This window comes from Mytilus galloprovincialis, chromosome 2 (assembly GCF_965363235.1).
Source record: "Mytilus galloprovincialis chromosome 2, xbMytGall1.hap1.1, whole genome shotgun sequence".
In the NCBI taxonomy this organism is placed as follows: domain Eukaryota; kingdom Metazoa; phylum Mollusca; class Bivalvia; order Mytilida; family Mytilidae; genus Mytilus; species Mytilus galloprovincialis.
The window spans coordinates 72,631,826-72,686,507 of record NC_134839.1 but is presented as its reverse complement, the minus strand read 5'-3'; the positions used below and the strand labels follow the sequence as shown (position 1 = coordinate 72,686,507).

Here is a 54,682-nt window from a genome sequence, read left to right as displayed (position 1 = left end):
ATTTCAGAACATGTAGGACCAACAATAAAGACTTCAAGTCATTGTCAGCTTCTATGTTTGGTTTTGTAACCCACTGGCACTGTAGCAGTGTACTGTTAACCTTACGACATTTGACAGGAATTGACATTTTTTAGCATAATGATTTCTCTTTTTTCTGACCTTAACGTTTTATAATATTCAAATGGCTTCATCCAAGCTGGACATCGAGAAAGTGAATTTCTCAAGTCGTATCAGCTTGGGTTTGTTTTTCTAATCATATCCTCTCAATTGTTTTCAAATGGTAAAATTCATTACTGTAGAATTGTTGAGTAAACAATTATTAGGTCGAAAAGGTGATAATTTATACTTTAAAGACTTGCTCATTTTCAGTGTTCATCTTTAGTCTTTTAATATGGATAGTAAGCCCCGCAAACCCCTGTGTTTGATCGTTTTTAAAATCATTGTTTGTTTTCAAAGTTCGTAAAGAAGTTTGTGAGTGTCGTTGGGAAATGGGGTCAATTTATTTCATCTCATTTCATTCATATATGCCTCTTTATATTCTTTTAATTAAAACAATAGATATCAATGTTGAAATCTTTGTTTATTTTGATCTTTCCAAATCACCATTTTTTATAATTTATTAGACTGGTCCCATGGAGTTACTTAATGCAATGGAAATAATTCATTCAGAAATAGTAAACCAGTTGATCACGTGATCCGAACAGAAAAATTAGCGGGAAATTAAAAAAAATTACGAAAAAAATAAAGTGACGCGCTTTCATTGTATAGCGCTGCCGTCAGTGCAATAGAACAGCTGGAAATTGTGATAGCACTGAAAAGGGCAGCACTAAAACGGCCTGGGGAGAACACTGCTTTGAACAAAGACAAATTCTGTCTTCTGACTAACCAGTCTTTTCTACTCTTCATATTGCTTGCTCATTTAAAATATAACATAAATCAATTAAAAAATGTATTTGTTTAAAGACTGAATCTATGCAGATCATCATCTAAACAATTTAATTAATATATCTACACACTCATGTTTAGTTGTATGTAGAGCATTAACTATGATGGGGAGCATTACTCACCTGTATTTTGTCATTGATGGCAAGTTTCTCTAGAGTATTTGACAGATCATCATCTCTATCCTCCTGAAAAGCCCCTTTTATCTGTACATTCTGTGTTATCTTATCTAACATACCAGTACATACACCATTCCTATGATAGGACCTGCCTTCTCCAACTGGTATATTTATAACATTGAACACAATCTCAATAATTCCTGGGTTTACCAAAGGAGAACTAAAAAGATAAACAATCGAATGTCATTTTTTTTATATATAATTGCAGCTGAAAACATTGTCATAAATATGTAAATATTAGAAACAAATATTTAGTGATTGTGGTAATAAATGACTGTCAAAACATGAACACTTTCAGATAGCTTTGATGCTGTCAATTCAAAATTTTAATTTTCAAAATTTTAATATACATTTGTTGTTTCTAAAGTATAAAAATACCTTTTAGTGATTCAATTTTAAAATAAAAATTGTGATATTTCAGTTCTGGAAACAATATTTGCATTTCAATATAATAATAATAGAATCCAGGAGCAGGTGAAGCTTTATACGACCGCAGAGGTCGAACCCTGAACAGTTGGGGCAAGTATTGACACAACATTCAAGCTTAAAACAGCTCTGAATTTTTGGATTGTGATCAAATTCTTGACATTATACGAGTTTCTGACACAAAACAAATCTATTATGCAATATTGTGCAATTAAAGATTTCTACTTCAAACTTTTCAAAAATTTGGAATTTGAGAAACTTGGGGAAAAAAAATGAAAACTACTACCACCCCTCTTTTAGTTAATCATAACATACCAAACATTGTATGTTAACTGTTTTTTAATTACCTCCCTTACACTGCTTTTAAATTGTCTTAATTGTCCATTGACCAGAAAAACCTTGCTTACCAGAAAAACCTTGTTTCCCCCCTTTTTTTGCCTCAATTCCAAATCATTTTGAGCAATAACCCCCCAAAGTCATTACTAACCATCCCTTAATAGTATGGAAACTTGTGGTATAATTTCAGAGAGATTCATCCCCTTAAACACAAGTTATTGTTTGAATAAAAATGCTTATTTTGGGCCCCCTTTTGGGCCCCTAATTCCTAAACTATTGGGACCATAACCCCCAAAATCAATCCCAACCTTCCATTAGTGGTATTGAACCTTCTGGTAAAAATTTATAGTGCTCCATTCACTAAATCTAAAGTTATTGTCCGGAAACTAAATGTGTCTTCGGACGACGCAGACAAAGACATGATACTATAAGACGCAAAAAAATGTTTGCTGTCGTATAAAAATTGCAATATCAAGGATTTAAGACAAACCTGCACACAGAATAAGGTCTTGGCTGTAATCTTGGCAGATGTTCTGAAATAGAAATATAACTAATCTTTAATGATGTTGTTATTGTTTCCTGTAAACTTAAAATTTTATACAAATCACTATAAAAATTATCACATAAATCCAATCTACTTAAAGTTAAGCTTTAAATTCTCTACTTTTACTGACATGTCTATGTATTGGTATTTTTAAGGAATCCCAATTAAAGGTCATATATAATGCTTTATATATTATACATTCAGTTTTTCTTCAATTTCTTAATGAAATCACAAATATAAATATATTATTTACCAAGAAGTCTTTCCACAGGAGGAATGCATGATGGGAAGGCATTTAAGATGTCCATCAAAGACAAAGATGGCTGCCTCACAAATTGGGTGTAGTCAGCAGCTCCTTGTTTACTACATAATTCTTGTATCCTTCTCTTTTGACCTTGATCTGTTGTGTATTCAACTAATACTCTAAATAATGCCTACAAAATAAAGATACTAATCACTGATCAACATTATGTTCCTGTCAATTAATTTATGTACAGCCAAACATTGAATTCCTTGTCTTTCATTTGTACTGACACAAATTCACGTTCCTTTTTGTCTCATGTGTCAACTTTTTCTCCATGACTAAATGAATAAACAAAATGGTTCAGTTGAACAAATAAATTATTAGTGCATAGATTACTAATTAAAATGAACCTTGGAGCTTACCTAGTTTTATACACATAATAAATACTAATGTTGTCAACAGTTAAGCAGTTAACCAGTTAACCCTCGGAAGGATTGAATATCAAAACCAACCAGATGCTCCGCAGGGCGTAGCTTTATACGACCGCAGAGGTTGAACCCTGAACGGTTGGGGCAAGTATGGACACAACATTCAAGCTGGATTCAGCTGTTAATTTGGATTGTGATTAAATAGTTGACACAGCATAGGTTTCTGACACAGAATGAATGTGTTCTAATGAACTTAAAATTTTTGTTTTCTCTTAGAGCAATTCACTATGCTGTTGAATATTAATCCTCTCAAAACAAGAATGTGTCCTCAGTACACGAATGCCCCACTCGCACTATCATTTTCCATGTTCAGTGGACCGTGAAATTGGGGTAAAAACTCTAATTTGGCATTAAAATTAGAAAGATCATATCATAGGGGACATGTGTACTAAGTTTGAAGTCGATTGGACTTAAACTTCATCAAAAACTACCTTGACCAAAAACTTTAACCTGAAGCGGGACAGACGGACAGACGAACGGACGGACGGACGCACAGACCAGAAAACATAATGCCCCTCTACTATCGTAGGTGGGGCATAAAAATGTTTGAACAAATTTTCTTTTTTATTTATGAAATTTCAAATGAGAAAAATTGAACCCAATTTTTTTAATCACATCCCCCTTTCCCTTATTCCAAAACTAATCTCAATTAAAATTTCTAATGGAGTTTGCAACAATAACTACTCATTTAAATACATCATAAAATATTAAGATGTAAAAAAAACTGCTTGTTATCACTGAATGTTATTTATTATAATTTATCAGTTGGTAGTAAAAAGTGAATATACATTGTATATTGTATATAACAAAGATTTAAGTTGATTCTGGACAAAGAAAGATAACTCCAATTAAAAAAAAATCTTGCTATTGCACAATATTTTGCAATTAGATATTTCTTGCTTACTATTCTGGACAAAGAAAGATAACTCTAATTAAAAAAAAATTTGCTATTTCACAATATTGTGCAATTAGATATTTCTTGCCATTGCGCAATACTGTGCAATTGAAAAGACTTGCTATTGCACAATACTTAATATAATAATTTTAGATCCTGATTTGGACCAACTTGAAAACTGGGCCCATAATAAAAAATGTAAGTACATTTTTGGATTCAGCATATCAAAGAACCCCAAGATTTCAATTTTTGTTAAAATCAGACTAAGTTTAATTTTGGACCCTTTGGACTTTAGTGTAGACCAATTTGAAAACAGGACCAAAAATGAAGAATCTACATACACAGTTAGATTTGGTATATCAAAGAACCCCATTTATTCAATTTTTGATAAAATCAAACAAAGTTTAATTTTGGACCCCGATTTGGACCAACTTGAAAACTGGGCCAATAATCAAGAATCTAAGTACATTTTTAGATTCAGCATATCAAAGAACCTAACTGATTCATTTTTTGTCAAAATCAAACTAAGTTTAATTTTGGACCCTTTGGACCTTAATGTAGACCAATTTGAAAACGGGACCAAAAGTTAAGAATCTACATACACAGTCATGACAGTTAGATTCGGCATATCAAAGAACCCCAATTATTCAATTTTGATGAAATCAAACAAAGTTTAATTTTGGACCCTTTGGGCCCCTTATTCTGTTGGGACCAAAACTCCCAAAATCAATACCAACCTTCCTTTTATGGTCATAAACCTTGTGTTTAAATTTCAAAGATTTCTATTTACTTATACTAAAGTTATTGTGCGAAAACCAAGAATAATGCTTATTTGGGCCCTTTTTTGGCCCCTAATTCCTAAACTGTTGAAACCAAAACTCCCAAAATCAATCCCAACCTTTCTTTTGTGGTCATAAACCTTGTGTCAAAATTTCATAGATTTCTATTAACTTAAACTAAAGTTATAGTGCGAAAACCAAGAAAATGCTTATTTGGGCCCTTTTTGGCCCCTAATTCCTAAAATGTTGGGACCAAAACTCCCAAAATCAATACCAACCTTCCTTTTGTGGTCATAAACCTTGTGTTAAAATTTCATAGATTTCCATTCACTTTTACTAAAGTTAGAGTGCGAAAACTAAAAGTATTCGGACGCCGGACGACGACGACGACGACGACGACGACGCCGACGACGACGACGCCGACGCCAACGTGATAGCAATATACGACGAAAAATTTTTCAAATTTTGCGGTCGTATAAAAACGCTAACCGGTTAAAAGGACTTTTGAATTTTAATAGATTGGATATAAATGTGTATTGAAATTATGACATAATTTTGTTCTATTTAAAGATTATCGTCATGGTAATTAATTTGACGGATCAGTAGTCCCGTATATTGATTGCTTTTGGTAATCCAAAAAACATAAAATTAATTTGAACTTAGACAACTTGTCTATCTGCTCATGGTAAGATCTTAAGTAAATATAATCAGCATACATGTTTTTTTAAACAGTAACTTTAAATCAGTAATCCACTTAAATTTTGCGATTTACTTCATTTTTTTTATTTTTGATCTACTATTGCATAGAGCTACATCTGAATGTGCAACCTCCATCATGCAAGTCTTTGTCATACTTAAAACGAAATGTCAACTCAAAAATTGTGAAATGCAAATCAACGTGAATGTAATTAATTTATACTTGAATAATCGAGTAACAGACAAATTGAAACACTCCACATTATTTCCTGAGAGTGAGATATCAAGAGAAAATGGAAGAATCATCGGTTTCAGACATATTCAATTCAACGAGATCAAGAAGGTTTATTATTTTACAATCTGAATTTGTTACAACTGACACCATAGCAGATACGGTGTAACTTCGACAGAAATCCTCACAGACAAGCCTTATAATGCAAAATAACTAACTTCAATGCATCGTATTATAAAAACGTATATTTGTACAATACTATAGATCAGGTCTTAAAAACTCAACTTAAACTACTAGTACTGGTTAACCGGTTAATCGGTTGAACAATTATCCAAGTAACCGGTTAGGCAAAACTGTACAATTTGACAACACTAATAAATGTTCTCATTTTTAAAAGGTTAACTTTTCAGTTTAATTTTTTGTTTTAAAACATTTGATAAATTTACTGTATTTTACAATAACACACCTTTTTAGGAGGTTCTCTTATATCTACACATGTAGTAAAGATATGCCTTAGTGTACACAATGGTGGTATGTGTGAGGGCACTGAAGGGTTCTTTTTCTTTGTTCCTTCTATGACAGTTAAAAAGCATGTTGTATCAGCACTCTTCAAAACACTAAGCCTGAAACAAGAAATGATATAGAAGTATAAATACAAGATTGTGACAAAACTAGTGACCTTTTACTGCTAACATCCAAGTCATATTTACTCTAGTGGATAGTTATCTCATTGGCAATTTATTACATCTCATTGTTCGCTTATATCGGAAGGTATTTGTGTTGTTCGTTAATTTGACAATCTCCTCACAACTCTTCAAATATGGTATATTTTTTCATAGAAAACTTTTCTTTATAAATTGAATGCAATCTTTTCCTTTTTCCTTAACTTCGGATTAAACATGTCATACCTATTTTAAGTAGTTCTTCGATCTACTGACTTCGATCTACTGACTATATGAATTAAGATAAATGCAGGGTATATATCTATAAGATAACAAACAACACATTTCCAACAAAATTCACATACAAAAATTATCATATGGTCTTTAATGGTTTTCTAGAGCATACACAGCAAGTTTAACTGCCAATGTTCTAAAAAAGTTGAGAATAAAACTAAATAAAGGAGTTGATCTATAAAAACAAAATATGCACAAAATCACGAGACTACTTGAAACAGACACAAAGTAAACATGTAGCAGGGGAAAATAGTTTTGTAAGTACTTTCATAATAATGATAGATTATATTTACATTAGCTAGTTCCTGTGGAATCATTTATTTTCTTGGGTACCAATTTTTGTGGATAATGGAAAATGTGTGTGTTCGTGGAGATTTAATTTTGTGGTTTATTTCGGAAGTCTGCATACAAGCCTACAGAAAGTTTGTTATTTGTTGAAGTTTTAATTTTGTGGTTCACCTGTTCCCTTGAAATCCATAAAAATTGAAATCCAAAGAATAATAATGAATCCATAGTATCAGACTTTTTGTTTCGTTCTTTAAAGAACTCCTAAATTATTTGTAAAATTGGTCTTGCTTGTGCTATAATATTACAATTTATTCACATTCATTTTTGTATTTTTTTTTCTCCTGACATATAATCAACCAACAAAAATGAGGAGCATGTCAAATATTACAAATACTACATACAGTGTAAAAGTTTTATGAAAATCATATTCAAGTCTAGAAAAAAAATAGACTTCAGATGGTTATATTAGGAAAGCTAAAGCCAATTTAGCTGTCAACAAAATATAGCTAATTATGTCAAAGTGAAACTAATACAAACCTTTTTAACAAGGCTTCAACCTCATTCACATCATTTTCTACTACAACTGATATACTATCACCTGGCAAATATTCCATCATTTTTTTCTACAATAATATTATAAAAAAAACCTAATCAAATGTGCTATTTGACACAAATACATGTATACTCTTGCTCTAATACATAAATTTGAAATTCAAATAGCAGTTAGTCTTGCTGTAAAAAGAAAGTCCTCTATTGTATGTGCATTTAGTTCTAATTACTTAGGTACGACATAAACTAAATCAATGTCACATTTAAACAAGTTGAAATAATATTTTAGTTTTATTGATCATCATTGTATTTATATGTTTACAAGGAACTGTGAGGAACACTTCATAAACAGATCTCTTATATTCTTCATCACTCTGACACCACATACAGGGGCCATTTTAAAAAGGGGGGGTTCCCAACCCAGGACAAGGGGGGGTTCCAACTATATGTCCCCATTCAAATACATTGATAGTCCAAAAAAAAGGGGGGTTCAAACCCCCAGAACCCTCCCCCTGGATCCGCCACTGACATTGATCTCTTAATTGTACTTCATGAAGACATCAAATTGACCTCTTCATTTGAATTTCTCACTGCATTGAAGACCTGTTGGTGACCTTCTGCTGTTGTCTGTTCTATGGTCGGGTTGTTGTCTCTTTGACACATTCCCCATTTCCATTCTCAATTTTACTCTTCATTTGAAGTTCATGAAGACACTATATATTGATCTCTCAATTGTACTTCATGAAGACACCAAATTGACCTCTAAATTGTGAATCATGTAGACACCATATTCATTTCTTAATTGTCCTTCATCGAGACATCAAATTAATCTCTTAATTGTGCTCGTCAGGGACACCATATTGATCTCTTAATTGTGCTCGTCAGGGACACCATATTGATCTCTTAATTGTGCTCGTCAGGGACACCATATTGATCTCTTAATTGTGCTTCATGAAGAATGAAACCCGGTTTATCTCTTAGTTGAGCTTCAAGAAGAAAATACCAAAAAAAGATCTCTAAATTGTCATTAAAGAAAACACCAAATTCATCTCTAAATTGTACTTCATGAAGACACAGACATTTTATAATCTCTGTGAGATAAATTCAACATAGATTAAGATCTGACATCTATACCAATATTTTATATGAACAAAGCACTAAAACATAAAAAATACAATGAATGAAAAGTTTTTTTTGTAGGATATGCTTTTTTTGACATGTGCTGGGTGAAAATGGTAATCATTTGTGTATACCTCTCTAAATTATGAATTATTCATTTACCTTCCTACCACATATTGGTATATTTACCTGTGTGTTCAGTTTTAAACATAATGTTTTCTTAACTGCCTCTTCCTTTGTTAATACTGATGATGATGTAACTCTTGCCATGGTTATTTCACTAGATGCAGATGGCATAGGGCAGCCATTTTGAAGTGGAATTTCAGTCAAATTCTGAAGTGAAAGAGTAAAATACTAAAATACATTCATTTAAGTTTAATATTAAAGCATAAATTTTCTCACTTCAAAGACCTACACAAATGGTCCGCACAACAAGTCAGACATGTATGGTATGTTAAAATTAATAAATACATTTAACTTCAAACTGTCTAGTGCTACTGGCAATGGCTGTCAAAATTACTAAATAGTTCCTATTGAAACCTACATTTGAATTTAAAATGAAAGTGTAAAGTATATACGTAATATCAAAAATGGCAGACAGACAGATGATCAATAAGATGGCATAAAAAATATTATACCATCAACATCTTTGGTGTGGGGTTAAGTAGATAGAAATGATATACACTATGAAGCATAATAAACAGAACTAGATATTTTAATTTATATCCTTTAATTAAGAGTCACACTAAATTTATATAATTAATAATTTTTCATCATTTTAATTTGAAAGTTATTATTTCTTTTTGGGGTAAATCGGTTTCAAATTCACGTTTCTGATAAGATAACATTTTGGGGTCAATAAAAAAACTCTATTTACATTTACATTCAAACAACATTACTTCTTTCTCTTTTTTCCATCATAATTTAATTCAATATACTTACTACAGTTTCATTATTCAAATATTCAAGTTTAAGATATGCAGCTGACAATACTGGTACTGAAACTGAACTCTCCGACAAAGGAGGTAGAGAAGTTGTTAACGATGGCTGACATTCTCCTTTATCCAATGTTTGTATTTCATTTTGTTGATTTAAATTTAGTTTGGATTTTGTTATAAGTGTTCTATTATCAGTTCTGTTGATGTGTGTATTACTTTCAATATTTATATCTGTACCAGTGTCACTGTCACTTTTACTTAAACGACTAGAAGATAAATTATTGACATTTGTGAGAGAATTAAGTTTCGGTGAAGTCACTTCTGTTGTTTTATCACAACAACTATCTGTAGGAGAGACTGGTTTTATTATTTCATTAAGATGCGTTAAAGCTGGACTGCTTTCATCGGAATGTAAACCAGGTATTGTTTTGGATTCAAGTCTATTTTCCTGAAGATCTTCTTCTTTATAATGTCCATTTTCATTTGATCCAGACTGATTTGTTCTACAACTGGTATCTATGCTGTCACAGCTTGTTGTATGAATATTAACAGACAGAAATTTCTGAATAGCTGGAAATAAACTCTCCATCCATGGTTCTGCAGCTATTTCAAGTCTACAAATGTAACAAAATGTATTCAATACTTATACATACACCAGATTTAATACAAGTATCTATGATTTAAAGCTGCATGAACATGATGAATTGTATTACCAAAATTTTCAGCATGCATCTTCAAAGCAGTAGATGCTATAAATAGATGCAAAATAACTGGGTTTTTTTTAATTTCATATCAAATAGATCAACTTTTACATTTAATTGGTCATGTGTGATTTTTCTACAATGATAATCTTCATCAGTCATTATCTTGTTATTGAGAACCAAATGAAACTTTCCACAGATTCACTTGATAGTTACCTGCAGATTTAAACTTTGGTAAGTTCTTTTGTCCCATTAAATGAATACAGTAGCTATTGTTGTTTGTGGAGTTTATTCAATGGTACGTTTAAATTTCTTATCACTCATTGATTAATTTACCTGAGTAAACAAACTATCCTCTTAAAGATAAAGATGTATGATTTACATTAAAAAATCTGTGTGTTATTTTGTATTTATTCAATATCTATGATATATTTTCCATCTGTTGAAAGCAAAAACTGATTCTAAAATTAATAAAGATTGAATTCTGAAAAAAATTTCCAACATTGTTCCTATTAAGATTTTTGTTTGACAAATTAAAACTGGAAAAAGATGATGTTTATATTAAGGCCTTCTTAAAAGTATTGTATAACCTAAACAAAAACAAAAAAAGGCAAACTTCAACAGGAACAATGCTTAAGATTTTTCAAAAATCAACTTTTAATGATTAAATCTGTGTTCATTTTAAACAGATTGAAATAAAAATATGAATATTGAATAAATACAAAATCACATGCAGTTTTAAATGTAAATCATGTAGTCTTATTTATTTAGCAGATAATGTTTTTACTCAGGTAAATAAATTAAAGAGTGACAGATTTCTCTTGGAAGAAATTTAAAGATCCTAGTGAATAAACTCCACAGAGAACAATAGCTATTATATTTATCTAAGGGACAAAAGAACTTACAAAAGTGTAGATCATCAGGTAACTATCAAGTGAATCTGTGGAAGTTTCATTGGGTTCGCAATAAAACCTGTGGTCTTGTGGTAATGTGCTCCCATTTAATGCAGGCAGTTGTGGGTTTGATTACTGGGTATTTGATGTTTCTCTGCCAAGCAAACAGCATTTAGGAGTTAGACTGAAGGCAAGTCGACTCAGAGTAAGAATAATTATCGTTATCCTTATCATACCAATCATGATAATGCTTGCACATCATGCTTTTGAGTTACTTCCCTTTTTTAAAGGCAACAATTATTCAGCAGTTGATAAACTGTATGTAATCTAACCCGAATAATTCAGTCCCTCCCCGTTATCGATCTCTCCTACTTGCGAGGGCCTGAAGTCCTAACACGATAAAAACTCTTCACGAATCCTGGATTTTGATTGGTGCCCTGTAGAAGAGGTGACCAATCAGCAATTAGCTCAATTTTATCGAGATAGGTAAATCCCGAGCTAATTCCGAATGGTTGATTGAAGATTTTTCATTGTCTATGCATTCAGGCGTTAATGTAGTAAGCGGAATATAACGACTGAATTATTCGGGTTATATGTAATCAGAACATTTATCATTAAATGCTGTCTGTCAACAATATATTCATCATCATATGATATGATGCCTGTAATTATCTTTGTTACCACTTATTTATTATAGTCAACCATTTTTCTCAGCAAATACATTTCTTCACCAGTGTTCTAGGATTCCCATTACCCGTTACCCGGGGTAAGTGGATTAGGACAACGGGTAAGTCATTTTTTAGCCTTTGTCACCCGGTGGTAAGTCAATTTTCAAGTTCGGGGAAGCCGAAAAACCCTTGAAATTTCCCGGTCCTCTTCAATTTTCCCATATCTGCTTTTTATTTTTATTAAATCACGAGAAAAAACTTTGATAAAAGATCGAAGATTTTGTCGATGTCTATCGGCGCTTTTATTCAAGCACTCGTTTACTAGGTGTAATCAAGCGCAAAAGAGACCACATTCTTCTATCATTCTAAAAGTCGGTAACGGTGTCGGTAAAATCGGAAAATCCGGATTGATAACTGGTGCTTAAATCGGGACATAAACGATTTTTTTCTTGTCATCGGAGGAAAATAAACTTACAGTTGCATTTATTATAGCTCTTAATAAATGACATAGTAATAACTATAACATATTTGTCAAATTTAGTAAGAAATCGTTTTTTTTTGCGCCGTCCGCATTGGTTGGCGGATTTAACTTTTAGATGTGGGTAAGTAATTTTTTTATTGATCTTACCCGTGGTAAGTCAAGGTGCCAAAAAAATCCTAGAACACTGTTCACCAAATATAACATACATGTAATATTGCTTATAATGAAGATATTAATGCCTTTGTGACAGTAGTATTGATTGTAAGAATCAAAGTGCCCTTTCTACAGCTCAGATATTATCAACAAAATTTTTCCCTGAAAAAGGTGACAGCCCCCCCCCACCCCCTCTTTAAATCCACCTTTGTGCCTCACTGTTTCCCCTTTATCTCTGAATAAACTTTTAAGCTTACCCTACAGCATCGTCTGCCCAACCAGATTCATAAAATCTTTTAGCACCAAGTTGTTCCAATCGTCTGTCTATTGTTTTACCATTATTACAGAAGTTAGTGTAGTTTGAATCACCAAGACCTTAAAATAAATGTATTTCCAGATTAAACATGTTATTACAACCTGTATATAGCTACTGTGTGCAGATAATAATGAAACTTTGCAATTTATGTCTGTATTAATTTGCTAAAATATTTTTTGTTAATTTAAGCAAATCAACAATTTTAGGCATTTTATGCTTCAAGGAATAAGGAATAAGTTTTTGGTTTTTCTCTTTTTATGTTTAATGCTTTTGTTTGTTGATTATCTATTTCATTGACAACCAGAGGCGGATTTAGGGGGGGGGGCCCTTTTTGGGAAAAAAACTTGGTTGCTTATATAAGGAATCACTGAAGCGTGACTGGAGCGGGCCCCCTCTTAGGTCAGTCAGTGGGCCCCCACTTATGAAAATTTCTGGATCCGCCACTGACAACAAGTTAATATCATTTACCACAAAATAAGCTTTAATGCACATGCATACAGAAATAATATAGAACACAGCCATAGCCCAAATAGCTTATTTTGCAGGAAAACATATTTAGAGATTTTCTGGTCAATGGTAATAATCTATAATTTGTTCAAAAATGACCCTTAAATTATTCAAATTTTATGCTGAAATCTGCACAGATCTTCATTATGCTACATTCAGACTGTTGCTATAACCCTAAGCAGATATTTATTTATTTCTTGTTTTCATTCAGAAGTACAATGTAGACAAATCATAGTATAAATGTTATACGAATTAAGTCTTAGTTTCAGTTACAGGTCATTGTACAGGGACTGAATCATCTCAAAAAAACCTTCTTCTCTACTGTAGATCCATTTATTTTCAAGGGTATCAATTTTCAGGGATAGAGTCAAACTTGCATTTTTAGGGATATTTGACTTATTCTGTATACAAGCTAGTCTTACAAAAAATTAGTTTTTAAACATTTTGAAAATTTGCGGTTCACCTTTACCCACTAAATCCTTGAAAATTGGTATCCCACCAATAAAAATAATTCCATGTGGTAAGTAAAAACATTGACATCATCTTTATTTAGAAAAATCAAAGCGGTTATCTCCTTGGAAATAAGTTTACAATCAAAAATCAATTAGAAATATTATGTTAATATGATTATACATGTTTGTAGTTACATTTGTAATACATAATCTATTTCTTGTATTTTACAAGGAAGGATATTGCATTAATCTTTTGTTTATGAAATCAGATTAATATGTTATTCTGTTCGTATATTTCATTGTATATATGTATCATTACTTAATGACATGTATGTAGATACTTTTAATGTACTTCATTATTTCTACCATATTTTTAAATATAGATTATCTACCGTAAATTCAGAAATTATTTCACTGCTTTTATTATTTTTTTGGACTAAAATGCAATTGAAATTATTGTGATATTGAGAAAAATCCTGTTAAATTCCTATGAAAATTTCAAATTGCAAGTTTAAATTATTGCGATTTTAACCCTGTCACACTTTTCACAATAATAAAAACATCTCAATAATTTTTGAATTTACAATATTGAATTTTGTTGTATTCATTTTCTTTTTGGCATTCATCATGATTCATGTATGATTTTATTGATCCAAAGTAGTCCAAATAATTATGACGTCTTGAAAGGCTTTTATACTTTTTGCTTTGACAGTCGATGTAAGGCATGAAAGAAAAAAAGTATTATATCCTTTCAAGACGTCATAATTATTTGAACTAGATCCAGAATATCAATTCAAACTGTGTGACACAATATTATTAAACACATTTTACTGAAAAAATTTTTTTAATATAGAGCTCAGTGCCACGGCTGTAATTATTTTTTTGTCAAAATCGAGTATTAGTAGTTTTCACAAAAATGAGCAAGACTGAATTACATATAAAATTCTGAAGATGATACAGAGAACACAATAAATAAAAAGCATTGAAAATTACAACAAAAAACAAGAAAATAATACATGTCATATATGCTATGAAATGGCCTTCATATTTCTGAAATATTAAGAAAGAAAACCTTTAAGCTATACAAGGAATACTTGTCATTTGGATGTTCTTTTATTTAATTTTTAATTTATATATAATTTGGGCTAATCATGGTAATAATGCTTGTGTCCTCTGTATACTAACCTAAGAGTGCATAGTTGAGATTCTCTAAATGATTTGAAGGGAGTGTCTTCTTCTTGAGACGTCTAACAAATTTTTGTGCTGTGTCTGGTGGCTCTCCATCCCCTGTTGTAGATGTAACTATGACAATACAATGTTCTCGTTCTATATTAAACTGTAAAATAAATGGAAAGTATAGGAAACATCTGACCACACGTCGTTACATATCATTTATCCGTGTAACTATGACAACACAATGTTCTCCTTCAACATAAAACTGTAAAATAAATGGAAAGTATAGGAAACACCTGACCACACGTTGTTAAGTATCATTTATTGGAATATATTTGTTTAAATAATCATGCAAAACCCAAAAATAAAATATGGGTTGTATCATGGCATTAAATAAAATATGGGCTGTATCATGGCATTAAATAAAATATGGGCTGTATCATGGCATTAAATAAAATATGGGTTGTATCATGGCATTAAATAAAATATGGGCTGTATCATGGCATTAAATAAAATATGGGCTGTATCATCATGATCATGGCATTAAATAAAATATGGGCTGTATCATGGCATTAAATAAAATATGGGCTGTATCATGGCATTAAATAAAATATGGGTTGTTATCATGGCATTAAATAAAATATGGGCTGTATCATGGCATTAAATAAAATATGGGCTGTATCACGGCATTAAATAAAATATGGGCTGTATCATGGCATTAAATAAAATTATGTGACAATTTCATTGCAATCATTATGAATACAACAACTATCCACCAGAGTTCAAATGACTGATGTGGATAAAAATATGAATAAAACCTGCAAAACATAATTAATACTTCTATAATACATGTGCAGCCTAATTCTAATCCAGTCACTAATTATGGAGAAGTTGTAGATACATGTACTGACAAGACAAACATTGAACAAAAAAAAACATTACAAAGTATGGAAAGCCATATCAGTATGTGGATGTTGTATAAAACGAAGATGTTGAGTATACATGTACATGTTACCGGTATGTTACATGTGGGTACATGTTTATGTAAATTACTTAAATTACTGTTAACTAAAAAATACAAAAAAGACCAAGAATATGTGTCCAGGGGACAGAGCCAAGCCCCCTCTTTCACATTTGCATGATACTTAACTGATAAGTTTGTGTCCATGCTCTAATTTAACATATATTTTTGAAATTTTAACTCCTCAAATCAACTGTGTAGATAAACAAATTCAGATGACTCACTTTCTTTTCTGTCTGACTAAGGCAATGTAGATCAGCTGTAAGATTAAATTTCTCTGCCTTTTCGACAATCTCCTCCGATATAGCTTTAGCCTGTCCTGTCTGGGAACCATACAATAGCAGAAACCTATTTTTGGTGGAAACAGGCATACTTAATTCTGAAAAAGAAAGAGTCAATGTAAACATGGTAAATGAAGTATATTTTATATGAGGCACATTTTTAGATAATTGTACTTCTTATTACAGATCAATTAATGTCCATTCATTCGATATTGGAATCATATCTTTCTGTATCTGTATTTTACACTTCTGTATATTAATGGGTATGTTACAGATTCCTATCAGCTATTATATATGTGACAGATATTTTAATTCAAAATTTATAAATGATGTTAATGCGCCAAAAGCATTAATGGAATTTTGCTGAATTTTATTAAGTTGATTTTTTACAATTTTCTGAGCTCTAATGCATTAATTCTTTTTCATATGCATCAGATTAGGAATAAAGGTTCTGTAGCTTTTTTTCAATTACAATTTTTAACACAGTGAAATCAGGGTAGCATTTGCACGTATGTTATAATACAATGGGATATAATTTGGAGGTAAATTGTAACAGCTATTATTATGTACATCTCTTAGTTTGCCCTAGGTATAGATATTTCGTGATTTTTATCACTGTCTTGTTTACAAAGCAAAAAAATCGTCATAATAGAATTTTTATTTATCAAGGTCTAAGTAAGAAAGGTAAGTCATTTAAAAAATAACATGTTAATCTTTCATGGCTTTCAAAATCTATACATTAATACAAACAGATACAAACAAATAAGATTTAAGATAATTAGATTATTCATTTATACCGTAACTTCAGAAATTATTGTGTGCATTTAATTTGGGGCCGAAGTCCCCTATTACAGTAGAAAAATCAATAAAAAAAAATAATTAAAAAATCGGGAATTTTCATTGTACTAATGAACTCAAAATTGTTCAAATTTTTTTTTTTGTCGCTTTTTTCAATTCCCGCATTTGCGCAGAACGCAGAAATCTACTTCCTTCTTCCAGTCTCGTCATGAGACTTTGAGTAGTCTAGTAAAATATAGGAACTCAAGGAACACAATACCAATATTTCATTTTTAATCATTCTTTGTCTTTGATATGAATTGACGTTATCTGATGTATTGTGTTTCTTTGTTTACATTGAACATGACGTCATAAATTAAAGAACGTCACAAGTAAAATCCCTAACAACAGAACCAAAATAGGAAACGTTACAGTATTTCCGTTTCTTTTTTTTAACAAATATGTAAGTTACAAAAAAAATTATTCATTCAGACTTCGTCCTCATTGACAGGTAATGCCTGCCTCATATTATTGCAATTTTGTCATTTTTGACACAAAAAATCCTGCTTAATTTTTTTAAATGCGAGATTAAATTATTAAGATTATAACCCTGTCACAATTTTCACAATAATAAAAACATCACAATAATTTCTGAATTTACAATAAACAACATGTACAATATTTACAAAAATGTCATGAATGTAATAAATCATAAAATGTGCACAGAAATTTCTAAATTTTCAGTAAATTATACCATATTATATTGTTTGTTTTTATTAAGTTATGTCACATGTTATAAATTAATACAATCAAATAATGACAATTTAAATTTCTCTTGTTATATTGTTAAATGTATTCCATGTTACACTATATACTAGCTTATGTAAAATCAATGAAATAAATATGTTTATATTTCTAAAACAAAAATTACACGTTTCATTTACATTGTAGTAATTTTACAAGGTGTAGCAATAAAATGTACCCACCTAGAATCTATATCAGCTGGTAAATTAAGGAAAAATCTATTGTGTAGATCAAAATCTTATTAAACTTTTTAATTCCTGTGTTTACGTCTGCATGTCACTTCATTCGTCTGTAAAATGAAAGTTACCGGAAGTCGATAACTATATATATAGTGTTCTGAGAACTGGTACCCACTGACGTTGAAAATCTAATTTGCACAAAATATTGTTACCAAAACGAATTAGTTGTGTTAAAGTTGACCCAGTCAAATATAGATATTCGACAATCTGATTATCACCAATATCTTTTATTTCTCTGATAATATGTTGTGGCAAGAACACATCGGATACATAATGCAAAATCCGCAGCGTAAATCATTTTGGGGACAGATCCACAGGCACTCGTCTCAGAAAAAAAAAAATCCTGTATACCTTTATATATATAACGGTATATACAGGAATTTTTTTCTGCGACAAGTGCCTGTGGACAGATCATGTATATTTTAACCGATCAAAAATTAGAACGGTTTTGTATTAGTACAGACAAAAATACGTATAATTGCATGAAAATTAAAGGTTAACACATCAAAAATTGAAAACTTTATTTATATGCTCTCCTTGAAGTCCATTGAATTTCTGGAATTTTTTTATAAATTCTCTTTTTTCAATTAAAATATTAAAGTCATATATGAAACGAGTGACAAGTATCTGTATATCATATAAACTTATTGTTTGGTTATAGCAACCCAACTTCTTGATCATTCTAATGTGGTCATTTCAAAAATGATTAGCATTAGTTTGTTCAATGCCGGTTATAAATGATTATCATAATTGTAAATTCATCTGTAACATAAGAATTAACTTTTGACTGTATATTGCTTATTGGCCAGTTGCAAGTATGTCATGCTCATTTTGAGCGAACATACAAATAATTCTTGTATAATTGAATTAATCGTTTACTATGTAAATTATTTTTTACTAATAAACTCCGATGATGCTTTTATATTAATCCGAATATTGCATGGCGGGCTTTCAGCAGAATTGACTTCCTTTTTTCAACTCTCAGTCTGGTATTGTAAAAGCTCTTCAAAATATAATCTGGTTGTTAGTAGCTTTTTTTAATACATTTTAGGTTTCGAGCATCACTAAAGATACACGAACAAGAGACATAACGTCCAGTGTCAAATATTTCATGCATTATTTTAACGATATTATAATAGCAACAATACATTTGTCCTTTCGGTGCCTTTTAAAGCTGTTTATGCGGTCATCGATTGGCTTTACTCATTGTTGAAGGCCGTATAGTGAGCTAAAGTTGTTAGTTTCTGTCATGTGGTTCCTAGTGGAGGGTTGTCTCATTGACAATCACACCACATCTCCTTTTTTTACTGTAGATAGGTTCTATAATCATACTAGGAATTGAGGATTGGACCTAAATGTTTACGGTTATTCGGGATTAGCACTAGTTGGGATTTTAATTTAAAAAAATCAAGAGCGAGTAAAAACGATATTTTTATGACTTCAGTTAGAATTGCGCAGTAAATGGGAAATTTTCCCTAGACGAGGTATCTGATTTTATATCTACAATTTAACTGAGCATGGCTGGTTACAGTTAGGGAGCTACCATTTGATTTTTATGGGGGGGGGGGGGGGGGGCTAGGATGAAATTTGAAAAAAATAGGCAGGACAGGAGTTTTGAGTAAAAAAAAAAAGGCAGGATGACAATTTGTGTAAAAAAAGTCAGGATAAACTAGTAAAAAAAAGGCAGGACCGAATAGAGTAAAAAATAAAAACGCAGGACAGAGATTACAACTAAAAAAAAAGCAGGACAAAATTTTTCATCCCCCCCCCCCCCCCATAAAAATCAAACGGTAGCTCCCTTACAACTTAACGAACGTCCCAACTTTTAACCAGGTTATTCTGCCGGTTTAAAAAAAAAAGACTTAAAGTTATTTTCTATTTTTTAATGAAATAGCTAAATGAGTATACGTTAATGAAAAAGCAATAACCAAACAAATAACCTACTTATTTATAATATTGACACGAATGACATTTCCAGTAAACAATAAAAATATGGACACATTAGGGAGATTGGACACGTTTGGGTGTTTATTAAAAATTAACACGTTTGGGCGATTATACAAATGACATGCTTTGGCGCTGTTTTACAGTTTAGACATGTTTTGCAGTTCAGTAGCGTCATGCGGACACGTTTGGGGGAATCGGACACGTTTTGGGGGAAAGACACGTTTCTGAGTGTTACATATCTAATATAAATATAAGAAGATGTGGTATGAGTGCCAATCAGGCAATTCTCCATTTTATTCAAACAAAATATACAAGTTGTACATTGAGGGCAAAGGTCAAGCTCACTTGAAGTTTCTCGTGCTACTAGACTCCCCATCATGACGAGGGTGGTAAAGGGTTATTTTCGTGCAACGTGATCGCCGTTTTTTATTTCACGTTCAACGTGTTTTTACTTTTTTATTTGACGTTCAGTCGTGCAAGACAGGTGCCTCGCCTCGTTCAATGTGTTCTGCTTATTTAAGTTTACGTGCATCGTGTTTTTTAAAGTCTTATTTTGCGTGCTCGGTATTTTTCAAATAAAATTCACAAACACTTGGCAGGGACCGTCAAGAAATACTTTTTAAAAAGCCGTTAACCAATTATATTATAAATGTGTATACTAAATCGGGAATATCAAGTAAAACAACTTGTAGATTTGTCCATCTGATGAGTTAAGCCATTTTCAATTGATTTTATAGTTCGTTCTTATGTTGTACTATTATAGCACTGTCCCAGGTTAGGGGGAGGATTGGGATCCCGCTAACATGTTTAACCCCGCCACATTATTTATGTATGTGCCTGTCCCAAGTCAGGAGCCTGTAATTCAGAGGTTGTCGTTTGTTTATGTGTTACATATTTGTTTTTCGTTCTTTTTTTACATAAATAAGGCCGTTAGTTTTCTCGTTTGAATTGTTTTACATTGTCTTATCGGGGCCTTTTATAGCTGACTATGCGGTATGGGCTTTGCTCATTGTTGAAGGCCGTACGGTGACCTATAGTTGTTAATGTCTGTGTCATTTTGGTCTTTTGTGGATAGTTGTCTCATTGGCAATAATACCACATCTTCTTTTTTATAGTTAATATATACAAGAAGACAGTGACTCAGTCACAAAAGGTTCAAATAAAAGTATTTATTTTTCGTGCAACGTTCATTACAGAAATTATTTCACGTTCAACGTGAAATTATGTCTTATTTCACGTTTTTTAGTGCAAGCACCCCCTTAACCACCCTCTATGACAACTTCCTCTACATGCCACATATTTAGAAGCAAGGTCAATTGAAAATTATATTTTGAGGTCAAGGTTATATACCAAGGAACACACTGTATCATGATGGCAAATCAAACGTGCACATGTCAAGAGTCAAAAAGTCATAGTCTGGTCAAGAGTTCCATGTTAAAAATACACACAGCAGTCCTGCACGAAAGTTGATCATGGTACACGTTACAATGTCTTGTGTCATGATGCACTACACATGCCAAATACAGAAAACTTAGGTCAGAGACAGAAACACAAGACATATAACTAAACTCAATTGAACGGTACTTGTATTGCAGGTCACTACAATTGCCTTCAACATAGAACATAAACTCTCGGAACACTGCAAAGTAAAAATCGTCTTAATTAAATCGGTAAGATTAGACATTAAAACACTAAAAACTAGGGTTTACCATTAGTTTTTAGTAACCATGTGATAGTATTATGGTAAACTGATGGAAACACATGATACAGTCATGAAATTGAATATTTGAAATAGTACGACCAGAACAATACAAGACAGAGTTGTAAACAAAACATACGAATTTTTAATCACAATGCACAAATAAGGAACCGTATTTATTCATCTAAAATGTACGCTTGCGTTAAACAATGGAAATTAACAAGTTGTATAGTTATATAAACGATCAATCTTGTAAATAAATAAGCTTTATTTGGAGTCGGCAAGGTATCCAAACAGAGACAAACATAAGCTCTAATGAGCTTTTAACCGACATATGAGACATTTATAACAATACAATATTTATAACAATACAATGCAATAAATTTCACAGCACAAAAATGAAGCACTAAAAGCTGAATATAAGCATAAGCTAGGTATTAAAGCTAAGTGTAAACTAGACATAAAAGCTGGCAAAATGCATAGCATAGAATATTAAAAAAAAACAACAACCAGGGAGTATGATCAAGATGGTAAATAAATTAGCATAATATATTAACTAAAAGTCTGCACAGGCTGTGCACTTACAGTCATTTCCATTCCATGACTTTAAAATATTTTTAAACTGACTAAAATTAGCAATTTATCTAAAAATCATCAGGTAGATCATTCCATAAAGCAGCAACTGTGTATTTAAAAGAGTTCTTACCATAGGTTGGTGTTCGGACCCTATAAAGGTATATCTACAATAATTGAATATCTAAAATTAAATTTACAATCTTTCAATACAACTAAATCATGTAAGCATGGTGGTGACAATTTATATTTAAGAATTGATTGCTTCTTTTTGTAACTTCATTGGGGTGTAAAAGCGTTGACCGAAGTACATTTTGTATATGAAGCGCGGAAGCGCTTCATACTAAAAATGTGCGCACGGTCAACTCTTTTACAACCCTATGAAGTTACAAAAAGAAGCATTCAATACTTATAATTACATTATTTTAGCAATGATCATGAAAACACGAATTTTATTATTGTTTTATTTAATTCACCTGTGCACTTTATTGTGTGGCCACGTGTTATCATGAATGAAAAGTTTTATTGAGCAATGCAATTGCTTACGGAATAACACGTGATGTGCAGTTAGCCAATCAGAATAAAGTATCATAATGAAACATACATCTAATTTATTATTGAATTTTAAAACACTCAATAGCCATGTTACGCATACGTCTTATTTTCAGTTATGGAACCTTTGCTCGTAAAAGTAGTTCATCTTATGAATTAGCATAGTCTTCATATATAAATCGTAAAGCCCTTTCCTGATTTTTTTCCAATTTAGTGGTGTTATTTTTGTTGCAGAAATGCCATGCCAAAGGAGAAAAATTAAAATTAGATAAAATAAATGTGTGGAATATTGTCAATTTATTCAATTTAGTAGGGTAACAGCCAATGCGCTTTAAAACATTCAGTTGTTGGGATGCTTTACGACAAATATTTTTAATGTGGTGATTTAAATTAATTAAGTTGATAGTCAATATTAATACCTAAAAGTTTGACAATCTTATCATGGGATATTTTTGCTGACTGTACATTAAAAACAGGCTTCTTTGCAAATGTTTTATTTCCAACTGCAATGGCTTGGAATTTATCAGGATTTTGCCCGCATACAATTAAATCTAAACCAGTCAATTAAAACAGCACTTTCTCTTTCGGGTGTACATAATTAATTTTCAAAATTGTTGTCAGCATTTGACAGAGTATTATCATCAGCATAATTATACAGGGTACCATGTTCAATAAAATAGAATATGTTATTTATAAAATATTGAATATTAAATATTAGGGGCCCCAGGATTGAGCCCTGGTGGTACCCCTTTTTTAGTCTTCTGTGCACGATTTTATCATTTTTTACGCAAACATATCATATTATCGTCAATTTTTTTTAAAATACCGTCTTTTGAAGCCGAAGTTTAACGATTGTCACCTTATAGTAAACAATCAACAAAAAGCATGGGTATTGAGAAGGTATTTAACATGTACAATCAGATAATTGTTTATTTTCATTACAGATCCATGCATATTGCGATAAGGGTCACACTAAGGTCACTATGCATACGGAAAATATGTCGGTGAATTGCTTCCTCGAAGTAAGAAATTAAAAAAAGTAAACTTCTTCTAAATGTGGAAAAATTAAAGAATTTTCTTCAGAAAAAAGTATATGTACAAAAGTATTTAATTTGTTTTGGTGTGAAATTACCTTCTCGGGGATTCCTTATTTTTCACACACAAAAACACGGTTAATTCCGCATAATTGACTTTCATCTGTTTTGGGCTCAGTTTTGGGGGTAAAATAAACTATTTTTCAGACATATCATTATATATAAAAATCGAGATATAGAATAAAAACATTGTATTCTTTCAGCACTTTTTTCTCACGGTCAAAAAAATACAGGGCACTACTTCGTTTCGTTCGCAATTTCGATAAATTTGATTGAAAACTGGTTTCCGAATTCAAAGTGCTAACAATGCATGACGGGTAATTAAACAAAAAAAAATTGCGGAATGAAAACAATGTTTCGCATCAAAGAGCATGAAAATAAGGCGTGAACTAAGACCTTTTACCTTTTTACTTGTATAAAATATGTCAGAAGATGTAGATGTTGATCTGAGGGAACAAACATTCCACAATGCAGTTCGAGAGGTTATTGTAAGTATCCGGGGACTAAGAAAAAACTTTTTTCTTCTGCGCTTTCGAATGAATGACGCTAATAGCGATACAGTATCAACTGATGTATAAATTTGAACTGGTTGTTCAACATGTAATAGCTTTAACGTGCTATTATTTCGAAGAAAAATAATTACCTCCCTTTAACGTTTTATAATAAAATTATTCCTTTCTGAGTAAATTATACCAAGAATCTACATGATTTAAATTACTCTATACACCTTATCGCTATTTGACTGCCGTTACTGGATATCACACAGGTTCCCGTAAAATTTTGACGTCTTAAAGCAAAATATCTGACGCCACAATGGAAAAGTGATTGTTGTATGCGTCAAAAGTTCAAGCGGCCGGGATCAGCGATAAGGTGTATACTTACACTACGTACATACATATGTTCATATATGTACAGTAGCATGGGTAAACTTTGAATATATACAAGTAGTTTTGACAAAGTTGTTGATGTCCAAAAAACATTAACCACAGATGATTGATATGTCTCGCTTTTGCAACATATTAGTAATTACTATTAAAATTTTGCAAGTTTGTAAAAAAAAAAAAAAATGCTCTGATCTCAAATCTCAGAAGGCAAAGAGAGTCATAATGATTGTCTGTGGTCAAGTATTAGATCCACTCATAACAGAAAAACTAAAATAAACTAGAAATGGTACAGATGTGTGCTGCCTGTTATATGTAACGTTATGAAACGTAAATGTAACAAAAAATTCGTTCCGGCGTGACATTTGTTCCGCCGGAACAAATATCATAGGAAATATGTTCCAGCACTATAAAATTTGTTCCGGAACTAATATTTTAACCAAGTGTGAAATAAGTTCTGGAACAAAAATCACAGCACTATGAGTTTTGTTCCAATATTAAAATTTAAAAAAAAAAGTGAAATAAGTTTGTGTGATATTAGTTTTGAACAAAGGTACCGGGTATTTCATAGAAATCAGTGAAAATGTTCTGCTCGAACATATTTCATAGAAATCAGTGAAAATGTTCTGCTCGAACATATTTCACAGAAAATAAGTACTGTGCTTGCATGGGGTACATTTGCAATTGAAGGCATGACTGTAGGAAGAAGATAAGAAATAAAAGCGATGATGATGTTTCATAATTTGTATTTATGTTTATATATATGTGGTATTCCACCTCCATGTTTCTTGTTGATCCGTCATGGGTGTTCTAATCATACATGTACTTAACTATGGTCATTGCACAGTTTTTAAAGAATGTGTCTTTTGTTTCTATATGTCTTTTAATATAATTGATCAGTCACTTTGTCCTTTTTAAAAAAGTACAAATGTTCATCTTTATCATGTTTAACTATTTTCATGATTTTTCGGAATGACTTTTATTATTTTTTTCTTATTCTACTCTTTCCTGGTTCATAAGTGTCATTTTTAGTATTATTAATTGAGTATGTTATATATTAAACTTTTGCTTTACTCCACATGATCCAAATTGGATGTGTACACTTTTTATTTATTACCTTATCAATATAATACACACTTTTATAATGACTTTAAACTCACTGATAACAAGCATGACAAGTGCTCAGTTTACAAGATAACTTGTTTAACCAGTGGAACATATTTCATAGACAAGGAACTTATTTCACCAGGTGAGGAACAAATCTCACAAATCCAGAACTTATTTCACCAGGTAAGGAACAAATCTCACAAACGTAGAACTTATTTCACTAGGTAAGGAACAAATTTCACCAACCCAGAACTTATTTCACCAGGTAAAGTGTGAAACTTATTTCATATAGATGGAACATATTATATAGAAATTGTCTGTGAAAAAAGTTCTCCTAGAACATATTTCCTGTGAAATTAGTTCCACTAGTACTGAACAGTGATATCAGAACAATGCCCAATCATTTCAGAAAATATCTACCTCAAAAGAAAGTTACAAAAGGTCATTTTTCAAAGTATAATAATCCAAAACAATTTATCTGCTTTACTGGACATCACAAAAGATCTCGTAAAATGTTGACGTCATAATAGAAAATATATGTCCCCATAATGGAAAAGTGATTGTATGACGTCAAAAGTTCAAGCGGGACAGAGTTTCAAATAGCCATAAGGTGTACAGAACAAGTTGTGGTAGCATGTCAAACAATTCAAAATTTTAGAGAACAGTTGACACCATGAGACAGCACAGCAGCCTTTTGAGGCACAAAAAAACACCTTGACAGACATATATACATGAAAGGCAGTTTGGAAAATGTTTTAAACAAGAGCATTTAAATTGGTATGTTATAAAGCATTGCCTTCATGTCATAGTAGGGATATCTTTCCAGCATGTTCCTTAATTTTCATTAACATTTAGGTTTGAAATTATTCACACTCTGACATATTTTGCTACTCATGAGATATTGTGTTAAATTATTTAAGAAGCCTGTAATTAGAAATAGTATGTCTTGAACTCTTCAGATATAAATTATACATTTTCATATAACATGTATAATTTGATTGTTTTTCTTCCAGATTTTCCTGTTGTTATTTATTCTGTTGTATGTGAGTTCATATGTGGTCCTGTGTTATTTTAAGAGAAAAACAGACAATGATGAGATGTATGCAGGTATATTTATAAGTAGTGACTAAAACAAACATGCCAAATGGAATTCCAACTTTTTTAAACAACTCAAGTGTCTAGATCATGTACATGTAGATGCAGAAGTGTCAAAGACCCTTATTTAGTTAAAAATAACTTGAGGCCAAGGTCTTTTAATTGCATTACCAGGAATTCATTTAAGCAATGCATACCAACAGATTTGCAGTCACACAGTATAACGAAGAAATGAAAATAAAGTATTATGAATAAATTCTAAACATATTTATGTACATTTTGTATCTACAAGATGCCTACATTTCAATCATATTTTTAACTCACCTAGCCCGAAGGGCCAAGTGAGCTTTTCTCATCACTTTGCGTCTGTCGTCGTTAGCTTTTACAAAAATCTTCTCCTCTGAAACTACTGGGCCAAATCAAACCAAACTTGGCCACAATCATCATTGGGGTATCTAGTTTAAAAAATGTGTGGCGTGACCCGGCCAACCAACCAAGATGGCCGTCATGGCTAAAAATAGAACAGGGGTAAAATGTAGAATTTGGCTTATAACTCTGAAACCAAAGCGTTTAGAGAAAATCTGACATGGGGGGTCAAATTGTTTATCAGGTAAAGATCTATCTGCCCTGAAATTTTCAGAAGAATCGGACAACTGGTTGTTGGGTTGCTGCCCCTTAATTGGCAATTTCAGGAAATTGTACCGTTTTTTGGCTATTATCTTGAATATTATTATAGATAGAGATAAACTGTAAACAGCAATAATGTTCAGCACAGAAAGATCTACAAATAAGTTAGTATGACTAAAATGGTCAGTTGACCCCTTTAGGAGTTATTGCTCTTTATAGTAATTTTTTTACCAATTTTTCTTATTTTTTTCTAATCTTTTACAAAATTCTTCTCTAAAACTACTGTTCCAAATTGAACTATACTTGGCCTTAATCATCATTGAGGTATCTAGTTTAAAAGTGCAGTGACCCAGGCAACCAACCAAGATGGCCACCATGGCTAAAAATAGAACATAGTGGTAAAATGTAGATTTTGGCTTACAACTCTGAAACCAAAGTATTAAAAGCAATTCAGACATGGGGATAAATTGTTTTGCAAGTCAAGATCTATCTGCCCTGAAATTTTCAGATGAATCTGACACCTGTTTGTTGGGTTGCTGCCCCTAAATTGAAAATTTTGAAGGAAATTTTGCTGTTTTTGGTTATTATCTTGAATATTATTATAGATAGAGATAAACTGTAAACAGCAATAATGTTCAGCAAAGTAAGATCCACAAATAAGTCAACATGACCAAAAAGGCTGTTGACCCCTTAAGGAGTTATTGCCCTTTATAGTCAATTTTTAATAATTTTGTAAATTTTGTAAATATTTGTAAATTTCAACAAAATATTTTCCTCTGTTACTAAATGGCCAAGTTTGTTATAAATTGAGATGATTGTAAGAAGCAAGAATGTTCAGTTAAGTAAAATCTACAAACACATCACCATCACCAAAACACAATTTTGTCATGAATCCATCCGTCTGTGATTAATATGCACATAGACCAAGGTGAGCGACACAGGCTCTTAAGAGGCTGAGCCTCTAGTTATAAAAGCTGCTGTGAACTTGACCTTTTAACTAGTGACATAAAAGAATTGAACCTTCCAATAACTAAGGTCAATTATGACTATTTTTATTTTACAATTTTCAAAGATGGTTATTGGTAACATGTCTGTCTGTCACAAAATATGTACATATATTGTACATGACAAATTAGCACTATATTTAACTTTGGTGCATAATTCTTTTGTTGGTATCTATAATACTAAAATTACAAGGTCCAATTTGTCAGCCGTCATCACGTAAAAACGACGAATCACAGAATTCAACTTTATATATAACTAATATAGTACAAAGGTGTAGATTAAAAATTACACCACTCCAGGCCCTTTTGTTTTCCACGTAATTAATATTGCCAATAATTAAGAAGTTCCGGGTCGAGTCCGCTACTGATACCAATAGTTTATTTACCTGTTACCTATTACCTTATCTGTACGTTTCGCATCTGACAGGCGCACCACCAAACGTTGTATTCAGGACTAATATGCTATATACACGGGTCATAACCACAGGGTTGACACTACTAAATTGTCAAATTGTTACCTATTGTAGTATTTTAATCAGTAAGACTTTCTAAGATAACAATACGAATACTAAAAATCTGGACTAAAAATAAGGCGTATAGGTACAGTTTTCAATTTGTTAGTGGGCATGACGTAAAACAGCAAAGCAAAGAATTCAACTTTATTTATAACTTATATAGGACAATGCTGTTGATTAAAAAATACTCCATTCCAGGACCTTTTGTTTTCCAAATAATTAATATTACCAATAACTGATAAGTTCCAGTTCAACGGGTTCAAACAGAAAGACTTGAAAGCAGAGAAAACTGTGTATCTTATAATTTGTCAGCCGTCATCACGTAAAAACGACGAATCACAGAATTCAACTTTATATATAACTAATATAGTACAAAGGTGTAGATTAAAAATTACACCACTCCAGGCCCTTTTGTTTTCCACGTAATTAATATTGCCAATAATTAAGAAGTTCCGGGTCGAGTCCGCTACCGATACCAATAGTATATTCACCTGTTACCTATTACCTTATCTGTACGTTCCGCATCTGACAGGCACACCACCAAACGTTGTATTCAGGACTAATACGCTATATACACGGGTCATAACCACAGGGTTGACACTACTAAATTGTCAAATTGTTACCTATTGTAGTATTTTAATCAGTAAGACTTTCTAAGATAACAATACGAATATAAAAATCTGGACTAAAAATAAGGCGTAAAGGTACAGTTTTCAATTTGTTAGTGGGCATGACGTAAAACAGCAAAGCAAAGAATTCAACTTTATTTATAACTTATAAAGGACAATGCTGTTGATTAAAAAATACTCCATTCCAGGACCTTTTGTTTTCCAAATAATTAATATTACCAATAACTGATAAGTTCCAGTTCAACAGGTTCAAACAGAAAGACTTGAAAGCAGAGAAAAACTGTGTATCTTATAATCGACATGACTTTATCAGATGACAATACTAATACTAAAATAAGGCTTGCGCATAGTTATATACTTTAATTCAGTCACGGACCCGTGATATCACGGGTTTGTTCTAGTTTTATATATTATTCTTTTTGTAGTTTTACAAATATTATTCATATTTTGTAGGAGAGGAAGATGCAATAGTATTTAGAATTTCGTAAGTATATGTACAAAATGTACTAAAGTGAGAAATCGCCAATGCAATGATTTATGTCAAAGTTGGTTTATATATTTAACAGACTTTTAAAAAGAAAACTGAAAAGATATAGTATAGATCCACAAAAATATATGTGCAAAACAATAAAATATTGTGAATTTTTCATTAAAGGGAAACTTCGCAAAAAAATCAAAAATTGATATTATGTTTATTCTGTATAAAAATGCTCAAATTCATAGATATTAAAGTTTTATTCTGCTAGATAAGAGATCACCATCGATTTTAAATTTAGAGTATCAATTCTCTGCGGTCAGCCATTTTGTCACCTTCTCCGATTTGCAGTCACGATATGTCTAAGGACCAAAACTACAGTAACCCGATGTAGTCGTAATTGCGTGTCGATATCTCGTCAATCGTACGGTTGTTTTATCCGACTAGTTAACTAACTTGATTCGGAAAATTTTCTTCTTTTTTTTTTTAAATAACCATGATCTGTTATTTTTAGACTGATAATATAGGAATTTAAAAGTGAAAAAGTCAAAATTTCAAATCATAAATAAGTCTTCCGTGAAACTTGAATTGTTTTCGGAAATCTAATTAGTTCATAATATTTTTATGTAATAAACTTTATTCAAATAAATTAGGATCTTCGCTCCACTGATCACCCGCATGGCTAAAGGTATTACTCCCAAAGATATTGTAGGGGGTGTGAGGTGACACGTCCAGGTATTCAAGCGATTTCCTGTCGAGTTTGCAAATTCATGCATCGTTTCACTTCTTAGTGTATTGATCAGTGTACACGGCCGATAACTTATAACTTTCCATTTCGAACTATTTGGTGTATAATATACATCTCTATCTTGCGTGTCCGAAAGTGATATTACTAAACTCATACGCTTGTTTATGAATAACATTTCTGGTGAAAAGAAAATTATTTATAAAAATATAAATACATTGTAATACCAAAAAAAAACCAAACAGATTTGATGAAATAAAAATCTGTATACGTATTTTTTCCTAGGGTAAATTTGGTAAAATGTAATATATACTCGTTGTCAATGGTGAAGGTCAGAAATATTGATTTAAAAAATGTACGCACTTGTCGACCATTCGTATATACGCCTGGATTATAAGTTACGGACCTATAGAGCAAATTAAAACATATACATGTATACATAGAACATAAGAAAGAAACATACATTTTGCGTAAATTGGGTAAAAGTTTTGTAAAATGACAAGTCCACGTATGCCAACAGTATGTAATCATCAAATGACGATAGACTATAGTATATCAAAAGAAGAAGAGATTTAAATACAGGTCGATATATAACTTTATTTGGCTCATCGAAGTTATGGACATTTATATATCAATTAGATTGTTCTCGAAAAAAGGAAGAAATTCACCATCATCACAATTGTTCCGACATGCATGTAATATATACGCAACTGGAAGTACACTAATACCGAGGGATGTGAATATTTTCCAGGAAAACTATAGAGTATCAAAGTTTCAAATCAATTTCGGGATTTATTTTCTCTCTTGATATTCAATGACAGCAATTTAAAGAATAAACTGCTTGTCCGTTTTAGTGGTATTCTTGCCAGTTGAAACAGACTTATAATTACATTAAAAAATAGGGAAAGATGACATTTAATTCGTTCAATTTTTTTTAATACATCGTTGGTCAAATAGCTAAAGTATTATATATAGTTACGGTGTGAGACAAAGAGTATTTTAAGAAGGACATTCCCGATTATGTATAAATTTTGTTGATGTTTTTCACACTTGAAAAGCATATCTGTTCGTAATTTGTTGATTCCATTCCAATTAGATCCTTTAATTTCCTGTCAATTTTTTAAAACATCTTTTTTCAAATATCTGAAGTATTCATGTGTTGTGAGATTTAAAATATTTTGATGAGCAGTTTAATTCCTAAATAGGTAATTAAAGATCACTTTGGATGGACTAAATTATATAATTGCAATTGTTAATGATCTGTTTGAAATATTTAAGGCTGCCGTTCCTAATTTGAAATAGTACAATTTTTAGTTCATAAACTCGTGTTTAGAAGGCTATTTTTATTTATAAATTCTTCAATTAAAATAATTCAGTATTTTATCGTTACTAAAGTAATCAAAAGTCATAATTCATTAAAAGTGATCTTATGCAAAATATAAAAATATACAACAGATATCCAGTTATTGTGCGATCTTATTATTCCCGTTAATTAATTTTAATTTTTTTTTTTTTACATTCATGTGTCTGAAACTTTGTCTGACTCCCGTTTATAATTGATACGAAATGTTGTTCACACCTGAAATGCCAGTGAACCGTGACGCCTAGATTTCACTGAATGAGGATCAAAAGATTAGAATTACATAATGCTAATCTTTTAATTACCTTGAGTTAAACTACGCATTCCACATTCTTTAGGTGTCACAAAACAATACACATTTTATTGTTTCCACCGTACAAGCAAGTGAAAATGATTGCTGGAATGAAGCAAAAAGGTCAGAATACAAACATGTATTTTTAATACACTATCGATCATGTCAGTTTCGTATGTTTGTTTTTAGAAAGTATTTTTAGAAAAAAAATCATAAAAATGTTCTATTGTATGATTTACTTTTATTATTAAAATTCGTTTTAAAAAATCCACACGATCTTATTTTAAAAGTTGCATGGCTATCACTTATTTTTCGTTGGTTAATAGCTACACCAAAAGTCGTCGATGCGCTTTAAATCGCGTTATTAGATGGTTAACGAACAAGACTTAAATGAGATATTTTCACTCCCGGCATGCATCAAAGACTTAAACTACGTCACATAAGTCAGGAAGTTTCAAAAAATAAAATTAATAATTCCCAATTTTCTTCTTTATTAGATTTCATATCAAAATAAAACTTGGTGAATATGTTTTTTATGGTATTATGAACATAATAAGATGAAAAGTGAAAAATCGCGAATTATCCCTTTAAGAAATATCTCTGTTTTCAAGATGCTACTTTCTAGTTGTATCAAATTAATAGGCCAATGAATGGCAAGGTTATCACTGGAATCATTTGACGTTCCATTAGTCATTACATTTGGAAATTCTTGAATAGAACAGCAGAAGGAATTAAGATCGAACTTTGTGTATATGAAACATGATACCTTATACTATAAAGTACATTTGTGTGAGAACACATAAAAGAAAGAGATTGACAAAGATTGTTATATGTTCCAGGTTATACCTATGTACTATCAGCTGATTACTATATATTTCAGGTTATGGCTATGTACTTTTACCTTGGCAGTATCAGCTGGTGCTGCGTTACTTCTACCAATCTCTATCGTATCCAATGAAGTCTTACTACTCTATCCTAAAAGTTATTACGTTAAGTGGTTGAACAGTTCACTTATACATGGTAAATTATCCTAAAAGTTTTTACGAAAAGTGGTTGAACAGTTCACTTATACATGGTAAATTATCCTTAAAGTTATTAAGTTAAGTGGTTGAACAGTTCACTCATACGTGGTAAATTATCCTAAAAGTTATTAAGTTAAGTGGTTGAACAGTTCACTTATACATGGTAAATTATCCTAAAAGTTATTACGTAAAGTGGTCGAACAGTTCACTTATACATGGTAAATTATCCTAAAAGTTATAACGTTAAGTTGTTGAACAGTTCACTTATACCTGGTAAATTATCCTAAAAGCTATTACGTTAAGTTGTTGAACAGTTCACTTATACATGGTAAATTACCCCAAAAGTTATTACGTTAAGTGGTTAAATAGTTCACTTTTACATGGTAAATTATCCTAAAAGCAATTACGTTAAGTTGTTGAACAGTTCACTTATACATGGTAAATTATCCTAAAAGTTATAACGTTAAGTGGTTGAACAGTTCACTTATACCTGGTAAATTATCCTAAAAGCTATTACGTTAAGTTGTTGAACAGTTCACTTTTACATGGTAAATTATCCTAAAAGCTATTACGTTATGTTGTTGAACAGTTCACTTATACTGTAACACATGGTAAATTATCCTAAAGTTATAATGTTAAGTTGTTGAACAGTTCACTTTTACATGGTAAATTATCCGAAAAGCTATTATGTGAAGTGGTTGAACAGTTCACTTATACATGGTAAATTATCCTAAGAGTTTTAACGTTAAGTGATTGAATAGTTCACTTATACCTGGTAAATTATCCTAAAAGCTATTATGTTAAGTGGTTGAACAGTTCACTTTTACATGGTAAATTATTCTAAAAGCTATTACATTAAGTTGTTGAACAGTTCTTTTATACATGATAAATTATCCTAAAAGTTTTAACGTTAAGTTGTTGAACAGTTTACTTTTACATGGTAAATTATCCTAAAAGCTATTACGTTAAGTGGTTGAACAGTTCACTTATACATGGTAAATTATCCTAAAAGTTATAACGTTAAGTGGTTGAACAGTTCACTTATACCTGGTAAATTATCCTAAAAGCTATAACGTTAAGTTGTTGAACAGTTCTTTTATACATGGTAAATTATCCTAAAAGTTATAACGTTAAGTTGTTGAACAGTTCACTTTTACATGGTAAATTATCCTAAAAGCTATTACGTTAAGTGGTTGAACAGTTCACTTATACATTTTTTTTGTACATGGTAAATTATCCTAAAAGTTATAACGTTAAGTTGTTGAACTGTTCACTTTTACATGGTAAATTATCCTAAAAGTTATAACGTCAAGTGGTTGAACTGTTCACTTTTACATGGTAAATTATCCTAAAAGCTATTACGTTAAGTGGTTGAACAGTTCACTTATACCTGTACATGGTAAATTATCCTAAAAGTTATAACATCAAGTGGTTGAACTGTTCACTTTTACATGGTAAATTATCCTAAAAGCTATTACGTTAAGTTGTTGAACAGTTCACTTATACATGGTAAATTATTCTAAAAGTTTTTACGTTAAGTGGTTGAACAGTTCACTTATACATTGTAAATTATCCTTAAAGTTATTACGTTAAGTTGTTGAACAGTTTTTCACAATGTAAACTTTGTTACCTTATTGTCAAAATTTTCGGAATAATTTAATTTTAGAAGTATTTTAAAGTTTTACTTATCTTTTGTAGGACTATGGAACCATGTGTTTCTTTTTTCCAATCTGACATTATTCATCTTCATGCCATTTGGTTACTTGTTCACAGAATCAGAAGGTTTTGTAGGATCTCGCAAGGTAATTATACAGATAGTTCACAGAATCAGAAGGTTTTGTAGGATTTCGCAAGGTAATTATACAGATAGTTCACAGAATCAGAAGGTTTTGTAGGATCTCGCAAGGTAATTATACAGATGTTATCAATCTGTAGACTATAACACAGATATACTATCACTCCTGTAACTTCATAGTATTGGTGATTATGTCTATTTTCCTGGGCATAAATTCATCAGTTAGGCTCTGTAAATAGTATATCAATGTCTCTCTAATAATATTATAAAATTGAGAATGGAAATGGGGAATGTGCCAAAGAGACAACAACCCGACCATAGAGCAGACAACAGCAGAAGGTCACCAACAGGTCTTCAATGGTATATATTTAAATTATTGGACATCATCCTTGTGACAAAACACGGAAAAGGGTATTGCTCAATATAATACCAACAGCTGCTACATTGATGAATCCAAATGTAATCCATTATGCATTGATTTATTTTGTCTGATACTTTCAGGGACTTTTAGGGAGAGTGTATGAAACCATCATTATTTTATGTTTGTTGACAATAGTTGTCATTGGACTTGCATGGGTAGCAACTGCCATGTTTAATGAAGATGATCATAGCAAAGAAACATTGTTTGGTAAGATAGTAATTTTCTTTTAAACTGATATTTGAAATGAAAAAAGGACCATGAATAAGTACGTCAAGGAAAACACTCTACATGTATAGATGTGAAAGTGTTAGATTGTTGGTTGCTGAACCTATGCAACAAAGATTTCATGTAAAGTAAAAGTGTGAGAAGCAGGATGAAAAGGTGGAGATGACCATTATTATATCTTGTGTTTAGAATGCAAAAACACACAAACAAGATATATATGTGAATAATAACTGCATCCATCTTATATTAAGATGAAACATAGTATACCAGTGAAAATGCTATAAAAATGGTTTAAGCGATGACAAGATTCTGTTAACAAATTATGAAAAAAAAATACATTCTAACATACAGATTTATCAAGTTTCAATATTGTATTATGCTAACTTGTGATTTTTTTTCATTTTTTTTTCAGATGTTTGGAACATATATTTACCATATTTGTATTCATTCATATCATTTCTAGGTGTCATTGTTTTATTGTGTAAGTATTTGATATCATTTTAAACTTATGAAAATCAAAATGTTGACACTGCAATAATCTCTTGGTTTGTCTTCTACATTAACAGAACAGGTTAATTAGTAATTTACTATATATATATCTTGCTTATATAGATTAGTTATTGTCTTATCAATAGTGTGGATATTACGCAAGACATGATCATTCACCTTATATAGATTAGTTATTGCCTTATCAATAGTGTGGATATTACACAAGACACGATCATTCACCTTATATAGATTAGTTATTGCCTTATCAATAGTGTGGATATTACGCAAGACATGATCATTCACCTTATATAGATTAGTTATTGCCTTATCAATAGTGTGGATATTACACAAGACACGATCATTCACCTTTGATTGTGTATGTTTATTATTAAAACAAAATTACTAATTAAAAATAGAAAATTGACATAAATTATTGAACTCAAGTATTCTGGAGATTCCTGGATGATTATTTAAAATAAAGTAAAACTTGAGTTATATGTATTCCATTCTCTAACTTAAGTTATCCTCAACCAATTTTATGAAACTTACACACATTGCTTATTACTACAAAATACAGATCAAGTTTGAATTTTGGTGGTGTCACTTTTACTGTTCTAGAACTATGCCCCTTAACAAATGGGAAAATTGCTGAAATTTTCATTTCCTTTCTCTTACTTTGAAATTTATACACAATACTCATTACCACAAAACTCATATCAAGTACAAATTTGGGTGGCATCACTTGAACTGTTCTTCAGGTTTGTCCCTTTATAATTATATGATATAATCAGATAAACTACAAAGTATTTCTAGATATGTTGTGTAGATATAAAGTTTATGTTCCAACCATGTAATTCCCCGACTTTGCATAGAACACTTCAACAGAAATCCAAGAAAATTGGTAACCGGCAAATGTTAATGAATCCACAATTATTGGTATGTAACAGACTTACAGTCTAAAGACTGTTTATATCTATATATAAAACATTAAGAAGTAAGATTTTACATAATTTATTACAATTTTACAATAATTTTTCAGTATGTACACCAAATGGTTTTGCCATACTTTTTACTGTGATAGGACAATTGGTTGTTAAACCTCAGGTATGTTAAATACTCACAATCTGGGTGACAATTTTTTTTGTCAATAAAGATTCAATTACATAAAGAGGATGTGTAATTTAAACATGTTAAAGTTTATTCAAATGCATGTAGGTAATATTCTTAAAACCAATAAAAAATAGGAACTTTCACATGTTAGCTGCCTAAAGTGTGATACTAGTTCTAGTAAAACATATGAATAGAATGCTTACAACTGTGCCTCTTATATTATCTGTAACATTTCTCTGAAAGAATATCATAGACCACTGTTGCTTTTACAGTTGTAGAACAGAACTCACTTTTGGGTCGCACAATTTACATTGGTTAAATGTATCATCTCGTTTATTTCTTTTTGATAAACATGTAACATTGGTTTTAAACCTGGACTAAACAGACACCATTAGAAAAATTCATATTCAGAGAGATATCAGATCTATGTCTTTTCTTTTAAACCTGAGAATTATGGCAATTATTAATATTTTTTTTAGCTAGTAGAATTTAATGAATGCATTATTGGCTTACTTTCAGTTTTTACGAGATATAGAGGACGATTTATATGCAGTGCAATTACAAGAAGAAGATATACGCAGAAGAATCAACCTGGGAAACCATATGCATGGTTAGTTTTGAAACTTAAGACAGAAAAAGTATTGTTTTCAGAACATGTGAACAAAGATAATGCCTTATAATCATGATTGTGAAATATTTTGCCTCAGTCATTATTTGGGTATCTGTTATGATTACATGATTTTTTAAATCAAAGTAGAGTCAGTTGAGCGACACAGACTCTTGAGAGCTTTAGTTTTTCATTTTTGCCTATTATCTTAAAATCTATAATCGATACAAAGAGACATTAATTTGAAAATAAAAGTCAGCTGACAAGTTCTACAAATATCTTTGCATTGTTGATATTGTCAGCTGACTTTTATTATATTAGAGTTATTGCCTTTGATGATGATTTTTATCATATTTTTGCCTGATATCTTAAAAAATATGTATGATAGATAAAAACTTGAAAAAGCAAAATTAATCAGCAAGACAAGATCTACAATTAAGACAATATAGAGGAAATTGTAGATGTCTCTTTGGAATTATTGCCTTTTAAATTTTATTTTTTGGGGGGGTTTTGCCTTACATGATAAAATTATAATTGATGACTAGACACTCAAATCAGAAAAATGACCAGTAAGACAAGATCTTGTAACAAGTTACATTTCGCTGATATAGGTAGTAGACTGTCAATCTTTATAGGAGTGATATCCCAGCCCCTTAAATAAGGATTTGTTTTTATACCCCACGCAACGAAGTTGCGAAGGGTATAATGTTTTTGACCCGTCAGTCCGTCCGTCAGTCCTGTTTCTTGTCATCGCAACTCCTCTCAAACCACACAACAGAATTTCACGAAACCTTTTCAGATAATAAGGACATACTATGTAGTTGTGCATATCGACAGGAAATTGCGATTCAATTTTTTTTCTAGGAGTTACGCCCCTTTGAACTTATTTACTTTAATGTACTACTGCAACAGTTTGTCATCGCAACTCCTCTCAAACCACACAACAGAATTTCACGAAACCTTTTCAGATAATAAGGACATACTATGTAGTTGTGCATATCGACGGGAAATTGCGATTCAATTTTTTTTCTAGGAGTTACGCCCCTTTGAACTTATTTACTTTAATGTACTACTGCAACAGTTTGTCATCGCAACTCCTCTAAAACCACACAACAGAATTTCACGAAACCTTTTCAGATAATAAGGACATACTATGTAGTTGTGCATATCGACGGGAAATTGCGATTCAATTTTTTTTCTAGGAGTTACGCCCCTTTGAACTTATTTACTTTAATGTACTACTGCAACAGTTTGTCATCGCAACTCCTCTCAAACCACACAACAGAATTTCACGAAACCTTTTCAGATAATAAGGACATACTATGTAGTTGTGCATATCGACGGGAAATTGCGATTCAATTTTTTTTCTAGGAGTTACGCCCCTTTGAACTTATTTACTTTAATGTAATACTGCAACAGTTTGTCATCGCAACTCCTCTCAAACCACACAACAGAATTTCACAAAACCTTTTCAGATAATAAGTACATACTACGTAGATGTGCATATTAACAGGAAATTACGATTCAATTTTTTTTCTAGGAGTTATGCCCCTTTGAACTTATTTGCTTCAATGTACTTCTGCAACAGTTTGTCATCTCAACTCCTCTGAAAAGACACAACAGAATTTCATGAAACCTTTTCAGATAAAAAGGACATACTATGTAGTTGTGCAGATCGACGGGAAATTGCGATTCAATTTTTTTTCTAGGAGTTACGCCCCTTTGAACTTATTTTCTTTAATGTACTACTGCAACAGTTTGTCATCGCAACTCCTCTCAAACCACACAACAGAATTTCACGAAACCTTTTCAGATAATAAGTACATACTACGTAGATGTGCATATCAACAGGAAATTACGATTTAATTTTTATTTCTAGGAGTTATGCCCCTTTGAACTTATTTGCTTCAATGTACTTCTGCAACAGTTTGTCATCTCAACTCCTCTAAAAACACATGAAATTTTGTAGATAATAAGGACATACTATGTAGATGTGTATATTGACAGGAAATTATTATTCAGTATTTTTTCTTATACAATTTTTTTTTCTTATACTTATTTAATTTCTCCAATGACAATGTGGGGATGTGGGGTATGTGAGCGTGCTCACTAAGGTTCTTTAATTTACCCTCTTTTGTGTTTTGAGCAAATACTAAACAAGATAGAAAGGAACTAAACAGACGAAATGATCAGCAATACAAGATCAACAAAACAGAGATTTTTGTCATTAATTTTATTCTCGTCAACTATGTTGGTGAGTGGCCTTTGTTGAATATGCACATAGGCCAAGATGAGCGACACTGGCTCTTTAGAACCTCTAGTAATATCTTCAGATTATTTTTGTAGTGTCTGTAACTCAGTGATTTTTTTTATTTCTTAGTCCAAAAAATTTAATTTCTTTTTCTTTTTTCAAAATCTCATGTTTTTTCTTTCTCTAATTGATTTATACAATGTATACAATGTATACTAGCATGTAGATTTGTTAGAAAAAGCAGCCAGTGTGTAGTGTCCACAGCCATCCATATTTCTTTCTTTCTCATAATCAAATGTAGGTCAATGATTTTCTTTTCAGAAATATATTTGTTTATCATTCATAGCACCTTCTTTGTTTAGATATATATAGTTTGCACTTTGTAAATACAGCTGTTTCTCATACCATTTTTTATCATTCATAGCATCTACTTTGTTTAGATATAAATATAGGTTGCACTTTGTAAATACAGAGCCACACCTATTTTGGGGAGATATATAATATTCATAGATAATTTGATTTGTTGGCGTACTGGTTCCCTGATTTGATATTTGTTTTAACTCATAGAGACATAACTTGGGACTGTTACAAGTATAAAATCATACAATTGTGATGAAAAATGAATTCTGAAGTAGGCAAAAAGTAAAGGTAGGGGTAGTACAAAATTTTAGTATAAGTTTAAACTTTAGCAAGTTCAGGGCATATAAATGTTGAAAATAGCTGCACAGCCCTATGTTTTGACCTTTGAATAAAATAGTAGTGCTTATCAACTTTCTATTCTAGGATATAATTTTTCACAAAACTTCATTAGTAAAAAAGTCACAGTTTTAGCTGCATAGGAGTTCCTATGGGAGATTGCATTGTCTATATTTACAGAAATGCAACCTTTAAGGTTTTACTTATACAATGTATTTAAGATTTGAAATGATGAACTTGGTCCCATCCATGTCAACATGTCATGTATGTTTACATTGAAAACAACTTTAACTACATTATTTTATTTACAATCATGGGTCATTCTGTTGTTAAAAAATGAAAACAATAAAAAACAAACACACAAACTTAATATGTTACACATGAAAAATTGTTGAGGAAATTATTAACATGAGATCAAGTTAGTGTACATAACTCAAATAACTTACTTAGTTTATTTTAGATATCTTTTATGTAAGGAATACATTTTCTACTCGCATGAAAAGAAGGTCAACTCTTAATGATTTTGATGGTATGTAGTCTTTCATTTCAAGAGAGGTGCTGTTCTTACAATAATCCTTTTTTACTAATTAAGAAAAGGGATGTAATTTTGCAGAATGCTAAAGTTTAACTTTATTCCTGTGACTCTTTGTCAAGCCTGTGACTTCTGTTGCAGGAAGTTCGGCATAGCATACCCGACAACCCTCGCGCTTTGAGCGTGAGTCTCTCATGCAAATGATTAAATTTCAAAAATTTCGAATATTTTTACCTGGAATAACCTGTGTTTGTAAATCTTTGGCTTTTTCATTTCTTTCAATAGAAATAAATAAACAATCTACGATCATTTGAAAGATGTTATGAATTTTCCATCTGTCGTATGTCCATTGTCTTTGACCCAGGGCTTTTAAAAAAAATTCAAGCCAGCCAGACATTTTATATCTGATCCCGATTTTTTTAAATCCCTTAAGACTAAGTCACAAAAGGCAATTATGGTAATCAGATGGCCATTCCAATGATTGACATTAAATTAAAAAAAAACGAATTTAAACTTTACTTTGATATGAATTTGATATTTGGATGAAAACTGTTGAATTGGCAGTGCATCATTCAAAGTGTGCACATCAGCATGCTCATATCTGCCTTAGACTCTTTATTTGTGCAAAATGACATTGTCAAAAACTTTACTCTTGTTTTTAAAATCACGTTTTCCTAAACCGGATGTTGACTTGACAATGGTAAAACATGGACCATAAACGGATATGTAAAATCCGTGTACGTTTACAAAGCACGACTAAGTGAAGAAGCTCTTCCCACTTTATTTCTTCAACAAAATGCTTGAATTGAAGGTTAGATACAGGTATCAATGATAATTTTATCATTTTTGAAGAAATGTAGGATGCATAATTAAATTTCCCACCTGTGCACATGCGCACACGTGTTCTTGTTCATACAACGTAGTTCTGACGATTTTTCATTTAAAACCTTTTTAAATTTTTCATCAAATCATGTTGATAAAGTATTGAAGTAGGGGTTGTTTTGATAGTAATTAATCATCATGTCACTTTTATGACCAGAAATGTGTGTATGTTAAAGGCAAAAGGTTGGGTCAAAAAGATAGTGATTTATGTTAAAATGACCGAAAAAGCCTTGAAAACTAAAAAGTAGATGACCGTTTCATGCTTTGCCCAGCTGGACTTTTACCGGACATTATACAAATGTCCGGAATGTATGACCGTTTTGAAAGCCCTGCTTTGACCTCATTTTGATGGTGTTGACTTATTCAAAATCACAAAAAATAAATTCTAACGTGTTTACTTTTATTTTTTACCTCGAGTGCAACCTTACTGTTTCCTTTATTTTGTTTTAACTCACAACATATAGTTTCAAAAAGTCTAGGCAAAAAGGACTTTGGTAAAGAACCCTGATAATGGACAACTTTATTATTTTGTGTATTTAGATTGGCATTTTAAAAGTTGTCATGTTCATACTATAGTTTTTGCATTGAGGCAATATTTTTGATCAGAATTAATTTACAATCATACTCTTTTTCTTTATCAGTTCCTGGGAAGATTGCTAATGGACATACTAGCCCAGACTTACTACAGCAACAGTTACTTGATGTTCAGAATACTATCTCTGTTTTAGGTAAGAATATTGTTTATTTTGTCTTCAGATTCTTCAATAAAGCTGGAAGAAATTTATTAATTTATCAAATTTTACAGAAAAGCAAGGATAAAAAGGAAGTTTAGCTTGCCACATATTATATCTAGTTAATTAAAAAAAAAATATCATAATATCCAATCATGTACTGCATATGTCTTTTGTAGGATATTCGAGAAAAGTTAATGTCCTTGCTGTAGCACATGTAGCATTAAGTTTTACCCTTATCAGTCTTTTTGTTCTCCCATACATCTGTACATCCAGAAATTGGTTTTCTTTCTCTAACTTTAGTTTGCCTCAATCAAATACACAGTGCTTGTTACCACCAAACTCAGATCAAGTACGAACTGCAGTAGCGTCACTTATACTGAAATTAGATTATTTATCAAGAAGGGAAATGCACCAGAATTTTAATTTGTTACTAATTTTATTCCAGAGAAGAAAAAGAAAGTATCACCTTGGAGAAGAAACCTGGGTTATCCTTTAGTTATGTTGTTGTTATTAGTTTTAACAGTAAGTATATAACTCTAAGGCAATCATAAGATGTTATTATATAGCATTTTGATATCACACCATGTGATGGGGGTCTGTTTTAAGAGTGAAATATAAGAAATGCCATATCATAACCAGCTGATTAAAATATAAATACTTCCATAAGGACAGGTATACGGCAAGTTTTCGATATGTTAAATGAACTTTAAATCTTTCATCAAACAGGTCTCCATTACAATTGAACAGAATGACTTCATTTTGTTCGGTAGATTTCCAGTGATGAGTTTAAACTTTCGCCAAAATTTGAAGGGAATTTAACAAAAAAAGTGATAAAATGTTGACAACAATTAATATGGGTATTTTTACATGCCCCCTTCCCAATCAAAAGATTACTCATTTGAGATTTTTCTGATAATAAAACTCATCTATGGTTTCAATGAGTGAAAACATTTGTCCAAGCTTGAAGAGGATATGGCACAACAAACTGATAACAGACAGACTGATGGACAGGTTAAAACATTGTACCCTCTGCAACTTCTCTCTGAGTATAACTAATGTCTTATCACAAAAATAAGGATGAAAGATTTCTGAAATCAACTTTCCTTTTAACTTTTTAACAAACTATTTCAGGTTTCTACAAATTATCAGTCTGTGCCTAAATATGTTACTATTTATACTAAGTTGATAACTACCATGATTCTTTGTTTCTTTACAGGTATTATGTTTACTTATGGTTGCCCACAACTTTTTTGAATTGTTAGTTGGTATAAAAGCATTACCTGTCGGTGCTAAGGTAAGGTCTATATTCTTATTTACTTATATAAAAATGCAGCATTTAAAAAAAAATGTATATGAGATTAGCATTGCTAAAACGGTTAGGTCAGAAATATTGACAATTTCCAAGGAAAACTAACTATTTGATCATAGTATTGCTATCTGGATCAACTTCTGCATAAAATACAAGTTATATCATCAATTTGAACTATTTAAAACATGGTATGGCACACATTACTATCTATTACCTCTATTAGCTATTGCTATATGAGTTTTCTTCCTTTATGTTGCTGTTCAAGATGGTAATTATAATTATTACATTGGTTGCAATGAATTACATTGATTTTTCAGTTAAATAAAAACCAATTATTTCACATGTGAAATAAACATGATTATTTCACTCTTTGACGTCATACAACAATAGGCGTTGTCAATATGTCAATAACGGCGGATCAAAACAAATTGTGAATGCGTAGAAAAAAGATATAGTTCCTTTCATGTTTTACATTAATTTCTTTAAAAAAAGCCATTTTAATAAAAAGAATAACTAATTAAAGAATTCAAATATCGAAAAATATTCAACTCGTGACAAAACAACACTGACAATTAACTCATGCACTCTGTGCATTCCTGAATTAATGTGTTGTTCGGTCACTCGTTGAATATTTTTCTCTATTTGAATTCTTCGATTAGTTATTCATTAGTTATTCTATAAATGATTACAAAATTAGTGCTTTTTTTTAGTGTCTTTTGTTTGCTCTTATTAATTGATGAAAGGAAAAAGGAGGCTGATGTTAGATTAGGTTTGACAAAATGGTTTCTAAATTCATCACATACATAAATAAAAGCAACTTTCAATGATATGGACATACACATTGAAAAATAAAATTTGTATTTTTATATAAAGAATTTGAATTCTATAAATTCAGTAATTATTTTGCGCATTTATTATTGTTTTTTTTGAAGACTGGACAAAAATGTGTGATTAATTTTTGCCAGTTTTGAAAAATATTGATGCAGATATTTGTCTCAGATATATGAATGTGAGTTCTTATTATTGCGATAATCACTAAATTTGCATTATTCATCATAATAAAAACCTCACAATAATTTCTTAATTGACTGTATATGACTTAGATGTAGTTTTAAATTGTTATTTAATTCTATAACATATGATCTTTATATTTTCAGGAAACAGTTGTATTGGGGATCTCTTCTCTGTCCACATTAGGGTCAGTTGGAGCTACCTTAGAAATTGTTTTAATTTTGTATCCTTTATATTGGTACCAACATACAGGGTATGTTCACAAGTTTTATAAATACTTATACTTCCACAATGTGATGAAAAAGGAAGAGAAAAGGCATAAACAAAATGAATGGGAATTGAATTTTAATTCAATAGTTATGGGTAAATGTATTTTAAAAAAAGAAACAACAATATACTGTAACCAAAAATTAATGTCTTTAAATGGATCTAGATGATTTTATGCTAAAATGATAAGGGAAAGGATATTGTTATTTAGAGAGTGCATATTTCATATATGCTTCAAAAAAAAAGTTTAACTGTATAAAATGAGATATGGGATACTTGTGTTAAAAAAATACAACTTTAAGTTTATTCACAGACTATGAAATTAAATCCTTAACTATACAAAGGTATGTTATGTGTGCATCTGTGGTAGGATTTTATAGCTTGCCATTCTTCAAAAGATTACGTCCAGTCCCACATGATACGTCCATGGTCAAAATCATAGGAAACTGTGTTGTATTGCTCGTACTCAGTTCAGCATTACCAATTCTCTCTAGAATGTTAGGTATGACTTTAAAACTACATTTAACATTTTATGACTTAAACTGATATCACTTTAATGGTAAAATTATCTGTGACTATAAGAATAAAGAAAGTAAATTTGTGAAAATATTATATTATATTATAAGGTGAAAATTACAGGTTATTTACTGATGCTTTAAAGGTAGACAAACATTTTGTACTCTATAATTTAAAACAAAACATTTTTTAATTATTTGAAAAGGTGTTTGATTTATATACACAAAGAAACATAGTTCTCTTCTAGTATATGAATGGTCCAGTGTTATTAAGTGTTAAAATGAATTGTATTTTATTTTGTAGGTCTTACAAATTTTAATTTGATTGGTAACTTTGGTAGTATGGAGTGGCTTGGTAACTTGTATATTATTTTAGCCTGTGATGCTCTGTTTGCTGCACTAACAACTTTATGTTTGACTGACAAATTCACAGTAAAAGTGCGTACAGAAATTTATAACCGATTTCTAATGTTATTCCAACGTGATAGTAGGAGAACATGGTCATTTAGTTCATACATCAATACAGGAACGAAAGATGAATGATTTGATGCAGGTTGTGTTTGTTTATTTTAAGTTTTATGTTGGTTTGTTACACTTTGATAATTTAAAGAAAAAACTGTTCTAATTCTAATTAAAACAGATAACTTCAGGATTTGACAAGCAATTCAATGTTAAAAAATTGTTCACATAAGTTTGAACATGTTAAAATGATTTAAAATACATTTTTGGGCATGCTGTTTATTGTTAAGTTTTAGCAATGGAGCTTGTCCAATTCTTTTATACATTCATGGTTTTTAACATATATACAGAAAATTGAGGTTGATAATAACATGAAATATTTAGCAAAAATGAAAAATTTTAAAGAAGAATTTTATATAAGTTGAAACCATATATTTTCTTAAAAAGGATTGCCTCAGGCTAAATAAAGTAGTATATGTGTTTCCAGTTACATCTATAAAATGTTAGGGTAGGTGGGTAGGGAATTTTTTTTTCATGGTTATTTTTTTACATTTCGAGTCCATGGTAGCATCATTCTGACTTAAACAGTGCTTAATGAAAAATGACAATAAAATCTTTAGGGTAGGCTATTTTTAAGACTTAAAAGTAGGGTAGGTAGTGTAACTGGAACCACAAATATATTTTTATTTGGCCTTACATTTCTGCAGTATCTGAATAACAAGTCTATAGCATATTTATTTTGTGTTACAGGTACAGTTTAAAATTAAGTGAGTTAATTAGGAACAGTGTAATCATTAATTCTGACATCATTGTATATGATAAAGCATTTGTATTTAACAGACTTTACAATCATATTGTGTGTAATCAATCATTCACTACGCATTTTGATAATTCGTAATTTACAAAATCCTACAAAATAACAGTTTAAAACTGTTCAGATATAGTGCTAATGTATTTAAAATGGAAGACATTTTATGTTTTTGAGGGTCAGTATTTTTGTTTCAATAAATCCATTACCTTAAGTGTATTGTGTTACATGTTTATGTGTATTGTACTTATAAATGTATTGTTCAATGATGTTTTTATGAAAATGATCCCAAAGTTTGAAGAAGGAAGAAAAAGGATCATTTATTTTTAATTTTTTCAAAGATGAAACCACCATGCGGTATGAAAAATAAAAAATCTGAAATTAATTTAAAAATTATTTATTTCTGTTGTAATAATACATTGAATCTAGATGGACTATAAAAGCTGTTAAAATAGGTTTCTTTGTTTATATTCATGTTACATTTTATACATCAATTTGGTTGTTAGTCGTGTATGAAATTATTTACTTAGGGAGTTTATATAAACATTCCATGTGTATTCATTTTAATTTTTAAATTGTTTTTAATAAAGAATATTGATGGATGCACAATGAACAATGGTTATATTGGTTAATTTTTAATACATTAAATTTTTAATCTGATTAAAGAGAAGCCTGAATTTTTAATTAGTTCGTTTTACTGAAAAGTTTGTTTTGGGACCATGAAAGAAACATATTAATATTTTTTCTATTTTTAATTAAAATTGACAGCATATTTTTGTCACTTGTTTTTGCATTCAAAATCAGTTTCAAGAAGTTATCATTAAACCTTTGACAAAAATTTAAAATATTTCCTAGGTATTTATCAAAATGTTCATTACCGGTATATTGTATCTGCAAACTCAAGTAAAAGTAATATTTCCCCTGTATGATGTGATTTGTCAATCCATGTGTGTCCATTGGTTGCTAGGTCCCATAGTTTCTGTAATTGTGTCCAATTATGTGTCATATTTGTCCAGGTACTATAGAATATCTTTGAATGCTATTTGTACTGTCAGACAATCTTGATCTCTTTAGGGTGTCCTGTGACCGTGTCCATGGTGTAGATTTAGCTTGTTAAACAAGAAAGTTGTGTGAACTAGGAATGTTAAATTTATTTTTAATCAAACATATGCTTATATTATTTATGTGTGAATTATGATTTTATTTTAACAGTAACAATACGCAATGTGCATTATTTTTATGACAATGTTGACCTGTTCAGAATTCAAGCATTCCATGAAAACCTTGATAACATTGATAACTTGAAGAAAAAAATAATGATCTAAGCAAGATGTCAATCGCAAATGTTTAATTTATTTATAATTGACTGGACCATCAAGTTTCTTATCTGTATAGCAGCCGTATTATATTTTTTTTAAGAATAAAGGACAATAGATAAATTATTTTAAATGGGAATTTACAAGTAGATTTTAGTTTTTAAGTTAATGTGGAAACTGGGAGTAGTGCTGAAATGGTTTGAATGCTTTCTTGCCTTGCTTAATTGATCACTTGTTTCAACGTTAATAATAGTTTGTTCCTACAATGTATATAACCAAAGATTGTTTCTGTTTGATAAATTTAGCTGTTTCCTTCATTGTGAAGTCAGGTTACCTACAAACAAAGACAAATTCTAGTCAGTTTGATGCAATTTATATAACCAAATTTAATCTCCCTTTCTTTTTGTAAATGAAAACATACAAGAGGAATGTGATTTTTATGCCGTGTTGTAAAGATGAGGGCAATCAATTTTACTGTTGTACGTCCTTAAATTGGTTTTTGTTCTCCGACTTAAGATTACCTCAACCAAATGTTATTAATCTTATACACAATGCTTATTACTGCAATACTCAATTTGGGTAGCGTAACTCTTGTTCTAGAGTTATGTCCCTTTATAATGTTAGTTGCTAGCAGGGGCATCATGTGTGTCCCATGGGCATGTTCCCCATTCATTTATTATTAAAGGGGTATACAATTTAAACACAAAAATAAAATATGTTTCAAACATTAATGAAGCCAGAACTTTTAATAAATATGTCACTATTAGCAGTCAGAATTATGTCAAAATAAGCTTAAAAACATTGCTGATGTGTTATTGGCTTGCAAGTCAATCTCATTGTGATGGTTGGTCAATGGCATCTTGTCTTGTATACAATTAAAATGCTGATGCATTATAGTGAGTTCATGCGCTGTACATTGTTGGACTTGAGTAAAATAGGTGAATTTTTGTTTACAGCTACGACTCCTGTAAGGCCTTGATACAAGTAATTTTGTTCAGCAGCAAATTAAATTAATTTTAAAATGAATCTCAAAAGTTACTGAAGAGCTCAAAGATATACAGATATAATGCTCACTTGGTTTATGTTTTTGTCTTTAAAGTATTTTAAGCTTAATAACAGTATTTTTAACTGATTAGAGAAATAATTGTTTAAAAAGTGTATTCTAGAATTAATTAGAACAAAATAAAATGACTAATATTGCTAGTAGGTTTGGCTCTCTAACCTCTAAATTGAGATAAAGCTCAAGTATAATAGGGTTATTGTTTAGCATAGTTATTGACAGATACATAGAACCACTACATGTATTTTAAATCAAATATGTTTTTATATAATAATATTTGATCAAAATATTGAACAAAACTTAGTTTTTGCAAGTTGTCAATATAATTGATAATTTCTTATTTTTGTAAACATACATTTTGGACTTATGGGACCATATCTTTATTGTTGTTCAAAACAATAAATATAAGATTGAACATGAAATCAAAGAAAATCTTGTGATATTCCGGTGTCTTTTAAGAACTATATACAGGCTCATGTAAAGGTGGAGTTTTCTGTAAGGTGTATTTCAGCATTTTTAACAAAACAAATATAGTATTAATGAAGAAATTATCTAGAAATGAATATAAAAAAGTTTGATATAAATAGATGAAGATGTTGAGTATTCAGCAATATGACCGCAACTCAAAAACATAAAAACCGTATAAGTAAATTGTATTTATGCTAACTGATATGCTTTGTCATTGTTGATATCAGCTGGTATACTTGTGTGATCGCTTCAAGTAGTAAAGTCATGGAAATATAAATCAATGCCAATGACAATTTGTCAAAGTTCATTTTCCCCTTTATGAAAGCATCAGCAAAATTAAAACAATCACAAAACTAAATATCTGCAGAATTAGAATTATCAAACTAAATTATTGTGAAGTTGGCTAGATATGGGCTAAACACAAAAACAAATGGCCACCATAATAATGTTGGTTAACTGTGCCCAAAGTATGCTGAAGTAACAATGTTAAACTGAGTCTTGATTTTTATATTTACATCCTCAGGTTTACTGCAATTACATTGTCAAATATGGATTAGATTGCTGAATTAACTGATTATTTTCAATATCAGATTTTATTGCATGAAGTAAAACTCTATTAACATGATTGTATATGTTTGTGCACATTAATTGTACTTACCTGAATTTAATCCGTCTAATTATTAAATGCAACAAACATTTTGCCAAAACAATGCAAAGACATTATAACATTGTAAGTACCATGAACAAGTCTTTTTATTTATCATTTTTATATGCTTTTAAACATTTGAATTAATAACAAGTTATGACAATACCTTCATTTTCAAGGGTAATAATTGATATACATCCAAATGTCAAAATCTATTGTTTGAAAATTAAGATATATTTGCAAGAATTTTCATAGTATGAAAAATTAACTAAATTACTATACATTTTTGTTGAGCCTACAACATTTATATGAAGATATTTCAACATTGTGGTTCAGTCTGTGGTTAAATCTTTTTAAACATCAACAACTTTGTTACATGAAATTTACCACAGATACAAAAACAGGAAATTTTATTTTGATTATTAAAATATTCAACCAAAATAGGTCTTAATTAGAACAGGCAAGTGTTTAAAAGAAGGAATTTGTTTCAGTTGGTCAGTAATTTATAGAAAAATTCCTTCCATTATTTTACACAGTTGGTGAAGAATTTTTGTAAGTTTGGCATATTCTTAAAAGTACCATGTAAATAAATAAGTGCATTGAACATGTTCCTTAACATATGTCCCTTGTATGTGAACAAAGATATACATGTATCACATTATAATCACAACCAATGTCATTAATAAATGCTCATTTATTTTATTTATTCTGTGCAATTAGTATATAAAGTTATTATTTTACTAAATGTATTTGTATTGTTTAATTGTTATTTAGCAATATAGAATTAAAAATATACATAAAAAATAATAAAAAATATAGTAAAATTATAGATGTGTTTACTATTCTTGAACCTCGTGTAAAATGTGTATGGTTCATTCTATGGATCCACTTATACTACAAAACTAGAAACTGTTACTTAATTTTCATTAAAGATTGCATGAAATTCAATCAAAACCTATGGTACTGGCTTGATTTCTTAACCCTTGTCATGCTGAATTGTTTTCAGAAATTGTCTAAATTTCGAGTATTTGCAAAAATATGCAAATGATATGCAAATGAGCTGTACCCTGATGCTGAAGCATACTGATTGCATTAAATCTAATATAGGGGATCACGGAGTGGGGTGGTCAGGGTGAGAAGCCGGGGAAGAGTGGGCGGGAATTTGCCCCAAAGTTGGTCCTCATGTGCAAAAAGCATCAATTGTGACGTTCTGAAGTTTACATGTAGAGTGGACCCCAGTGAACACGTTTATAACAACAGTTGTTAGGTTGGAGTGAAACTGATCTGGAATAATCAGTCTAAAGAAGGTCATTTGCACCAAAATTCAAAAAAATATGATGACTACGGCGGGACTACGGCGGGTAGGTACATGATCAGTCGTTATATGCCTTTGTGTTAACAGTATTTGTCAAGGTTTCAGTCCTCATAACCTGATAAATCTGTGTTTCAGACCTTGAAGGTAAGCCCACCCCTCCAAAAAAACAAATTTGTCTGATTTCATTTTTTGAAGTTCGTATTTGAGCTCAAAATGAATATTAAAAGTGAGGAACATGACAATCAATAGTGTCAGATTGAGGAAACATGCACACACTACTAATTAAATGGCATTACAATGACTTCCAAATGTATGGAGCGCCATTGATGCCAAATAATGGTGGTCTGGGTACAGCCCCAGCACGTCAAGGGTTTATATTCCAAGGTTGATCACTACTTTTGAGATACACAAATTATAGTGCATTGACCATAACATTATATATACTTGTCAAGAAAATTGCATAACTTGTGCAAGGTGCAGTAATCTAATATCTGTTCTAAAAATAACATTGATGATTTGTTAAAGTAATCTGTAAAATTTGAGTTGTCTTAATTTGTCTATATTATATTATGTTATATATAATTGCAATTGAAACAACAAATGCAATAGACAGCACTAAAAAATCTTATGAGGAATACATGTCAATATAATTTAATTTTGGATGTAACGCGTCTTCTGATTGGCTGACGTTATTTTGTTATCAGCCCATAGACATAATTTAGTCATGTGACCGTGACGTCATCACGTTTTTTCATGTTTTTCTACGGTTTAAAATGGAATTTAGAATTAAATTATAAGAAATGACTAATATTTTATCTGTCTATTCGAAATAACATAAAAAGTGTGGTGCACACTGTTAAATAACCCGCTACGCGCGTTATTCAGTGTGCACCAAATTTTTTATGTTATTTCTTAATAGACAAAAAATATTACAGTTATTCCTTAAATAATCAGAAGTACAATACTACCTGTTAGGAAAGAATCCAAGCTCCAGAAGCAGTGACAGGATTTTGAAAAAGGGGAAAAGCTGTGCCCTCTAAATACACATCAGAGCTCTGCTGTAGGTTTAGAAATCACAATGGTCATCTGCAGACTAACATTCTGTCACTAAGGTTTTTGAATATCAAAACAAAAGTGCTAGTTACTAAATTGCATTATAAAATTGATTTAAATAGTAATTAAGGCACCTTTTCAAATGTCTTTTTGAATAAGACCAGTGCCAATGCGATTACTTTCCACGAGACAAAATTACCTATATGTAAATACAACTATTAGTTGCCCTAAACAATTGAAACAAAAACTGCCTGATTTATATACAAACAACTAGCTAAAGACATATATGATGTACATAATCCACTTAGTCTCCTAACTTGGCACAGGCATCAACAGATTTTGGTGGGGTTAAGCAAAACACAAGAACAAACTAATACTAGAGTGCACACTTGAATATGTCTCACCTCTTTTACTTATTATTGAATTTATGTTGAAAATCTATGTTTTACTACAAATATTACATAAACTTTACATAATCAATGGTTCATTAAAATGTGTCACCATCATATGAATAATGGCAGTCAGTGGTCTTGTCGCTTATAGAACACGAGAAACAAATCAAACAACTAAATCGTATCATATTAACCAATGAACCATTAAAATATGGTCAAAGTCCGATGAAACCTGCCAGTCGGAAATGTACACACTAGTGTACCAAATTTAGTAAGTTGGTCCATTGCTTATATTTGATAAACTGACAAAAAAAATTTCAATTATTCCATATACCAAATGTAATGGGAAAATTGCTTATACAATGCATTAAGTATCTGAGAAACGTGGCTGGGTTTGGCCAATGCAAACTTTACCTTGATCAATGATTCAGTAAATAAAGTCAATTTCAGGCTAATTCTGTCTGATAGATACATAGACCTTGCAAGGAACCCTTATACCGAATATAGTTATCATAAATCATACTTCGTGAGTATTTCATATGATAAAAATAGGAGTACAGTTGTTTGCGCATATTTTGAAATGTCTTATTATAAGTTACCCTGTAGAAATGAAATTTCCATACCTTT

At 30.9% G+C, this 54,682-nt stretch overlaps 2 protein-coding genes across 6 annotated transcripts in view; one reads left to right on the top strand and one right to left on the bottom strand.

Annotated features, from left to right (window-relative positions):
• LOC143064331 (methionine synthase reductase-like) overlaps positions 1 to 18,141 on the bottom strand; it is a 22,769-nt gene extending 4,628 nt beyond the window's left edge. The window contains exons 1-11 of the mRNA XM_076237091.1: positions 18,021 to 18,141; positions 16,201 to 16,355; positions 14,968 to 15,118; positions 12,765 to 12,882; positions 9,616 to 10,225; positions 8,863 to 9,006; positions 7,543 to 7,628; positions 6,228 to 6,384; positions 2,681 to 2,861; positions 2,374 to 2,416; positions 1,068 to 1,281 (exon numbers count right to left, since the gene is read on the bottom strand). Coding sequence (XP_076093206.1) covers positions 1,068 to 1,281; positions 2,374 to 2,416; positions 2,681 to 2,861; positions 6,228 to 6,384; positions 7,543 to 7,628; positions 8,863 to 9,006; positions 9,616 to 10,225; positions 12,765 to 12,882; positions 14,968 to 15,118; positions 16,201 to 16,347 — 1,851 coding nt within the window. The 5' untranslated portion in view covers positions 16,348 to 16,355; positions 18,021 to 18,141. The remainder of the gene's footprint in view (positions 1 to 1,067; positions 1,282 to 2,373; positions 2,417 to 2,680; positions 2,862 to 6,227; positions 6,385 to 7,542; positions 7,629 to 8,862; positions 9,007 to 9,615; positions 10,226 to 12,764; positions 12,883 to 14,967; positions 15,119 to 16,200; positions 16,356 to 18,020) is intronic.
• A 6,100-nt stretch (positions 18,142 to 24,241) lies between these two features.
• LOC143064330 (limb region 1 protein homolog) lies at positions 24,242 to 52,122 on the top strand. Of its 5 annotated transcripts, XM_076237086.1 has the most exons (16): positions 24,242 to 24,430; positions 26,944 to 27,037; positions 30,254 to 30,284; positions 33,553 to 33,692; positions 35,393 to 35,496; positions 35,991 to 36,117; positions 36,548 to 36,616; positions 37,664 to 37,728; positions 38,254 to 38,344; positions 41,749 to 41,817; positions 43,344 to 43,430; positions 43,882 to 43,958; positions 44,653 to 44,730; positions 45,903 to 45,979; positions 46,368 to 46,525; positions 46,843 to 52,122. In XM_076237086.1, exons 1-16 carry the CDS (start codon positions 24,365 to 24,367, stop codon positions 47,079 to 47,081), a joined length of 1,572 nt encoding a protein of 523 aa, XP_076093201.1. In that variant the 5' UTR covers positions 24,242 to 24,364; the 3' UTR covers positions 47,082 to 52,122. The 5 variants fall into 5 exon arrangements, with proteins under 5 accessions (XP_076093201.1, XP_076093202.1, XP_076093204.1 ...); XM_076237087.1 differs by lacking the exon at positions 41,749 to 41,817 and having other exon boundaries at positions 24,244 to 24,430; XM_076237089.1 differs by lacking the exons at positions 24,242 to 24,430; positions 26,944 to 27,037; positions 30,254 to 30,284 and having other exon boundaries at positions 33,609 to 33,747.
• The last annotated feature ends 2,560 nt before the right edge of the window (positions 52,123 to 54,682 follow it).

Excerpts from the sequence above, each read along its gene's own strand:
- LOC143064330 (XM_076237086.1), top strand. The coding sequence starts at position 24,365 with ATGTCAGAAGATGTAGATGTTGATCTGAGGGAACAAACATTCCACAAT. Across the intron at positions 43,431-43,881 it reads GAATACTATCTCTGTTTTAG|AGAAGAAAAAGAAAGTATCA; the intron begins GTAAGAATATTG and ends ATTTTATTCCAG. Across the intron at positions 43,959-44,652 it reads TGTTGTTATTAGTTTTAACA|GTATTATGTTTACTTATGGT; the intron begins GTAAGTATATAA and ends GTTTCTTTACAG.